Here is a 71,571-nt window from a genome sequence, read left to right on the forward strand (position 1 = left end):
GGTAAGATATTTCCCTCATCGGACTAACTTATCTATAATTATTTTAACACTACTGGTATGATATATAAATGTATCAACCAAGATAATTCAGATCTCCTTACTTTTCTAATAAAGAGAGTAAAATCACTTTATACTTTTTTCTTACGCATCCGTCATTTGACCTCTATGGGTGCGCTAGGTCACATCGTCAGTCTCAAACTCAATAAAGAATGAGGATTGTGATAGACTAACAGTCAGCTTGAAAAACCAATTAATCATAAATTTTCATAATACGTGAATGAAAATTCATATAACCGACAACAACTTATTGGGTTAGCGTGTTATTTTATTGTTATTGTGACATTTAATATTCAAAATTTATTGGTATGATTAAATTGCATTCACGCCAGCCACACATAAGACGTATTATAGAGTATAAAACCTTTCTTATCAAGAGACTATTCGTTAAAACCTTTCTTATCAAGAGACTATTCGTTAAAACCTTTCTTATCAAGAGAGTATTCATTTTTGGACTCAGATCCTAAATTAGTTAAAGAGGAAGGAGTTCCAATCATCCTATCACATATACTGATATACAGTACTTTTATTTGGTCGTATAGTACGTGTATCAACGTGGAGTGGAATGATATGAAATGAACACAAGAAAGCAGAAGATAACAGAATGGAACAGGCATGCGCACTGCCTAATGTCCTCTGTCTAATCTACCTTTAGGATAACTGAATAAATAGTATAAAGTTGATGGGATCTTAGGATGAAAAGATACCATTATATTCTAATTTCAGTATGTGGGCATTATTATTACAAGTGCATGTGTTTAACCTTAATTAATTACGCTTCTTCACCTTGACCCTTTGTCGTCTTTTTATAATTCTCATGGACAATAATGATACCCACCAACCATTCTTCTAGCTGCCTAACTTATTTTTCAAATTTCGATCTCCTATTTGGATGTTTGTGTTCTTCATTTCTTTGGTATTGTCATTTTGACCCAATGTCTTGTGAATTCGAACTTTTTGTCAAGCATTCTTTTCTTCTCTCCCTTTTACTCGCGTTGTTGAGTCTCTAACCTTATATGATTAAAACATTGTCACGAAATTTAAATTTTAGTATCTGTTTAAGATATTAAATATTTCTTTTGATTAAACTAAGTAGCTTTGGGACAGTTCCTGGAGTACCCTCATTTCTTTTTAAGCCATAATACATTTCACAATTCCTGGAGTACCCTCATTTCTTTTTAAGCCATAATACATAACAGACCCTCAAACTTAGCCTTAACAGGCAGGTATGTCCTCCAATTTTGGGTATGCACAAGTAGGCAGCTAACTTATATAAAGTTGAACATGTAAATACAAATGCTGATATGACACGTAAATTGAGGTGTCTAGATGATTATTTTGTAAGCTGGAGTGTTCAACTGACAAAGTGGAGACAAGTTGAAATGCCTACTTAAGACACATCCAAAGTTGAAGGGCACACTTACAAGCTGAGATCAAATTTGAGGGCTAATTTATGTATTATGTAATCTTTTAAGCACAGATAATTATTGTATTTTAGAAATTTCATTTTGTCCTCAATCAAAGTTTTCTCCGTTAAAGTGCTTAGTTTTTACAACCAGAAAACCTTTTAAGAGCTAGAACAGAAACTGCAATTAATCCTTTCCATTAATTTTGCGTGACAACATAGACGAGGAATCTTTTAGCTAACAATTTAGTCTCAACGAAAAAAGATAAAATGCCAGATGAATGTCAGTAAAAACTTTAATCAAGGTGATACTATGGACTGAGTCTTATTGTTAATTGATTGATTTGATAAAACACTAAACGCAAGTTCATTTTCCCTATAGTGATTAATAAGCCTAAGCATCCACCAAATCTTTCATTAAATAAAGTCTCCATTCTCAACAAGTTGAAACCGATTGCATTAAGCATGTATCCTATTCACATGGCATTTCAAAAATAAATGAATAAACAGCAGATAAAAACGAGCTCTGCCAAAAACACCACCAAAGAATTGATTCCTTCTTGACCACTAAAGTAAGGAGAGATAAGGCACTTGAGTTTACTTTTGACTGAAAAATATTCCCCTCGACAAAACCCTAGGGAAAAAGAGTCTTATAAACTTCAAAAGGACGTCAAATCTTAGTAACATTACACGCGACAAAATTTTCAAACAAGATCAATGAAATATCTTGCACAGCTACCTTTAAAAGGGAACTCTACTAGATACACAGATCTTAAGGTACTAGATGTTAATCAAGGCTGTAATTGATACTATGCTTCTTGCTTTATATCTTCATATTGGATCTACTTTGCGTGATTACCACATGTATCGTGAATAACTGCTCATTGCCCGACTTGTAACACTCGGTCCTGTCTTTCTCATGATAACTTCCGAGCACAAAAATATGAGCTTAACTTATTAATAAAAGAAAACCATCAAAACATAACGAACAAGATAATGCTGCTGAACCTGAAGAGGACAAAAGCATAAATCTACTAGCTCACATACGATATTTTTGTCTACACCGGAGCAGAATTTGATATTTGTCATTTCAATCTAGTGACAGTGGCTAAAAAATTAGCCTGCATTAATGAATTCCTCGCATTCAGGTACATTTTTTGAGGCATAGTTTCGTACTACTACTATCTGCAAGGGAACCAAAAGGTAGACATTCACTCTTCGCTAGTCAGAAACATATAACTAAATTTAACCTTGAAACAAATTTTTGAACCATGATCATATCCACACCCAAATGGTACACCCAGCCTCAAACCGAGGAAGCGAGACAAACTAATCAAGCGAGTCCATTGGACACCCAAACTGCTAACCTTGCACCAACAATGGTCACTACAAGAGAAGGGAAAAAAGACATGCATGGCACTTATGACTTAGCTTTACCGTTATCCCAGAAAAGCCCACCGCTGATTACTAAGGGCAATAAAAGTAACACAAAACCACAATATCTAGAGTAGGGAATTGAGTAAAATTCTCAACTGGAGCACATCTTAATGCAAGGCTATTGAAGTTGTTCTAACCAGATGGCTTGTAATCCAATAGGCTAGCAATAGTAATCTTCTTTCTAAAGTCGAAATCAACCTTCTCTAAGTCGTTAACAGTACCCAGATAACCATAGAAGATTCTCTTCTTCTCTCCAGTCCGATGATCAAACTTGCAAAGCTCAGGATTGTTCTCATCATCCTTACCTAGAGTCAAGGGCTGCAATCGAGCCCAACCATTTCTCCCGTGGTTATCTTTCTCAAAATATTCAGCCAACCGCATGGCTTCCATTAAACCTGATTGGTCGCTTGCAAATTTAACCAGAGTAACACCTAGATGACCGTCTCTGCTATACAAGGCCTTTGCCTTGCCACCGTGAAATCCAATACCTGAAAGCAAAATTGGCAATTGCAGTACAGAAACGTTAAGCGATCTGTGACGTAGAGCTAAAAACAAGCCTGGAGAAAGCATGACCAATTGTGCCTTATAACCAGTTCCGCATACATAAATTGGTGGCAAATCCACTATCAAAAAGAAGAAATAAAAAAAAAAAAAAAAAAAAAAAAAGGAAAATGAGCATACGAGGTGCCAAGAAAGATATAATCCTAAAAGCAATAAGCAAAACAGAACAGCACTGACTTATGATCAGTTCCACATAAAAAACTGATGATAACAAATAGACAGGAAAATTCAATCTTAAGTTATCCTCTCAGCTTTTCCTTTCAGAGAAGGTGAAATAGACAAAGGAAATGGAAGGAGGACTGATAAAGAAACCAAGAATGAAACCATTGGCAATAGGCATTCATGGCAATGAATCCTCCAACAGAAAACCATAGTTAACAATACTCGATGACCAGTAAAAGCGTAATAATAATAATAATAATCCCTAGAAGTCTAGAACACCAAAAGGTTCTCAAGTTTGTAGAGGAATGGTAACATCAAAAAGACAAACTGCCTTCTCATCGAGGCGTCTTAAGGAACAGATTCAAACTAAGTTATTCATTGTAAGGCACTAAAAAACTAGGCTGTGCACCAGTCCTATGAATAAAGGTTCCTCAATAGGAACAAGATGCGAAAACCCAGATCAGATGCACCTCAACCGTAGAAGTCTTTAGAAGAACTTCAGGAAACTGAGGTCCAAGCCATTGAAAAGAGTTAAATCAAATTGCAATCTCATACATGTTGACGACCAGGTAGAAACAGACAATTAAAATATAAAAATATTACTGAGTTTCTCAGATAGAATTCTACTGGTTACTTGAGGGAATATAATGATTATACTAGTCCTCCAAGGAGGTTCATCCGTTCATGTCACATGCCAGAAACATCTCACTGAAAAGTAACATGCCTAAAGTCGCACTACAAATTCAATATATTGAATAATAGCAAGGATCTAAGCCAATGGTCATTGCAATGCATGAAGAACAAAATTAGTATAAAGAGAATGCTTTTCACGCTCCAAATACAAATTAGCAACACAAAAGGCATGCTGCACTTGTCCCATGCAATCTACATTATTCTTTGAAAAATGAATTGGCTGCTGAACTACAGATCCAGTATAGTGATATGACTGGATATATATATATATATATATATATATATTTGATGAAGTAATTGATTCTATTCAAGGCATCCAGAAGATGCAAAGTAGTTACAAAAGATTGAGCACAAGAATGGTATCAAAATGCATGAGATATACATTCTATATCATCAAAATGCATGAGCATATCAGCCTATAGACAACACATTTGGCTGCTTCTGGTTCTAGTTAGCACGACAATTGGAATGGAGTGACTCCCAGGCAATTCCCCAAAATCAAGTTTTTTTAAAGGTAACAGAATTCTTATACAGAGCACATCTTAAGAATCGCCAAGGGGCTTTTCTGAAATAAGAGGTCAACTGTGATACCGTTCCATGTTAAAGAATGTTTCGATAACGCAGACAATACAATTCGTTTGAAGGGCACCACGAAGGTGCTGGAATATTTTCCTCTATAATAGTAGGGAAATTAGGAAACCAACGAGGAAATCTGTTTCATTCAATTTGAACTATTACCGCTGAGAGACAAAATCTACAGAACGTTTAAAACGCTTTTTCATAAAATAAAAGGTTAATTACGACGCCATTGAGTATTCTCACTGATATAAATAGCTGGATGATGTAACACCCTAAACACGGTAGGATATTCCTTCCCTCCCTCCCTCTCTATGGCCTTTCTTGTCGATTTCCTGGACAAATCCTCCAACCAACAAAAGCACGTAAGTTCTGATATAAACTCTGGTAACCTAATTGTACAAACCACCAAGTTTGCTTTTACAGTCCACTGCAAGACCTGATTAACAGAATTAAGATTCTAAACTGCCTCAGATCCTATGATTCCTGGCCTAAGAGGCACCCTCGCAGAACACTATCAGAAATCTCACTTGAAAGTAGACTCATAAATCATCAGAGACCACTAGCGTGCAAGACAGTGGTGATTAAGTGACCATTGACAATGCTTAAACACAGATCATCTGCTAAAACCGGCATGGTAAATTAATCGTATGGGTCAGACAAATTAAGCAAGTATAAGTAATAGTCCTGAAAAAAGGACCACATAGATTTGGTGGAGAACTTCTACATGTGGCAAGCAGCTATGATTGGTATACGCCTATAAAAAAATAGTGCAGAAAGCAGGAAAATTCCCTTGATGAAACGATGGAAATGATAAGAAACAGAGATGGATGCTTTACCTCTAAGGTAACTATCCATTGCCTTGTTTCCCAAACCCTCCATGCGCCCATCATCACGTTTTCCTGTGATAGTGTTATGGATTATAACCAAAGGTGGCCACAAAATTAGATCATCTCGGTTTGCAGTTGCTTCATCAGCAGATAACATCAGATATGACTTCGAGTTATCAGGAGGTGTCAAATAGTTCCATCCCATCAGAACACATAATGCTTTGTGAAAGGCCAAATGTTCCACAAGTGTTGAATCAGCACTATCCGAGTTGTAGGCGTGCATAATAAGAGTGTGCATATCAGGAAAATCTTTTGAAGTCCTGTGTTGTTATCATGCCAAAGTTACGGAGTACTTCAGAATTATTCCTCAAAATTCCAAGATAAACTTAAGTGTAAACAAAAGTAAAGCATTGAGCAACAAAAGGGAAATTCGGCAGCATTATTTCAGGATGTGAAACTCCACAATGTGCAATGATACTATTTTGACAGGTTGCACGTCACAGATAAAATACATCCGAACATGAGATGTAATTTGTCATCAACCAACAAATTGTCTTTACACCTACTCGAAGGGAAAGGAATCTCTTTAAAGGTTGCAAAGGGAAGTCAAACAAGTCAGTCTCAATTGAATGGAGCATTGGGATATTTAGCACCTTAAGGATTCCTCCATGGTTTGGTAGGATAAGAGATCACGTAGTACAAACTACCATCATAAATATTCCACCTATTGCAAACTTACTATCTTAAGATTTCCACCATGGCTTGGTAGGATAAGAGATCATGTAGTACAAACTACCATCATACATATTCCACCTATTGCAAACTTACTATGAACTACATTACAATCTAATGAGTAACCAGTTGAAAGTAAGGAATAGAGCGGCATCTGAACCGTGCACAGAACTACTTTTTTGTACCATACCCAAGACGGGGGCAGGCCACAGCTGAAAAAATTAATCAGGACAACTATTAAGTTTTCCTATTTCACTATTTTTCTACGAGCGGCCATTGGCATACTACAACTACCACAGCCAAGATAACGGAAAACTTCAGCAATCACGCAATGAGAATTCATAACAAAAGGTCCATGATTTGGCTGCAAGCATTGACCTGTTGAACCTCAAAAGGGAGGGCCACACTAAAAGTGGTAAATATATCAGAAATTGCTCTGATTTGCCACACAATCATCTACCAGTTTCATCTATCATGGGATGCAACAATCTGGTTCAACAACATAATGATGATACACCATTGTGAAAGTAGCAAGCTACTCCACCAACAAGAATTTTTTTGGTTCAAAACGAGATAAAAATAGATTAACTGTAGAACAAGGTAAAGAAAAAGGCTTTTCTATGGCCTAGTGATCTACGAAAGTAAAAGTATTGAAATCACAAAAGCTCTGAAAAGAGTATTTCCTACATAATATGAACACATTGGTGGGATTCCACCAAGGTTGACTGCCTTCAAATCATTTAGCTGATACTTGCATCACATCCACTATGAAGAAAACAAATGACTAAATTTCCATATGTTAAATAGTCAACTCATGATCGTCAATCTACATACATATAATACATGAAGTGAGAAAGAAAAAAGTCTCAAGTCCAATACAGTTGTGTCATCGTGTACAAAGGGCCACCAGAGAAGCATTTAAGCAGGTAAGGTGCTAGAATCTTTACTTGGTATTCTACCTTTGGGAACCGAAAAGGCAACTCAACTCATCTCAAACTAATGTGATTAAGCATCTAATTCATGGATAGAATAAAGCTCTTCCGAAAAAAAATTTAAGAGTTCCGTGGTGATAGTCACGCAGGACAAGCAGGTAAAGCTATAGCTCGGGTAACCAATCAATGAAGGAGTAGCTTCCAAGGCGTGAAATTGCCTCACCACAAAGAAGAAAGAATCGACACAAGAAGTTCCATATAGCTAAAGCTAAATCCCGAGAAACTAATGAACTACATAACACACACAGCCACTAAGCTGCAACTGTCTATCCAATATGCAAGTTAAGAAAACCTTACAGAAAAGATTCTCTCTCTCCCCGCACACACGTATATGGATCATGCCTCCCTGGCTCCGAATATCCGTGACTATACCACTAGTATTATATTTTGTAAAAGCAATCATAGGATTAGGTAACATACGTAAGCTGGGACGATGATAGAAGACGGAAACAACAAATAAATGAGGCTATCACGATAATAGCCTATGCTCATAACTAACAAGATGGATCTCTCTACAACACTCTATTTTACAAAATTTTCGGCACAATATATTTTGAATTTTGAGAAAAGGTTGTTGTTACTACAATTATTGTTATAAGTTCTCTGTCAATTCAGAATTAAAATAAGACATTTGAAACCACAATTTCCTGTAAACTGAACATCCTTTCAGTCCCTCAGAGCTATGTCACCTGCACCACCAACCACCCCCACCTTTACTCTTTATATGAGTCTTCTTTTGGGTTCACATAACAAATATTGTTGTTGTGCACTTGTACATTATAATCCTTTTCTAATAACCTACTAAGCAGATAGTAAACATGCTTTAATTTCACTGTCAGTATTTTAATTTCCTTAGGTATTTAAGTATTTTAGAACAGATTCCTACATCGACCCACGCTCTTGATCCTGTGAACTGAACATGAGATATAGAGACTACTTGTTACAATATGTGTAGTATAACACCCCTAAACACTATATTGTGATTGCTCCCTCATACAATCCTATATTGATATCAGCTCACATTCTTAGTTGGGAATGGAAGTCGTCATTAGCAGCAAAATCAATGTATCAGCAGATCACTCTCCACTAAAACCTACAAAAGTGTAAGTTAACTTGGTCCTACATTTGATCCAATTTATTCCAACACTTAATTTACATGCCAAGCATAGATCATTTGAAGAATGCAGCATTAGAAGTGCAAATAGAACGAGGGAGGATGTGACATGAAATAAAGTATACAATCTACTCACAGCAAATTAGTAAAGCAAAAGGAGCATCAAATCAAGGAAATAAAGATGTGAGTTGCTATTGAATCTGAAGAGGGATTAAGAATGACAACTCAATATAAGCAATGAGAACAAGAGATAGCTTAGGACGATTGAATTAGAAACCATGTCCAAATGGCTAAGATCATCCAGAAAAAATGTAAAGACTCTTAATTAGACAACAAAATCTTTGAATTATTTTTAAGAGAGCATGAATGAAGAGTTGGATACATGTTCATCTCAATAGAAAGATGGAAGAAATTAGATTTGGCAAGAGAACCAAAGAAATCACAACATAAATTACGACAGTCAAAAAGAGAAGCAAAGTACAGTAAAAGTGAATAGAAGAAATGGAAGCAAAAAGAGAAGCAAAGTACAGCACGCGAATAGAAGTGGGGGCAAAAAAAATGATAGTCAGGCAGGGAAGGTACAGCAGTATTAAGCCACAACGTTAGCTGAGCAACTGATTGGTTTGGCTGTTGGTTAAGAATTTTCATGGGGTTTTCAGAACTGTGGTAGCACCTCAATTATGTACCCCTCTTACCTCCCGCTAGCCAGAGATCAGGTAACATTGTCCACCAAGTCGTAGAAAAAAAAAAAGAAGTAAATCACCTGCCATTTGTCTGCCTGTGTTGGGATTTGAACTCTGGTCTCCCATGGTTTTCATCCCACCTCAAGAAATAAGGTGTTTTTTAAACGCATACAGTTAACTTTAGGGAACTCTACACTTGATTTAAAAAGGTAGCATCCTCCCCGCTGCGCATGATCTATCCTTTCTCAATAAATATGCTTATAGAACCAAAATCGGAAAAAAAAAAAAACTCAAAGAAGCAACAACAAAAAAGTAGGCAACAAGTCGCCTGGGTCATTAAGACAATATCTACTTGCTCAAGTAAAAAGATAGGCAGAGTCACATGCTATAGGGAATTAAAGGAGAATTAATGTGCCATGCTATTAGCATTTGATGTGGAACCAACTAGTGTACACATTCAAAATCTCTTCTTCAAGTTATAAACAATTAACCCCTTTAATAGTGGCCACAACAACAGAAAAGTGTTTACCATATTGTGGACTATCTCATGGTTCCAGACAAGTCCAATTAAGTTAGTAGGAAACTTTGTGCCTTCCAATTCTCACATTCAAACAAGAAAAAAGTGTGAATTTGCATAATCAACAATGCAAGAGCTACACCCAACCCAAAGTAATTGCAAACTAGAGAATAAAGAAAACCGAGATTGTAGCCTAATTGAAACAAACTTGGGAGGAGTCCTAGTAGTCATATAATAAACGGCCAGATCTTTCCTACCTTTTACACTTTTATTTTCATCTCTTAAGATTAAATAAATAATAAAAAGAGATCATTTCTCCCCTGGGTTGCTTTGCATCCTAACCACGTGCTTTTCTAAATTGCACTGCTTCATCCATCAGAAGCAATAACCCCTAAATTCGCTTCACCAGGATGGAGCAATCGCTTTTCATAACATAGGTCACCATGGGGCAAACTTACCATGGAACTAGATCCACCATCATTAGTTTGAGAATTAGATATGATTAGTAGAAAGGTAGCTTATCTAGCAAAAGATATGGCTTCAAGAATGCCATCTCATAAACACGACACAATGACTTACAATGATACACACACAAATGAATAATGGACCAACAACTACATCTCAATCCAAAGCTAATTGGGAAACAACACTTAGTATATACTAGAGGTAAAACGAATGACCGTATAAAAAATACCATACAGCCACATATCTTTTTCTAGTGATATTGCAATAACGCCTTCAAAGAGAGAGAGAGAGACCACGTTTTCCAACATTCAAGGGCAAAGACAAACTAAACTCGCACAGCCTATCAAAATCTTTTTTTAATAAGAACAGACCAGAAAACAGGCCATCCAATCTCTGCCCCGAGGGAAATGTTGAGAAGACCTCAAAGTACCGTGGGTAACGAGTTACACGACAAGCTTAATTTACAATGCAAATGCAGACTCATTCTTTTTCTAAACTGAAGCCACCTAGTTATTTGCTGACAAGTCAAGACACAAGCTCAACCATTATTTGCCACATGTTTCCAAATTAAACTTGATCATGGCAGCTTCCTGATGTCAGCATCCCTAACAACTCATGTTAGTAATATCAGTGTTCTATAAGAAATCAACACTTTGTCCTATTAATTTGGAGCTAACTTGTTCTTTATCTACCTGTTAAAGACCCTTAATCCCCTACCTGCTATACCTTCTACCACAATAATCAAAATTTGACAGGAATGGTCTGGAAACTGATCCGTGAAAGCCACATCACTGACAACAGCAACTCTATGTTGAATAACGGTTTTAATTCAAGAGCTTAGAAAACATAAATCAATAACCAATTATTGTGGGCATCTAGGGAAAGAGCAATTGCTATGTAGATTAAGACACTTGAGGTGTAACCCTGAACTAACTAATGGTCATTTTACTACTTGCCCAAAGACAATTCTATCTCAAAACTCAAACAAATATATCTACACATCAAAAATCTAGAATAAACATAATAGACGCAATACAACCCGAGTATATTCCCACACCTGTTACAAGCAAGACACTGCAAACGCCCTTGCTTTCCATCAGCCAAATAACTCCTTTTAAGATTTGCATTATCATAAATTAACTTCACCATAAGCAAAAAAGACTTCTTTAATGCACTTTGATCCACCTCATTATGCTTAATAATCCTACTACCCACACTACTCCCTCCTTCAAAACCTCCACCACTCCTCATATACTTCCCAGGCCTAATCATTTCTTCCCCTCCTCCTCTACCACCCATATACAAACTACTACTCGTCCCGCCCTTAACCGGGCCCGGGCCCACATTACCATGTTCCAACACTTGTTGCCTCAACCTCTCTAGCCCATCCCTCCCCTCATCACCAAACTTCCTCTTCATTGCGTTGTTATTAGCCCCCTCTATCCCTATCGGATTCCATTCGGGCCCGGGGAACGCAAAGCCCGGCCCTCCCGGCCCGCGGGGAAAAGAGGGGAAATCTTGATAATCATGGGGTAATGCGAAGTAAGACCTAACGGAACCATCAGCAAGAACAACGGTTCTACGTTCTAACATGTGAAACCCGTATGAAGGGGGTGGGGGTGGGTCACGGAAAGGGAAAGGGGGTAGCCCACCCAAATGGGTATTCGGGTCGGGTCTCGGAGATGGGTTGTTGTTGTTGTTGTTGTTAATAATGGGTTTCGGGTTGGGATTAGGGTTTGTGGGTTGTTTGGGAGAGGGCTTTGATTTGGGGTCGCCGGAGCCGGAAGAAGATTTGCTTTTAGCAGTGGAGGGGTCCCAACGGGATTTACGTTGGGTATTCGGGTCGGGTCTTGGTGATGGGTTGTTAATGCGTTTTGGAGGGTTACTACCTCCTGCCATTGGGGAAATTAGGGATTTCTTGAAAATATTTGAAGAGTTATGAGCAGCTCAAAGAGAGTAGTAGTTGTTATATGTGCAAGAAAACGCAAGTTGTAATAATCTTCCCTATTTTTTCTTTTCCCACCCGCTAAGTAATAAAAAAAGATTAAAAAGAAAAATTGTTTTAAGAGAGATTTGCATGAGAGCTCTTAGATGGTATTTTAGGGCATACTAGTAAATTAGCCCGCGTTTTGCGCCATCGTTAAAGAAAATTATTTATGACTGAATAATTTTTTATAATTATTACTAAAAACCTATTCTTTGTATATGCTTTGATCAAGTTTATCCCTATCTCGATTTAATTTTTTAATTTCTTTTTGGAGTTCGCCATTGCCTTCTTTAAAAAAAAAAAAAAAAAAAAAAAAAAAATTGTTTTTAAGTTTTTTTTTTTAATTTCTCATCTCCCTCTGTCACATCGGATCTTTAATTTTTTTTTTTTTTTTTTATTTCTCCTCTCCCTCTATCATGCCAGATCTTTGATGTTTGAACAGTTAGTTCTGGTGGTGGTGTTGGAGTTCGCCGGAGAATGGAACTCCGGTGATGACTGTATATGGGTGTGTATGAGTGTATGTAGGTGTATACGCCGGAGAACAGAACTTCGGCTATACTATATATGGGTGTATATGAATGTATATGGGTGTTTAATATTGTATATGAGTGTGTATGGATATATGGGTTATAATATTGTATAATATTATATATGGGTGTATTATATTGTATAATATTGTATATGAGTGTATATGGATATATGAGTTATGATATTGTATATGGGTGTATAATATTGTATATGGATGTATAATATTGCATACGGGTGTATATGGAAATATGGGTGTATAATATTTGTATATAAGTGTACATGAATGTATATGGATTATAATGTTGTATAATATTGTATATGAGTGTATATGGGTATATGAATTATAATACTCTATTAAAAAAAACATTTAAAAATTAAAAAAGGAGGCAGTGGCGAACTCCAACAAAAAAAGATAAAAAAATAAAAATGAAAAAGAAGGAGGCAGTGGAGAGAGAGGGGAGAAGAGGAGAGTTTTGGGTTAGAGCTTTGCAATGTAAGTTTTGAGCTATTTTTTTGCAATGTAAGTTTTGAGCTATTTTTTTGCAATGTAAGTGACCAAATCGTATATTTATGAAATTTCCCCAATAATGATCTCTTACTCTTTTTTTCTTGATTTATTCTCCTCAAACTTAGTGGTTCAGCTTTTCATAATTGACAGTTTTCCCAACATTCATATCTATGTATAATGCTAAGTAATTATATGCATTGGCTATTCACACTAAATCATTATTATAGTTAAGTGTTTTAATAGTGTGAATGTATAGATTAACTAACAATAGTTAAGTGATAGCATGTCTATTCTTACATATGTCATACATCCATTGATTTGGTGTAAATACCAGTGAATAAATATTATCCATATACTATAATTTATTTTAATGATTGCGCGAAGCGCGGTTAAATTTTCTAGTTACTCCAAAATTGTGGAGCATCAAACAAAGACTAAATGTCCCAAACCAAATAGATTATGAAGCAGTGGAAATAAAAACAAATTGTTTGATTAAAGTTAGACTTATGAATGATGAAGACGTACAACATCATCTATTTAGACTTATTATTGAAAATTATTGATATTTACTGAAGGTCAACAAAATTACGATTAGGCATGTCTGGAGGGAGACAACTCAGTGTGCTGATTTTCTAGCAAATGAAGGACATAATTTTGAACAGAAGTTGACACTCTAGAATAATGCATTTCAGGATATGAAGTTTCTTCTTCTAGCAAATTTAAGCCTGTGTCACTTGTGAACGATTTTAAAATCTTTTATTTATTCCACTACACATAAAGAATAATAAAGAATTCACACGTATGATATCAATGAATTGAAACTAAATTTAATTATTACTACTATATTACTTTACACAAGAGTTTAAATTTGTCAAATAATGTGTGCACGTACACACATGTATATTTGATAAACATACAGTTTAAAATTTATAGATATATAACATAATAAATAAAATTGAAAATAGTAAAGGTAAAACAAACATCGCCTAAAATAGGAGGAAAAGAAGATTTATTATTCAAAGTTGGGAGAAGTGTTTGATTTTTAAAGCAAAATTAAAAGAAAAATAATTTTCATTCTTTAAATTATATACACTAAAAAAAAATAGTATCATTTACCCTTTTATAATAGATTGACTTATTATTTATTACAGATTACCATTAATGTTTATTAACTATATACAAAATTATGTAAATATTTCTTAAACCTTTAGTGCATATAACTTAAATTAGTATAATATTACAACTGTATTATATACTGTACGTTGAAAAAAACGAAAGGAAATGTGTAACAAAAACTATGAGGTACCAAACTGCAACTGAACTGAAATACGAGGTTGTTTACAGTAACTTGGCGATAATTTTGTCCTTTCAACGGTTCAACCAAACTGAAAGCTATCTCTCCACCCAAACTGAAGTCTTTCAGCTTCTTGAGTATTCTCTGTGTCTATTCTTTGGTGGGTATTTTATTTCTTGCTTTCTTGGAACTAATTTACCTAAAGATAGCTAATTTAAGACTTTTGGGTCTATCCCAATTACCCTTTTCTATGGTTAAGTAGAATTATATTTTGTAGTGCCATATATACATTCTTGATTTTTAGTGGTTCCAGTTATATAGGAGCCTATTGGTATTCCTGTTAACATTTATGGATTGAGTGTGGGCTCATGAACATAGAGGGACAGTGTGGTTCAAATCAGTTTACTGAATTAGTTTGGATTAATTAGATAATGATTCTGTTTTCTTTCTTTTTGATGAGGTAATTAGCTAATGATTCTGACTTGTTTATTTTGTTGTGAAGGTTGCTTCTGATGTTTATGGGGTAGCTTGAGTTAGGATGGCTTCCTTCATTCCCATGAATGTTGCATGTCCATTTGCCATTTCATGCTCTAGTAACAAGATTCAAGGCACTGATGAATGTAAGAATTTCATGTTTGATGTCTTCATACAAATAGGAAGGGCATTGTGAATCCTTAATTTCCAGTTTTCACTGTTCATAATATTGAACTGAGATGTAGTGTTGCTCGGACTCCCAAAAGATGCTGCTGCACGCATGTCGGATCCTCCAAAAATGCACTATTTTTTGAGGATCAGACAAACACCCAGCGGCATTTTTGGAGAGTAAGAGCAACATGGTTTTACATGGAGCTACATGGATAGTGAGGATTCATATAGCCATAGACATACTTCTTGTTGTATACACACATTTTCTTGGACTGCGACAGTTCAATTGTTGTTAGCCTACAATTGGCTGAAGAATAGTTAACTTATCTAGAGGCACAAAGTATTAATATTAAGTGATTTGTGAGTAGAGCACTGGAAGGACAAGTTGACTTTGAGAGATATAGGATAAGAAAAACTGAGGAGGAAATCTTTGGTAAGATACTAGGACTTATGTTCTGCGAACATGCTGAGAAGCTTTAAAGAGACCACCATGATTTAAATGTTTTATCAAGACAAAATGCTTTGTGAAGTAACCTGACTGTTCAAAAACATTAGCTAATTATTGCCTACAACTAGTTATTGCTCCTTATTCTTATGTATCCAGACGAGAAGGCCTAATCGAGTCTGAGCTTCATTTATAGGTTTACTTTGTCCCTTCCGTTTTAGGTCATCATGAGGTTGTTTCAGTGACTAGTCAGATTACTTTCTTCTTTTTCTTATGTTGTGTTGGGCCCTTGAGATGTATAGATCTCATATGAGTACTTGATCCATGTAATATCGTGATTGAATTGTTCTAATTCTTGACAAATTTCTTTTTAACATAATAGATAAACTACAATCAAGGAGCTCAGGTATTTTGTCATCTAAAGAAGAAGCAACTCGTCGCCAGCTTCTTGCAGTAGGTCTTGCCAGTCCTTTGGTTACACTCGTAACATTCAACTGCGGCTCAACGGTGCTACCAGCTTGGGCAGAGGATCAAGAGATTCAAGACAAGGATGAAAGTGTGGTTGGAGCTATTAAGTCCTTGTTTGATCCAAATGAGACAACAAAGTCAGGAAAAGTCTTACCAAAGGCTTACTTGAACTCAGCAAGAGAGGTGGTGAAGACACTGCGTGAATCCGTAAAGGAAGACCCAAACGACATGTCTAAGTTTAGACGAACGGCTGATGCAGCAAAGGAATCCATCAGGGAATACCTTGGTGGATGGAGAGGAGAAAAGTCAGTAGTCAATGAGGTAATCCTTTTTCAACAAACAAAAAAAGTGGATTGTTCTTTAACTGTAGCTCATGCGCAATATGATGGATTGGTTGTTTCCAAATATGCTTAGAAAATTTGAAAAATAATTGGCTAAGCGGCTCACAAGACATACTGACTTCAAATTGCAATTTTATATAACCTCGGCTTCTAAGGTAGTTATTATAATACAACGACATTGTAAAGATCATTTATTGTTCGTCGAGCGCCTTTTCGATGTCCATGCTCAACAAATTAAAGTCAAGAGTAACTCCAAATATTACCTTGCATAATGTCTATTGAACTAAAATGATTTCTTCTCAAACATCTACCTGTACGGTTATTAAAGTTCTGTTGGCAGGGAGTTATTGGGGGCTTCTTACTCAAGCTTTGTCATGACGGCGCTTATCTACACCCGGCTGATATATAATTATTGACATGCATTTTACACTAGCATGCAAAACAAGAGTTGTAGTTTAGGGCTTTTTTTCTGCTGTAGTGGAAACAGAGTTTGTTTCATCTGGTCATTGTTTTGACTTAGTGCTACTTGCAGGTGTCATATGTTATGCTAGAGAAAGCTATTAGATCTTTGGCCAGCTTTTATTCGAAGGCAGGGCCATCTGCTGCACTTCCAGAAGAGATAAAGTTGGAGATCCTAGATGATCTGAATAAAGCGGAAGAAGGATTGTAACATGGGGTAGAAAGTCACAAGCAAGCAGTGGAAAAGTCGAAGCGCACGCAAATTGGTCCGGATACAATTGTTATAGAAAGAAATTAAAGAATTATAACATGTTTCTTGATATACATAGTAAGAGAGGCTAATGTATTATATTATCCTATGTTGCATTGTTCATGATTGAGTTCTCTTTTTTCATCTTTGGGTCAAATGAGAGTACATGCTCAATTAGATCTAAGTCTACTGATAAAGATAAATTTTTATCAAACTGTCTTTGGTTGCATTTTTTTATTTTTTATTTATCATTGGCCCTGTCGTAATGATATTTTTGGTTGGTATCAGGTGACCTAAATTTTGTGACAAATAGATAATAGACAAAGAAAGGAACATTATCTGAATATAAAAAGATTCTCCTTAATTCAAAGCTTTCATTGGATGTTACCATGAATGCAAGTTATGCAACTACGTCTAAAGAACTCTGATATAACATATATTTTGCATTATGCAACGTTAAAGATGAGTATTCCAGCCACAGCACAATTCATTGAAGCCCTTCGCTGAAGCCTCTAATGGCATGCTTACAGTTTTAATTGCTTCTACAAGGAAGTTCCTCTTTATTATTATTATTATTATTATTATTATTATTATTATTATTATTATTATTATTATTTTTAAAAAAAGACATTCAAAGAAGATCCAAACCAAATCGGATCTATTATACGCAGTCTAGTCTTACATTTTTGCCGGGTACTGTTTCCACGGCTTAAACGCTGACCTCTTGATTACACGGTGACAACTCTTACTGTTACGCCCGGGCTCTCCTCCATGAATCCCTGTTCTACTATACCAAAATAACTAACTATGTCCAAGCATCCAAGACCACAAAGTCCAAACCCCATCATGCATCACCATGCTGACTGCATTTTGTAACATGCAGCAGAGATGGTTTAGAAAAAGCTATTTTCCCCATTAACAACATCCACTATGAATGTCCACTGTTATGTTTTGCTCTGTACATTCCAAAGACATCATTTAAACCGAGAAAGAGAGACACTCCCATTCACTTATTCATATATAATAATAATAATAATATCCTCTTTAAATATCATCCTCGTAATAGGCAACTTAAAAGAACAGAGATCACAAAACGTACAAATGACCACTGGTTATTAATAAAAAGTTTACAACCAAATGAAAAGCCAAAGGCCTCCATCACCAGTAAAACCTCCCAACATTTCAAACATGAAAACTGAAATACTGAAAGTAGATGCCAATATTCCATTCATCTTGTAGCATTCGTGGATATCAAATTTCTTGAAAGAGCTAGAGAAGCAATTGATGTATTTTGATCCACCTTCTTCAACTACAGAGCTTCAATAATCACGATATACATTGCAGAATAGCAGTGCAGTAAACTACTGCAAGGGACAAATAGAAATAAGTAGAAACCATTCTCCACTGATATTTCAGAGGGATTATCCATAAAAATAACTCATTTGTATATGTCAGTACTGAAATACCAAAGTTCACACCTTTGCTCAAGAATCTGAATCTTTGCGGTATATTTTATGATCGAGACAAAACCCCTTTTGAGCTGCACCGACAAAAAGACAGAAAATTGAGTTTAAGGAACTCTACCTTTTCATTTAAAAAAACAAAAGAGTTTCAGGAAAGAAAAAAGCAAAGAAAATTTCCATTCTTGCTTACACACGTCAGTCCCTATCATGTTGTGTGCCTGTTCAACATGTATGTCTACTGGGTTCAAGTTTGAATATAAAACCATGTTTGGGTGAGACAGAATTTGCTGGGATGCTGGTGTAAGGAAAGGATTTCTAGTGAATCTAAGAGGTGAAGAAATGGTAACATGAAGAAGGGAAGTTGAATTTAACACAATTCAAGCCCAATGAATTTGTTGGAAGCAGTTCTACTAACTTACAGGGAAGACCAAATCTAGGCTCACTTAAATGCTCCATGATTCAGACACATTATAAGCTATTTTAAAAACTTAAAGGAATGGAAAAATAATCAAACCTGGGTATAGTTCCACCACGACGCAAGTCATATTCAGTTGCTTGTCGAAGAGCTCTAGCAAACGCCTTGAAAGTTGCCTCAATGATGTGATGAGAATTTTTTCCTGCGAGCTGTACAAACTCAAAAATCTTAGCATGCAAGTGCATAAAACCAGAGTAAAGAAAGGAAGAAAAATACGTACGTGACCAAAAAACGAAAAGCCCCATCTCTACCATCCCCACAACCCCCTAAAAAGTCATACAAGAATTTACCTGTCGAATATGGAGTGTCATTCCAGAAGTGTTGACCAAAGACTGAAAGAAGTGTTCCACCAACTAAACATAACAATATGATTCAATTCAGCGGGATCCATAGAATAGATATAGAAACGAGCAAAACTTAGACACAGCTTAAACAATTAATATTATATGGCCAAGAGTCCAAGAGAACAAAAAATCTCTTTCTTTTAATTATAGTACCAATTAGTTGTAAAAGTACTTAGCATGTACACCTGATGCTGACACGTCTTTGAGCATTTTAAATTGACACACTTCAACAATAGAAAAATGTTAGTTAATTTTAGACCATTCCAAAGATCAAAATTCATACATTAAACAATCTGAATCAAAATCACGATATGATGTTTCTCCTTGGATAAACCTAATACACAAACTAAATTTTCTTATATACATTAATAGAGGGATGAAAAGGTTCTAAGCAGCAGATTTTTTCGCTTTGCAGAGTTACCAACGATTTTCCAGAGGAAAGAATTCCAGCACGGCACTTTTTTTTGGTGATTGTGCAGAACTCCATCGAGATTTCGGCGTCAACTTTCGATGTTTCCAAAATAAACAAACTCAAGTTGGTTTTTTTTTTTTTTTTTGACGAAGCAAACTCAAGTTGGTTTGCCCACATTGAGTTTGAAGGGCATCTTAGAATATCAAGTGAATGTGTCTAATTCATATACATCTAAATTTATTGTATTTGAATAAGGAAAATCATATTGAATATTCTATAAGAGATCTTAGGATATTCTGTGTTTAATTATAGGATATTTAGTTTATCTTATTAGTATAAGGATCTATTACCTATCATATTATACATAGCCTAAAGGACAGCCCGGTGCACTAAGCTCCCGCTATGCGCGGGGTCCGGGGAAGGGCCGGACCACAAGGGTCTATTGTACGCAGCCTTACCTTGCATTTCTGCAAGAGGCTGTTTCCACGGCTCGAACCCGTGACCTCCTGGTCACATGGCAACAACTTTACCAGTTACGCCAAGGCTCCCTTTCATATTATACATAGCCTAAGACTCCTATATAAGGAGAACCTCTTATACATTGTTAATCAAGTCAATGAGAAGCTTCTTCATCTTAAAGCGCTAATATTTGATTAACCAAATCCAAAGAGAAGATAGCAAAGGAGAAAACCTATCTAATAATGGGGATATAGGAAATCTTCCATCTACTATACAAGAAACAAATGTATTTCACAAACCAAAGTCAAATGATGACGGAAGTAGGAACTTGGAGATACCGACTGTGTTCATACAAGAATGAGAATATCAGACAAACCTGAGTGTCATAAGTTCCAACTCTCTGAGTAGGTATTTGTAAATCGTAACCCAAATATGGCCTTCCTGATAAATCCTACAATAATTAAATATAACATAGTAAATACTTAATATAAGTGCAGATTATGATCATGAATAGATCAATATGATTTTATTTGATAAATCATGTCATTTTATTAATATTTCACCAGGTTGGTGTGCCTGTCCTAAAGTGATACAGATATGCATTTATACTCCCAACACTGTAACCAACATTTATACTTTGAATTTACACAAAGTTTAAAGCTCTATGTTGCTTTATTTGGTGGGCTATTTTCTACTTCTTTTACCTAGCATCCTATCTGCATAAGAAGATAAACATCTAAAACAAAAGAAAATATTTATTCCATACCATATTCTTCTTGTCTAATCAGTGAATAGTGATATCACTATTTTTTTGAATAGTGATATTACTATAAGGGAACTGCAGAATCTATGAGGTGTTTTGTGGTTTCAAAATAACCACGATCCAAGTGAAAGAAAGAAGAAACTACAGACCTTCTTTTATGGAAGTCATAGTGGTGACTTGAGATGTAAGCGGGGCTCTCTCTTATTTATAATTGTAGTTGTGTAAAAGGCTGATAGGGCACAGAGAATATCTGACAAAATACATGATTGACTTGAAACAAATCAAGTTCCATAAGGTTATCCCTTACCAGTGAAACATGAATCAGTGCTTCATCTAATGGAGCTGAAAAGTCACCAAAGCGATTGATTCCCTTTCTATCGCCAAGTGCTTGCAACAATGCCTAATTAACCAAAAAAAGAAACATAGGAGTCACCCAAAAATAGCAGTCAAGGCTCTCAAGAGTTTAAAAACAAAAAAGCAATGGAGCACAAAATAAGGAGTGACTCAAGCAAGTAAGAGCCTCTCCATTAAAACGGGACGTTGCACCCACTTATGCAGCTATAAGACCAACACAAGGAATTCTGAATATACTTCTGAATTACTGACTCTAAGCTCCCTGAGAACTCACAGTTCCAATGGCAAGTGCAACATCTTCATTTGTGTGGTGATCATCAATGTGAATGTCCCCAGTAGCCTTCACATGCACGTCGAACAATCCATGTGAAGCAAGTTGCTAAGAAATCATAAACACATTTCAGTACTAGCACTTGACCAGAAGCAATGCAGATGTAGTCAGCAACTGAGCTGATAGAAAGCAAATAGGTACTCATCCTCATCCAGCAATATAAATTAGGTTGTGAACTTTTTTTTTTTTTTCTTTTTGATCAAGTAGGTCGTGAACTTCATAAAAGTTTTTTTTTTTTTTTTGGTTGTTGAAATTGAGAAGTTCATAAAAGATTATATCATAGAAAGTAAAAAATTTAACATGTAATTGAAGGAGAGAACAAAGATAGAATCTTTAACTATTGAATTATGTCAGCTTTTTTCTTCTAGAAATGGAGAAGAAAAAAGATAAGGACTCAGCATATAAATGCAATACTTTTTCCTATTATTCTGCAGTTCCCTTATTACCGAATGGTCTACCCAAACAACAACCTTTGAAACAAAAGGGGTAAATGAACAGGATGAACAAGATTTCAACAAAGTTCATATTTTTACCCAAAAGAAAAGGAAATACAGGAGCAGTCCAACAATTCTTTACTGTTCGGGTTGTTTACCTTTATCCACGGATATGTTTGAGTATAACACCCGAGGATACAGGATTTTCAAGAAATTTAGCATGTTTACCTCTAAAAGCTTAACTCATTAGATATGGAACATTATATTTTAAATCTGCAACACAACTTCTTGTGTGGACCTGATTTTTTCAAGTTCATGGAATTCATTGAAAGGATGGAGAGACTTGAACCTGATACCTTGTTATACAGTGTGCCCCACCATGGAACACTTCTATAGTATTATTTATTACTACTAACAGATAATAAAAGGTCTTTCTTCTATCAGAAGAAATAGCACTTACATCCAACATGTGATCAAGAAATGGGATCCCAGTATTATTCTCCGCAACACCTGTTCCATCCAAGTTTATCTTCACATGCACATTCGTCTCCTTCGTAGCCCTCTTCACCTCCCCCATTCGACCTATAAAAAACCCCCAATAAATACATAAATCAACTCTGTCACAATCCCTAACTAGTTACAGTCAGCTACATAAACTACATTCAGCACATTTCATTACAATACTATCAAAATCCATTTCGTTTTTTTTTTCTAAGCCCAATTTCCAAAATCAGAAACCCAACAAATATATCAACCCACTATGCCTGAATCCCAAACAATTCGGAATCGGCTATATGAATTCAATGTATCTATTATGCTCTATTCATGTCAATTTCATTATAAGAAATGGGAAATTTTCAAAAATATACAGCCCAACAAAAAATATTACGCCACGTAGCTCAATATACAATATTACACTAACATTATACCTGGAAGAAAGCATTAACATAATGTATCAACCTTGCATAAAAGTGTATAAAAGGTGTTTATACACAAAAATATGGGCTAAACCGGGTTACAAACTCAAAACATTGGCCAGGTGGCGTAAATATATTCTCTAATTTTCCCTATATCAATCCACTTAGCCTCAATCCAAACTATTCAGAACCCCATATGAATACAATGAATCCATTATGCAATATCCTCGTCAATTTCATTTATCAAGAACCCATTTTGAGAAAAAAAAAAACCCATTATTGGATATGGAAAAAGGAGTTACCTGTTTGAGATGAAGACCCATTATCAAAAGCATGAGGAATAGTTGTTTGAGGTTCCATTGAAGCAGTTAGTTTATGGTGTGTTCCACTCAAAAGTTGTAATTTTTGGTGATGAATATTTGTGGAGAAAAGAGGGGTTTGTGAAATCTTGAATCTTGAATTGAATAATGAAGAAGAGTTGAAGAGAGGATGAGAAGAAAGTGAAAGCTCCATATGTGACTAAGTGAGTGAAAAACGATTTTTGAAAGCAAGGAACAAAGGAGAAAGGAGTGACCATCTAGTAACGACATCGTTTGCTTTTTTCCTATTGACTTAAATATTACATTATATGTCTATTTGGAGAAAATATTTACCCAAAATGGTCCACATTTCTAATATTATTCGAAATGACCCTTGTATACAAGATTTATACATTGTCTATCGTAAGTGTATAATATTGTATATTATGTGTATAAATATTGTTGCAAAAAAGTTGGCTACTATAGCTACGTGAATGTAACATTTTATGATGGATTGTATCTTATTGAAATTATCTCTTAATGTAAGTAAAAGTGATTTAATTATGTAATTTTTTTAAAAAAAAATATTTAACTTGGGGCAATTTTAAAAACTTTAGATAAAGGAGGACGATGTTATAGATTAGTCATTGTCGTAAGATAATCAAGTTAATTATGATAAGTTTCTGAATAATCATAAAATAGATAAAAATTAAACGCAAATATACAATACATAAAATACCTCAATTAGTTTCGGATCGAATCTTTGTTGATTGATATTAGAAAATAGTAGAGGGTCAAGTTAAAGTATGTGTCAGGGTAGGAAGAATTGTGAAATAAAAACATAAAATTCACTTGGACGATTCAAGGTAAGAGCTCTCTCATTGGATGCACGCCTTTTTCTTTCTTCTAATGTTTAATCAATCATCTAGTTTTGGAATTCATACATCATACATTAGTTCTCAAGGCCTACTACATCTTCCACCACTAGGCCAATCTTCTTGGGGGCTCACAATTTTTTGTTCTATTTTTAAGTAACTTTTGTTCTTTTTTTTTCTTTATGACATGGGAACCCGTAGCCGTTATCCTTCGGGTGCGCACAGGATAAACCCAGCTCCTGTGCAATAGCTCGCAAACCACATAGGAACTTTTGTTCTTTCTTTTCCTACTCTGATTTTGCTACTTTTTGACAATCAAACTGATTTAGGTCGATGTTGGGTAAATCAATTCATTAATTGTGTTTGGTACTTCATTGCTACAAGAAATCAGAAGATTACCTTTTAAAGATGAAACAAATACTAGTAATAATTTATGTTACTCGGGTGTTTATACGACCCTTGGGGAACATACAAGAGAGATTTCTCTAAATTATAAAGAGACTAGCAAAATTCTTTTACACTAACCAGCCTTTTCTGAGAAATGACCACATAGGTACCTAGAAATGGCTGTTATTTCAGAGATTCAAGAAAACTACTACCATTTCCACAATCCGCAACCTGGCATAACGCTTCTTTTCCAATTCTTCGAAAGAATCAACTTACTATGTCTCCGTTCTTCGTCAGAAGGACAGATGATTTTCTCTCCCTTGAGCCTTTGAAATCCTTGGAGATACTTCCTTCTCTTAACTACACCATGGAGATAAGGTATTAAACCTGTGTATGAATCCATGACAGATCTCTTGTATGCCATGATATGAAGTTTGCAGTTTTGACTCTTCCAACAAGAAACAATTATTTATAGGGGTAAAAGAAACAAGAGACATGCCTGCACGTCCTGTGTTTGTTGCCAAATTCTGAGATTCAAGTAAAGAATATAGCAAGGAAGTCAAAAGTATATGTGTGCGTGTGCATAAAAGATGTCAAAGTTCATCCACATCCATCTTACCAGACAAGAATTTGGGTCAGATTCCATCTTACAATTACTTTGTCAGTCGTTGTGACAACATTATATATAAACATAAATTTCCCTTGGATTTTTTCTGAAGCCACGCCAACTGATTAACATAATCCCACCTTCAAAGACTCTTGATATCTACCTCAAGTCTAATATATCGATAAACAAAGAAAATTTCAACCATAAATGTATCTAACTAATACAATCAAATATGAACAAACGGAAAGAAATACAAAAACTTTGTATATCTGCAGCAATAAACACTGCAAAAATAGTGCAAACTTCCGGTAGTCACAGGAAACTAATAATCATCCAATCTGTGAAAAAAATATTTACCTCACACGAATCCGTGTTGCTAGCAAGATTAGGCACAATCCTAAGAAGCAAATACGAGGAATCTCATAGTGAAGAAGTTAACCAGAAACTTGGATACTTGGGTACTATTATCATTTCAATTGATGAATTACAAGGATCTCTGAGGACCTTGGAAACAGAATATTAGATCTACACAAAACTACATATGTACATTCAAAATCTTCGTGAGTGTCTTTCACCAACGGAGTCCACAAAATTTGCCGCCCTATCCATGAGGTACAATTCGCATACCCTTTTTAATAACAATACTACTAATAGGCTGGTGATTGTACCGCCAAACTACAAGACGGCAGACACCCCATTATATATAGATAGATCTGTAGAAACAATTACCATTATACCAGCTCCTAAAGGACACCGAGTGTCCCAACTTCCTCAGATGGTTTAGGACAATGGCTTCAGCTCCTTCAATCAAAAGCTGCTATGCATCTCTAAAACCTTCCACCTAGATGACAGCACGGAAATTGCACAATTCCTAGACCAATTTTTTAATAGCCTTGCTGAATAACCGATTCCTTTTTATCCTTTACGACATAACGCGCCGAAGAATCAAAATTGGATCGATTAACAAACTGCAAACAGCTTAAGGACGTCACATGACCTCGATTACTCAAAGGTAGTTCAGGTGGGGAAACAACTTCATGGGAGACCCTGTATAAAATCCTACATCAAGCTTACTGTTGATTAAGGTAATGTTCAAGTAGCATTGTCAGTGTGATTAGCCTCAATAGGCTTAGACCTGAGTCTCAATCTTTTCTTCAGCAGCAAGTTCTGCAGATACATCAGCAGAGGAATCAACATTTCCACTGGAACTGCCTACCACAGTCACTTCATGACTTTTTGCCTGACTAGGCTCAGAGTAAACTATCTTCTTATCAAGAGAAACTTTTTCTTCAGAACGGCCATCAGAAGGGTTCAAGCCACATGCTTGAGATCCAGGAGAGAGACCAAGTTGACCGTCAGTGTTATTTTCCCGGGCAGCATCCAAAGAAGTTTCAACCGAGGAATCAATAGCAGGTCTAGAAGAAGAAACTTCAGCACCATTATTATCACTAACTCCATCACCAATTGGAGAGGCATCCAAAATTCCCTCCTCCATGGAAACATCTGCATCACCAAGGTGTTTAATATCAGAAGTTTGCTTTAAACCCACATGTTGCCCATTCTGCACGTCAGGTCTACTTAGTTGAGTAGAGTCTGAGAGGACATCTGTTGCAGGCTTTGCACTCGCACAAGTTGCAGATACACATACTGAAACTTTTGTCTTGTCAGTTTCTTCAACTGCACTTCGCGCAGCAGGTTCCAAACAACTATCTGTGGCATCTGTCCGCAAACCTTTCCCATTGGCATCAATGGAGGTATTATCTGAAACCTCCTCATTCTGTTTCTCTACCTCAATGTTTCTGGCAACTTTCGTCTTGTCAGTTTCTTCTACTGCACTTTGCGCAGCAGGTTCCAAACAACTATCTGTGACATCAGTCCGTAAACCTTCCCCATTGGCATCAATGGAGGTATTATCTGAAACCTCCTCATTCTGTTTCTCTACCTCAGTGTTCCTGGCAGAAGGTTCATCCAATGAAATGCACAATTTTTGATGGACTGGCTCAGATGACTGGGCATCAACTTCTGTGGAAGGAGCCGATGCAGCATCTCCTGAATCAGCGGTTCCAATACTTGCACCGGAAGGAGAGGAGGGCATCGATTTTGTGGTTGGTTCAGCCAGCTTCTTCTCCATATTGGATTGGACAGATCTAGCCTCCTTACTAGAGATTTGAATATCAGAGCCACAATCAGCACTCCGTGCTCTAACCATAGCACTATCACTTAAATCGACAGGTGTAGTTGGATAATCAGAAGCACCGACACTGTCATCAACTTTTTCTACGCAGACTTCATCACCCATACTTGCACCGGAAGGAGAGGAGGGCATCGATTTTGTGGTTGACTCAGCCAGCTTCTTCTCCATATTGGATTGAACAGATCTAGCCTCCTTACTGGAGATTTGAATGCCATATCCACAATCAGCACTTTGTGCTCTAACCATAGCACTATCACTTGAATCAACAGGTGTAGATGGAGAATCAGAAGCACCGACACCGTCATCAACTTTGTCTATGCAGAATTGATCGCCCATACTTGCCCCAGAAGGAGAGGAGGGCATCGATTTTGTGGTTGATTCAGCCAGCTTCTTCTCCATATTGGATTGAACAGATCTAGCCTCCTTGCTGGAGATTTGAACATCAGATCCACAATCAGCACTTAGTGCTCTAACCGTAGCACTATCACTTAAATCAACAGGTGTATATGGAGAATTAGAAGCATCAACACCGTCATCAATTTTTTCTACGCAGGCTTCATCAAGCAAGTCGTCGCACTTAGTAGGGGAGTCCTTATCAGCTTTTTCAACCAAAGCAGGCAACTGAGGAACACTATATTTCGAATCACCAGCATTTACACCAGCTACAGAAAAATCCAGAAGTCAAATCACAACCATGGACAGTATAGATTAAAATATCAATTTGTTTCCTTAAAAGGACAAGCAAAAAAAAAAAAAAAGTAAAAGCAGAAATTTAATTATTATAGTACCCTCTAGGGTCTCTCCGTTTAGTAGCCTCTTTTGTAGCATATCTGTCCCAGGAAACACCAACATATTGATGGACTTCATTCCTTGTCTCTGTGATTCCTCAAGTGGATTAAATCCAAAAACTGCTGTCCAGGTATGCATATGCTCAGATATAGCAGGAATAATCAACTTCTCAACTTTTAGAGTGGAGAGGACCTGGAAAGAGGAGATCACAAATTAAACCGTTGCTCTGTACACAATATTGAGACCAAAGTACAAAGAACATAATCTACATGCAATCACATAATGCCCGAATGAAAGCAGGTGCATGGGATAGCTAGAAAAGGTATGACGTGCATATTACCATCCGAAACATCACCTATACTGTTAGCAAACATAATGAAGTTCAAGTCTTATGATGTCCCACATATTAGGTACAAATATGTGCGTCACTAGGAAATGAAAGCAGCAACAGGAATGAACAGAAATTCAATATGGATGAAGCCAGGACCTGTCTATTCCTTCACAATGTCCCTATTTTCTTTCGGTAAGAATACAACTGTCTGATCCTACTTATAATGCCTCTTTGGAGACTAACTCTTGGAAACTTAAAAGACATCTTATGTATTAAAATGCTAATTCAATAAGCAAATAGCATTACACTGTTTCTAGAGCATCTGGTAATACAACATTTCCTAAAGCATCCTATATTTTCACACAACCATTTGATTTGTCATGTTTCTTACATACACATCAAGAGACTGCAGTTGTAGCTTCCTGATGCTGTTTCTTCCACTTTGACAAAGTGCTATATTAGATTACTTATTTGCTACTTCTGAAGACCAGAACTGCAACGGGAAAGCAATTAAGATACCCTCTCTGTTCCAATGAATCATTGCGCATAAACAGAATGATGAATCTCAATAACTCATTTTGAATGGCAATAACAATATATGCACGTGACAGTATGGTACATATCTCAATGATTTCTTATGTACAGAAAACAATCTTCAAGACAATTAGATGAATAAAGTGAGGAGGTAACAAAGACAAAGCAATAATTATTCTCATACCGTCTCAATAGCAGACAACAACCGGCTGCACATCCCTTGGCGCCTGTATATATTCCTGGTTCCAATGTATGGCATTTCTGCAAGTTGAGTTCCATGGATCCTAACAGTTTACAGCCAAAACAATGTTTATTGATTGGTAAGGCACGAAGGAACAAACATGAGCGAAAGACAACTAACATGGAAAATGAGAAGCAAGAAATTATCTAACAGCACAACTAAATTGAGAGAACGATGACTAGAGAAGTTCCTTAGCATGAAAGATCAGATACTTTAGAAAGTTCCTTTACGTTACAAGGAAAAAATCTACAACCTAAAAAGGGTAGTTTGGTAGGGAGACAATTTATACAGGGATTCGAGATTAGTAATACATGGATTATTTCTGGTAGGATGAAGAAATACGAGTGAAGAGATCAGAGTATCCTAGTTATTTGAGTAGTAGTTTATGTAAAAAAAAAATTAATAAGCGTGGTATTCGGGCCAGCTTGCGCACACCTCGACTAATTCCACGGGACACCTCGCACCAGCAACAGCAACAGGTACAAGGTACTCTGTCCACCAAGGCTAGAACAGATGGGAAGAAATCACCTAGTGATTCTTATTCAACATTCTACCCCGCATAAACTAATGCATAGATTCCTGCATACTTATGCTGGTATTATTTATAAGAACGGGCAAAATTAGAACCAAACAAAGTATAAGTCATGCTGAATATAATGAGGAGATTAATTCTCCTAATTCAAGCAACCAAACAATATACAAGTCATGCTGAATTTAGTGAGAAGACTATCTCCTTATTTTTACAACCAAACGGCTCCTTTAATAGTTACAGAAGTATCTCTCAAATGTGTCCTTTAAAAAGCAAGCAGTGTTACTGTTTAAAGACTAAGTAGAATCAGTGTTCAGAATTAGGCACCCGAAAAATATATGACAAAAGATGGAAGAAAGAAACATAAAACAAGAAATTGTGTCTGTGACATGAGATACATTCAGTAAAACGCTGGCAAAAAGATGGTCCACTATTGCATATAAATTCAAAGACTAATTGATGCTGCATGATTACATTTTGTTAAAGATAATAAATACCAACAAAAGGAACACAATTGCAAGTTCTGAGACAGCCGAGATAGTTCAACTGTACAACATCCACATGCATACACCCAACTCTATCGATATCTGAAAAATAAACTCGAATTGTACATGAGAACGGTTTGAGCTGTCCAGTATACCTTATGGATGCAGCAGATATTATTTCATCACCCCTTTCCAAGATTGCAGTATAGAAGCCACGAAAATTCAGCCGACTAAAGTTTGAGCTTCAGAGGAGAAAAAAAAAAGTTATCAGATAACTGCTGAATAATACAACCAAATTCATAGACAAGGAAAGGGGAAAAGAACAAGGAACACAACAACCGGGTAAAAGATAAATCTAAAAATTTGCAAGCACATAATTCAGCAAAACCATAAAGCATATAGGGAGAAATTGTTACAGACAACAAAAAAGAAACATAGTCTGGCTTAATTGACAATAGGGCTTTCCATTTCCAAACAAGAGAAGAGGGTTGATCCAATAATCTCAATATATTGCCTCAGGGATACCAGTTATTTGTGATTCAGAAACTCAAACCACAAAGGAAAAGTAATCATTTTTCTAACAGCTATATCATAAAGAATCACAAATAAATGGATAAGGAATAGTCAGAATCCCATGAAAATGGCTGTTAACATCACAGTGCAGCTGCGGTTTCTCAGGTGACAAAAAAAGGCATGGGAATAATCTATTTGTAACTAGGCTTCCAAGAAGAGAATCACTGTGTTTCAAGGATAAAGAGTGACGCATATGCTAAAGAGTGCTGGAAGTTAAGGAGATAAGGAAGGACAACAGCGAAAAGCAAATTCAGCTCCTCTTAAATTGAATGTCCTGCTTCACCTTTGGCAATCAGTCAGACCAGTTTAAGTAATAGCCTATTTGCCGAAGCTTCTGTGATATTAGAAGTTCTTTTTTCTCAAATGCTTATCTGGGAAATATATGGTGTTTGGCCAAACTTCTGGAAAAAGAAAAGTGCTTTTGAGTAGTAGCAGAAACATTTATTTTGTTGTGAGGAAGAAGTTGAAAAAGGTTGCTTCTCCATAGAAGCAGAAGTAGGAGTTGTTTTTAATTTTTCCACGACAAATATACCCTTACCAAAAGTTTATATTTACCAAACTATCCCCAATGGGCAACAACCAACCTCATGCACTGTCGACACTGTCGACACAGATCTATGACCCAAGTCTCATAGACTTGCTCTTTCTATCTATATTGTGATTTTAATCGTTAAAGTTTAATTAAATGAAATTAATAACTTGATTAAACTCTCTAATAGGAAATATTTCAAATCCTCTATTCACTGTCAATTCAAGTCTTCATTCCAATACTAAATAACTGCTCTTTTAAAACAAGGAAGTTTCTAAAACTGTACATTCTAACATCACAAATTTTCTATTATATGGACATACAAGTCTTTAATTAGAACCTCCTCACAAGCACCGGACCAAACGTAAGGGTAACAACTACTAAACCTTACTCTCAATTAGCTGGTACTTCCTATATGTATCCTATGCTTCCAGTGTGTTCTTTGTTAGCTAAATCCATATCGATCCTGAAAAATTGTTCATTGATAGTAAATCCGTTCGCTTTTACCACATTCCATCACCTTATTTATCCCACCTACGAACCTCTGCATCTAGAGGATATGGCTAGTTTATGTCAAGAAACCTCCTCATGCTTTATCTTCTATGTACTAGTGATCATTTCTAATCTTATATGACAATACATCCATCTTCAATTTTGTATTTCCACAACATTTTTCGTTACAAGTAAATACCCATATTAAATTATCAGGCAGCTTAATGAAGTTGAACAAATAACAAGGGCCTTCGGATATTAAATTGGGTATTTAACACAACATTTACAAAAGTACGACAGAGCATACAAGGTAAAGAGCTTATTACCCGCAGTTATAAAGAACATTATGAATAATATTGATGCCACTTTTTCTATCCACAATCGGCAAAAAACACTCATCCATAACAGCCAGTGCGACAGCTAGTTTAGAATTGCACTCCACCCGTTGAGAAAAGGCATGATGAGAACGATCAGAGTCTAAATCCGTTCGTTGAATTAGGGACCATGAGAATCCAGCTTCAATCTCATGTTTGATACCAAGAATCTTCTGCAAATGATCATACAGCTGCAAAAACAGAGAAGAGAAATGAGTCAAACTATCCATAACACATCCTGTGAAAGATAGCAACAGGGACTGTCTCAGATCAATAAATAGTTTCACTACTTTCGAGCTAGAAAACAGTATCGAACTCTCGGATAATTAGTAATTTCAGGACACAAAATGTTCAAGGTAAAGTCCATGCTTCTCAATACGATAACAAAAGTCTAACTGAATTTGCTACCAAACTGGTAGCTTTGGAGATCATGCATTTTCATAATGGTAACCTTCTGAGAGAAATAACAAACACCAGTTAAGGCTCTTGGGCGACCAGTAAGAAAGCAAGGACATGAGACAAGGAGAAGGGGTTCTAAATTCCTCCATCTCATTCACCCCTGTTAACAGTATTAACTGTTTGGATTTTTCACGGTTCAAGTCTCAACAAGACAATTGCATTATTCTCTCTCTCACTCCATCTCTAAGTGACATACAGCAATTTCAAGTCCGGCTCTGATTGTACAGAAGCTACCATTACTTAAGTCAAGACTACAAGCTACAAAGAAAGGAATTAGCACCATGTTCTTGGTGTTAGTGCAACAGACGCTAACCGTCTAATACTTGGTATGAGACAACATCACAATTGTTTTTTACACCATTAGCATATCTGGAACTTGTTCTTGGACATTCTCCGCGTACAGTGGGCTACATGAGATACAGTGAAAGGTGTATTGGAAAGCTGGCAAGGGAAAAGGTTAAGGAATTCTTCAAAATGCATTTTGGAGCACAATTCATGCAAGCACTCTATGGCATATTTGGATGGAATGCAATCATAGATCTTCTAAATTCTAGATGTCCAACTCTTGGCGCAAAACGGTCGACGTAAATGATGTCGATCTTCTCATGGACTTTCATTAACTCCTTACTTTGTTAAAAAAGAGTAGCTGTCCTCTTAATTTTGTACATCTCTGCACTTTCTTGGTGCTACAAATGAACTAACATTTTTTTTTAAGAGATATAATTGTATTAAAAGAGCAGCACCAAGAAGGTGCTGAATTATTTAGGTGAACAAAAAACAAATAAGAATCCCTTTCCAAGGGTGAGGGAACTTTCCAACCGACTCTTTTCTTGAGATTGTTCCTATTGCTACCAAGTCGTTACAGCACCTCATGGATCATGAGCACCTTATAGAGGAGATGATTGGTTACCTACGGTTTGTCAGTTTGACAAGGTCCAATAATATATGGGCTAGGTTCTGTTTTCCTGACGTATATGGTAGAGAGGGTCCTCTGCGGTCATGTTTAGGATCTTATCAAGGAGAGAACTGGATAACGAAATCATGTTGGTATGACAACGCCAAAAGTAGAACAGCTAGTTTTGGTTTCTTTAACTAAAATGGAGATTAGGCAGTAAACCCCAAATCACGTGTAGGATCCAGAGTGTATCCCCCTATGGTATACTGTAATCAAAGATTACCCTCTTAGAACACCACAATATTCGTCTTTTTGGGGTTAATGTTCTCAATGGTGAATCGATCATTCGATATCCTTTTCCTTCTGCGACGGAATGGAAAGGCCGCTTTGCGTTGGATGCTCTTTAACCTCTCCACATTCGCCAGATCATTGATACAAAAAATTCACTGTATATAAAACTGTTACCCCTAAGTTGAGTGCCCCTCTTGATTCACTTTATAAACTGCTACATCCTCTTCTAGGTAATAAATTAACAAGCCTAGTGAAGTGAGGCTCTTCACATGTAGAATTGGTGCCACGAGGTATCCCACCTCATGCAAATTAGACACTCAAGGCTTACATGCTGCAGCAATGAAAAAGATTGGATCACTAAACAGAAGAAGGTTATGGATCCGGACTCCTTTAGGAGAGATACTAGGATTACAATCTATGATATCAAACTACAGAACACAGGTATGCAAATTACAGTGCTGAAGTCAATTGATCTAATGGATGTATCGTCTGCCAGCAAAGCTAACACATGAAAAAAGGATGATAGACCTGATGAATTAGAGGGCTTAATTTTTAAAGTGGTAGGCATTAACAAAAGGCTAGGTGGTTCGCTGAAAACAGTGTGTCAAGAAGAAATAAAAGAAATTACTCAGATGAAACAAGCTGGGTCTAGCAATCTCTTACTCCCTCCGTCCCATAATAAGTGTCACCTTAGCCAAAAACACGCATATTAAGAAACCAATAATGCAATGTGAAGTTTACTAAATTACCCCTACCTAATGAAAATAAATTACTTTTTCCTCTTGATTATAGCATGCACAAATAGTAATCCTTTTGACATTGGGAATGCGACAATACCAAGTTACTATGTGGCTTTTCCAATCATCATTTATATGTTACTTTAACTTGTCATTTTTTGTCTAAGGGTAGAGTTGGAAAAAACTAGCAATTTATGTCTTGGTTTCCTAAGGTGACACTTATTATGGGACAATTTTTTTTGGCTAAGGTGACACTTATTATGGGACGGAGGGAGTATATTGTTTCAGGGTTGAAGTCCAAGCTTTTGCCATTTTTAGCTCTGTGTTTCTGCATCATATTAGGCTCGCAGGTCCTTTAAAGACCAACGCATTTCAGTTGGATCAGTTTATCTAGTCCTTCCAGTTTTTTCAGTCCATTTGTTCCTTTACTCTTGTTTATTATCCATACATTAGTTGCCGAGTTTTGCATCCCTAGCTTCTTCGCTCTTGCAACAGCAGGTCAAATCATTATGTCAATTATCCGCAATTAAAGTCCATATATCCGCAAGAAATCATTTCCAGAATGTGCTTCGTAAATGTAAAATCTTCACTTGATTTTTTTTCCTCAAGATTTCCTACATATGCTCTCATTTTTTCACTAGAAAGGTGCTCTAATATCTAGAGAAGAACTGAAAGATGTCTAAGACATAAATACTATCCAGCAGGCAAATTAATGCAGAATAAAAAGTTTTGGCTTTTCGATCCGGGTTCTCTGACAAGAGACTGAAAGCGAGACATGTACCGACAGACAATCAACAACAACAACAACATACCCAGTGAAATCCCACAAAGTGGGGTCCGGGGAGGGTAGAGTGTAACCTTACCCTTACCTTGGGAGGTAGAGAGGCAGTTTCTAATAGACCCTCGGCACAAGGGCAGGCAACGCAAATCAGTGTAAACAATCAATGGTAAAATACTAAAAAAAGCATAATAAAACAGATTATCAATATGTACCGACAATAACCAGTTCAATTCTGAAGGTTCTAACGCTTGGGTGATCACGATTGCATTTTTCAAACACGAATAAGAGTTTATGCCAAACGTCATTTGTTTGATATGAAGATAAATGACAGTCTAAAATTCCATTAGGATTTGCGACAGCACAAACAATCCCAAAATAGTGAACAATGAAGATTGATAACTCTGCTAAGTGATTCTTAATATGCTATACATTAGACAGGAGAACTCACAACAGAATAATAGAAATACCTCTTGGCATTTCTGCCCACAAAATGATACAGATGGATTATTAGAACTAGTGGCTAAAGCATTCCTATCCAGACTGCATGATTTGTGATCTGCAAAATGAAAGTTTAATAATTTAGCTCAAGTATTGAAGATGTCAAGCGACCAAACCTCCCAAAGCAAAACAGCTTTACATTTTTTCTCACAGAGGCTGCAACAGATAAGCCCATCTACAGCTCCCTCTCCTTCCTCTGCATTATTACTGGCGGTCCCACAAAATTTGCATGTGCAATTTGGACAGTGCCAATCGCCTTGAGGAAGCATCTGCAGAAAAGAGAAGCATGTAAACCTGATGCTTATAAAGACTAGACATCATCTTCTAGGCTTAGTTCAAATGCATGATAAATAATAATATAAAGTATCAGAAAATTTCAAAATCCCAGTCTGCACATGTTGCATACTTTTGAAGATGCCTAGATAGAGTGTGATGTTCTAAGAAAAAAATATCCTAATTAATATTCATTTCCATATTACATAATCAATTCTGATGATAAGTGTGCACTTTCCTGTCTTTCCATGTTTTGAATGATACAAACAAACTAAAACTGTCTTGCAGATGGAAGGGAAGAGGACGAAGTTAGTTATTGGAATGGTTTACTCATTGGTTTCAGTGAACAGTTTCACTATAAGGATGTCTGTTGACAGATGTCGAAGCAAGATCAGGGTCACAAAAATGGGCTAGATTGCATACTGCAATTGATTGACTTCTGTCACACGGCTTCCTTATGGTTGCATTATTCATGAGATTTAGGGGCATGTGCAACTAATAATTTCAGATAATCAACTAGCACATGGAGCTCAATGCTGTTGACCAAGATGGTGGTAATGGAATCATAGGAGCCCTAACTGCTCCTAGAAACAAGAAGAAAGGGAACAGATTCATACAAAGTACTGAAGTACATTGAAGTGGAATTGCTCACAAGGAGCTACAAGACAGCCAAAAACATTACTGTTGATAAGTAGAGGACTTTTGTTTAATGGAGGCGTGTCGGGCCAGCTTGCGCACACCTTGACTGTTCCACTGAGTACCTGCTACTTCCCACCAGCTCAGGTACCCGGTAACTCTGACCACCAAGGCTTAGGCAGATGGGCAGAAATCACCTAGCCTCTGCAGGGATTCAAACCTGAGACCTCATGGTTCTCCTCCCGCTTCATTGACCATTATGCCACACCCTTGGGTGCTTAAGTAGAGGGCTTTCATCATTACTAAAAGGTTCTTACCAGTTACAAGTGTCTTTTTCTTTTTAAACTTGGAGCAGAGCTATTGTTTTTCTTTTCTTTTTTTCAACACAACTGGATGGTACTTTTTTCTTTCCATTTTTAACCAGTTCGTTCTCTTCAGTTATTGTAAAATATCACATGGATGTGTTATTGAAAAGTGAGACCATTCATTGTTCATTCAGCAAAAGTGGAAACTACATATCTTTTATATTAGTTGTATAGAGTTGCAAGATGATCTCAAAATACATTGTTTCTCCATTTCTGTAACCTGGTTCTTTCTATAGTTCTTTTTATCATTGGACTATGGTGGTTTCTCAAATGAAAATGTAAGTATCAGGCTATGATTTTTGACCTGCCCCACACCCAAGCTCTGGTCTTTACTGTACCTCCTCCACCTCCTCAATATTTATAAAAATCTAGAAAATTTACTGACGGCAAAGGGTCGCTGTTAACAACCTCACACATGGAAAGCAAGAAATTCATATATTTAAATAAATACCCAGTAACAAAGTATAAAGTAGATTAAAAGATGACAATATAATTTCATATTTACTACCACAACAACAAACAAAAAAAGATTAACAGTGCAGGGATGCATGGTATAATTAAGAGGGAAAACATGCCAACAATGAGAAAAAAGAGAATGCTCTACGTACTTGTATACCCAGACAGCTCTGATGAAAAGTCGAAGGGCAACCATCACAACACATAAGGTCCCCACCGTCACCACATATACCACAAGTGTCATCATCAGGGTCATCTTCATCGATGTTTACAGTGTGGAAATCTTGGCGATCAGATTCTTCTTGCCGATTCCATGCATCAACCAAGCACTCAAGCAAGGAAACGCCAGACTCCAACATTATGTTTTGAAATGGTTGACGCAATGTACTTCCTGCATGCAGCTCAAATTTTGAGACTGGAAGGATTTTACTACAGCAACCACAGTGGACGCCATCTCGTGTAATCCAACCTTCTAGCTTTACTCTGGTCCTCCTCCGATTCATATATTGAACCTTCTGACTTAACTTCACTGTGCCAGAGTCAATCATCCACGCCAATAAGGTTCTTTTTCCAGTATAAGGAACATACCCATCGTTTTCAGAATCTTGCTCCTTATCAGACCTGCGGACCAACAATGTACATCTCCCAATTATCCTACTTCTTCTTGTATTGGAAGCAGCCCCAATAGATGATTTTCCAGACATATCCGGCTTAGATCTTCCTCCCTTTGAAGAATCGCCACTTGTATCACCATCACTCTCCTGATCTGTTGCATTAGACTTGCTTTTCAGAAACTTACCTTTCTTCTTTACATAGCTACTTAGCCTCTCCTCATGCTGATCACCATCTGTATCCTCTGCAGACTCTTGCATGGTAGACTTTTTGTAATCTCGGTTCTTGGCATCATCTTTTCTTTTCTTCTTCATTTCTTTCTCAATCTTCTTCCTTGTTTGCCTGGTTAGCTTATTGATTAACTCATCAGCTAATGGAGCAAATGAAGTAGAGCCACCATCATGTTTACTTTTGCCTGGATCTTCCCCTGACTGTTTTTGCAATGCATCATAAGCCTTAATTATTGACCAGTACGCTGTTCCACTAGGATTAATATACACTGCATCTAAGTAATCTCTGTTCCTTCTCGGTCTATAATCAATGGTCCATCCAGCTTCAATAAGCATTCCTCTTATTCTCTCTCGCAGTTGCTGCTTCTCAGTACTCCCACCTCGTTTCAATTTTCCTTCTTTGGTTTTGGCAGGGGTAACATTTTCAGCTGCAATGTATCTGCTTTCTTCCTTAATCACCCTCGCCTTTGAGCTAGCAGGCTGCAGCTGCTGCTTCTCCATGCTCGCACGTCGCTTCAATTTTCCTTCTTTGCTCTTAACAGGGGTAACATCTTCAGCTGCTAAGGACCTGCTTTCTTCCTTAGTCCCCCTTGTCTTTGAGCTGACAGGCTGCGAACTAGGTGGTGCCAACTTAAGTGATGTATCAGTCTCATCATTTTCAGAGTCTACAGACTTAATGCCTTTTGCCAAGACAGATTTTTGTGATTTCAGCTCGGTCTGCTCCGTTTTAATGGACACTGGTCGCTTTTCAGGGCGTTTAGAATCCGAGTACAAAGAAGCTCGGCCTAGCAAATCCTTCCTGACAACATCTTCAGACCTGGAACCTTTCCTACTTTCAACATCATATTCCTTGTGTGATAACTCTATCTTCTTCTTCTTATTCACCATTACCTTCAAGACTCCATTTTTCCCTTGCAATCTTATTGGTTCTTGAGACGAGTCCTGATACTTCAACCTAAGCAATGATGAAATGGGTATATGTGTTTCATCATCGTCAAAATCACACCTTTTCTTGACCCCATATTCATCGCCCTTAGTCCTACTACCCGACAAGCTACTCGAACTATCAATGTTGGAGTGCTTCCTCTTCTCAGTCATCATATTCCTACTAGAACCACCACTTACAAACTCCCTAGAACTCCCCGTTCTCGCAACGTTCCACTTCATCTCCTCATCAAATTCATCGTATTCGTCGAAATCAAACAAATCTAACTTACTTCTCTTCCTCTCACTCTCAATTTTCCCATTCCTACCAAAATCTCTACTTTCCACACCACTTTTTACACCACCAACTCCCCCATTATGATATTTCTCTCCACTCTTTCTCCTAATTGGCTCCAATAACTCTTCGCTCGACTCCAAATCACTACTCTCAACCATTCTTGGCCTCTTTTTCACCTTTTGTGAACCCATTGAAGAACCCACACCTATTCTATCATCTTTTTTCTTAATTATCAAACACCCTGATGAACTTTTCTTCTTCACTACACCCCCTGATCTTACACTACCTTCCATACTCAACCCTTAAAAGTTAATTCATAAATTTGCAAATTAACCCCAAAAGTTCTCAAAAGAGTTTCAGAAACCCAAATTCTGGTTAATTATCAAACACCCTAATGAACTTTTCTTCTTCACTACACCCCCTGATCTCAACTCAACCATTAATAGTTTGCATAAATTGCAAATTAACCCCAAAAGTTCTTGAGCTTTCAGAAATTCAAATTCTTCTTATTATCAAACACCCAGATGAACTTTTCTTCTTCACTATACCCCCCCCCCCCCCTGATCTCACACTACCCTTCATTCATAATTTCAAAAAAATTGCAAAATTCACCCCAAAAGTTCTCGAAAAAGAGCTTTCAGAATCCAAAATTAAGCATTACCAGATCTGAAACAGAAAAAAGAACAGACTTTTACAATTAAAAACAACAATTGGGGGATATTTAATTGGTGTTACAGTGAGTTAAAATTGATTTGCATGAAAAGAATTAACGGCGATCTTTACCTTGCCGGAAGGTGAAATTAGGTTAGTTGATTCCGATGAGTGACGTAATAATCCGGCCAATGGGAGAAGAAAGATAGAGACAGAAGCAAAGAGAGGAATTTTTATTGGTTCTGCCCAATAGCTGTACATATATATATGAACAGAGCCCAGCTTTTTCCTTCTTTTTGATAGTACCATGTTATGTCATGGAACAAATATGCTAATACCAAAAGCCCAAAAGGTAAAATAAACAAAATATTGTACAATATACTTTTAATAGCTCACTTATAAATTTCACCTTGTCGGTGAGCATTCGATTTTCCATCTTATAATTCCCTCACCCATTTGCCCTGTCTCAAATTTTATTGCAGCAAAAAAAAAAAATCTATATATATATTTTCAGTTTCTTTTTAGGATAATATCAATAATATACAATCCAGCATAAAATGTTACAATCATATAGTCTTATTAAAAATTTACATCTGCATAACCAGCTTTTGTTTTTGCAACAATGTTTTTATAGATGAAATACAGCGTTACATAACATTATACACTTATTGCAGGCAATGTATCAATCATGTATAAAAATGTATAAAAGGGTCATTTCGGGTAATATTAAAAACGGAAAAGGGCCAAATATACCCCTGTACTATCGGAAAAGGGCCAAATATACCCCTCGTTATACTTTAGGTCCAAATATACCCTTATCGTTATATTTTGGGTTCAAATATACCTCTGCTGTTATACTTTGGCACAAATATACCCCTCATTTAACGAAGGGACACGTGTCATCATCCTATTGGCCTAGTTTAAACTAATCCCTAATTAATTAAAATTCAACTCCCCAATATCAAATTAAAAGACCCATACCCATATCCAAAAAATTCAAGACAAGCTTCAATGAGCTTCTTCAATGGTTGTTCTTCATAATGGTGATTATGCGTGCCCCAAATTTCCAATTCTTTATTCTTGATATTCCTAAACACATTATAACACAAAATCCCACCTTCCTTGTCCTTCCCATTATCTGTATACCACAAATTCTCAAGCTAAGGACTAAATTTCTCATCAACAATTTCAAAGACTCTAAACTCCCTCCTCCACCTCAACGTTTTTCGCAACATCTTGAACGAATCTGTCACACCCCTACCAAGAGTATGACAGGCTCCGACCCGTAGGCCGGGAACCACCTGACTTATCCGTTTCTTTGAACATTATAAACCATAACTCAAAGAACACCTGCACGCACAAAAGGCCCAACATAGGAATATCCGATCATTCAGCACAGCGGACCGGCAAGGTCGCCACAACACAGCGTATATCATAAAGCCGGCAAGGCTAACAGTAAAGTATCCAGAGCTCAAATAAGGCCGACAAGGCCACTAATATATTATACCATAATATGAACTGGTGGAGCTACAAAACATCTAACTGTACACACACGTCTACGAGCCTCTACATAGAATACAATGATCATAAGGACAATACCAAATAGACTGCAGCTCCGAAGTAAGTGGAGTGCTCTTGAGAATCCGTTGATAGAACACTTACGGATCTGATCTGTCTCCCTGCCTACCTGCGGGCATGAGCGCAGCGTCCATAAGAAGGGACGTCAGTACGAATAATGTACTGAGTATGTAAGGCATGAATAACAATATAATATAGATATGGAAGGTAACATGGAATAAGAGAGATAACCTGTACATCCGGATGCCTCATAAGGCGGATGTCATGCATGCTTAGCCTTTTAAAAAAACTTTTCTTACATACATATATATAATATCATTATCATAACGTACCCGGCCTTTTCAGGACTCGGTGTATAACGTACCCGGCCCTTTCGGGACTCGGTGTGTAATACTGATCAGTGGTTGCACAATAGGTGTCGTACCCGGCCGACTATAGCGCGGCTCGGTGTAGTAAAATATATATATATATATATATATATAAAGCATGCATGAGAGCCAAATAAAAGCTATAAATACTTCGGAGTGACGTAAGGTCGGTAACCTCCGATTTTCATTATGGAATTATCATCATCGCTATATCTCACCTTGAAAGAACAATTATTATAAGGTGAGATCAACAACAATGAATAAAATCGAGAAAAAATCATGAAATAATCTCCATAATTTCATAATAGTATTAACATCATAAGCTTTGGAATTTCCAGAATTAAAATAATCATCATAGAAACATTCTCATCTTTAACATCGTCATTCACACTGTAAAAACATGTCCATTGTTGTTGTCATAAAAGTTTATAGAATCATAAATCTTTGACTCGGAAAATAGGGATATTTTGGAAAATATTTATGGATTATCAAGAAAGAAGTCATGCCTTTGAATCATAAACTCTATGAATCATGAATTTCTAGCTCTTGGGAATAAGAATATTCTTGGAAAACATTTATGGATTCACATAAAGGGATCATGAGACATTTGGAAAACGCCTATTGAATTCATAAGAAAGGAATCATGCCTTTAGAAGAAAGGGACTAGCCTTAACATACCTGTTCAACCTCCAGTTATCCACACTTATTCGTCCAAATTCGCGAGTCTACATTTAAGAGGATTCACACTATCATTAGACTCATTATAATATAGTTATACTAGACTTTCAAGTCAAACTACTCTATATTCTGCCGAAAATCGGGCAACATCTCCCCTGTTTATATTCCTAGCCCGAAATTCCAATTTAGCAACCAACAACATCAACAATAATACCAATAGTAATAACATCATTTCCAATACCGACAAATGCCATAAAACAGCCCACAAGCTGGTTTCCAGCTTCTATAACTAACCAACTTACTATACAATTATTTAACAACTTTATCTCCGTAAATAAACTAAAATCAATATTAATAAAAAGATATTCATACCTTATTCTTGCTAAAGCAGCAATATCTTCAATATTCACTTTGAATCCAGCCAATTCCAACGCAAGACAAAACTATAATCGCAACTACACGTTACCTGGACCTCGGTTAATATTTCGTCACTCGAAATTACTCAAAATCCTCACTTTTATAAGGTAAATATGCTCTATTTTGTTGCTGATTTTTCTGGAATATTTGGGAGATTTTATGACCAAAAAATGGGGGTTTTCCCCTTATATAGGGTGCCAAAGTCGGCAGTACTGTAGCACTGTAGCAGTGTTGTTTCTGCTCTGTCAACCTGACTTGTAACGTTCATAATTATCTACTCCGATGTTCTATCGACGAGATCTTTGTTGCGTTAGAAACTAGATTCGACGAAATTCATTTTAGGCTTTTGAAACACATTAAAACTCCTAATATACTAGGAGATATTCCCCTCCAAAGTTGACTAAAAATCTGCCCAAAATCCTGCCAACATTTCTCAAATTTTCGTCAAACTTATTTTCTTCAATTTGCTTAATCTCGAAATCTTCCGAAACTCTCCATACATGATATTTATCATTTATTATACTTGATAATGGCCATGTTCTTGTGTTTCAAAATAGTCTTTCCCAATTACGACTTACGAGATCTTGATTCATCTTTTATTTCATAGTTGCATACTTCCCATGGCTTGTACCTTTCAAAACATCATGGGACGTCTCCGATACTCCATTACTACGGTGATGTACGTGGCATGCTCATGCTCTGAAAGTGCGGGGTGTAACATAATCGTACACGCCATAATTCTTGGCTTTCAAGAAATTCATCAAAACGATATCCCTGCTCGGACTCCCTTTAATTGGCAATAAAGGACACCCCCTGTAACACCCCGTACCTTTAACCTAAGCTTTGACCATGATCCTAGACTTAGAAAATCAGATAAAGAATATGGGAATTGGAATTTCCCTGTTCAGTTGTAAGATGGGGGTTTACGCCCATGAACAGTGACCGTATTTCAGTATACGGGTCGTAATTCAAGTTGTAAACTGGTACCAAAGATTTCTGAGCATTCTGGAATTTGACATTTGGATATCATATGGTTAAATACCGACCGTATTTCAAAACATATTTAGAATTTGGGAAAACTTCCTTGATGAAAGTTGTATAGCTTTGAAATACCTCTCCAACGGTATATTATGGGGGTCAAACGGACATCTGTGGAAAGAGTTATGTCCATTTTACTGAAGAGACGCAGCGCAGTCAGTATTTCAAAATACGAACCGTATTTCAAAATACGGTCAGTATTTCAAAATACGGCCAGTATTTAACTAGGCCGAAAATCCAATTTTTCCAGAACATTATATATTCGTCCATATCAGTTCAAATCATTATTTTTCATTCCTTCAAGCCCTAGAACGACCTCCTACCCTCTTCCATCATCAAGAACACCAAGGTAAGCCTACTCTAATTATTCCAAGTCAATTCTAATACATATCCTTGTAATCTAAACAAGAAATCATCATTCCAAAACTAGGGTTTTCAAGAAAACCCATCTCAAGGTTCAAGAATTCAAGATTTTGGAAATCTTCTTCAAAGTTCAAGTCTTTAATTCAAGTTTTGGAGCAATTAAGGTATGTAGAACTTCCATCCACATGTGGGAATCTCTACGTTATTCCCCATGCTCCGTTTTCTTGATATCCATGAAGTTCAACTCCTAGGGCATTAAACCCAACATATTGGTAGCCCGTATTTATGTATTTATGTACATGAATTTTGTATCTATACTCGTTATTGTATTCCTAATCTTCCATTACGGTTATTAGGAACCCTAGCTTAATCCATGAATCATGAATTCTTCCTCATGTGTTCTCATTATGTTTATATGAAACTTTATGATTTTATGTAGCAAGTTACAAGCATGTTTTCAAGTCAATTATATATATATATATATATATATATATATAATTACGAACTATTGTTATTACTCATAAATCAAGAACATGTTTGCAAGACTATGACAAGTTATCTCATGAAACCATATTACAAGATATTTCATGAAACCATGTTACAAGTTATTTCATGAAATCATGATTACAAGTTATTTCACGAAAATCATGGGCTTCTTAGCCAACTATATCATGTTCATGTTTTTGGGAATTGCTTAGTTAACCGAGAAGGCTCAGATAGCCTGAAACTACGTTGCCACCGTAGGATAAGGGTTGTCAGCAAGGAGGCAACACCTTCATTATGCAGTTTGGATCCTTACATGCTTATTATCACTTAAATCTCATATCCCTGGCAAGGTGTAAGTGTTCTCCTGATAGGACGCCAATACCAGATCATGTTGTCGGTTATACTATAGCGTTCCCCACGTTACAAGCAGTTTTACATACGTGTATTTCCATTGATTTACTGTTTTTAGACTTTACTCACGTTTCATACTCATGTTCAAATTACATTCAGTTTCAGTTCATGTCCTATACTTATGTTGTGCCACGTTCTTCATCTCAGCAGGTTTTACATACTAGTACTATTCACCATGTACTAACGTCCCTTTTGCCCGTGGCCTGCACTTCACGGTGCAGATACCGGTTTTCAGGAGCATACACATGCGCAGTAGGATCACTTCAGTTATCAGCTTATTGGTGAGCCCCACTCCTCTCGGGGTTCAACATGGAGTCTGCATTAGTATTCAGTTTATGGTAATCCAGGGCCATGTCTTGGTAGTTAGTATTCAGACATGTTTTAGAGGTTTCATAGACAGATGTTAGTCCACAGAGTCAGTTATGCTTTCATGTTTGCAGACTGTTATGTTTTCATGATATTTCATGCTACGAGATAATTTCAAGACTTTATTCCGCAAATTACATTTTCATGATTCATTTAAACTGCATCATATAGATTATATTGTTTTGATACCCATGTTGACAAGCAAGCCATGAGGTTCGCTCGGACATATGCAAGCAAGGCCCGAGTGCCGTGTTATGCCCAGACCATGGTTCGGGGCGTGACACCCCCATAAAGAAATGTTAATCAAATCCTCTGTAACACTCTTAAGAGATAGCAACTTAGTTTTATTTTTACCTAAATATATCCACTAAGAATTGCATCTTCCACCGAGAAATATTTCAGAAGAAGCAGCCATTGAAGAAGCTTATTGAAACTTGTCTTGAATTTTTCGGATATGGGTATAGATCTTTTAATGGGTTGGATTTTAATTAATCAGGGATTAATTTAAAATAGGCCAATAGAATGATGACACGTGTCCTTTCGTTAAAATGAGGGGTATATGTGTGTCAAAGTATAATGGCAGGGTATATTTGAACCCAAAGTATAACAATAAGGGTATATTTGGACCTAAAGTATAACGAGGGGTATATTTGGCTCTTTTCCTGTAGTACAAGGGTATATTGGCCTTTTTCCATATTAAAAATATGAGCCGTTTCAGATAAATATTTTCTCCAAATAGATATAGCGTTATTTTCCCTTCTTTTTACAGGGATGGACTAATTCAATTAGTATGTTAAAGTTCTGAGTTTGATTCACAACTGATTCTAGACTAATTCATGTATATATTGTACTTTTTACGAAGGCAATACTCAATAATTTTATTTATCAAAAGTTGAATTGATAAAGAGAATACAATTAGGGGAGGTTTGATACGATATATTAGAGATAATAATGCATGGACTAGTTTTGATATTATACTAATCCTTTATTTCATACACTTTTTCGACATATGTATAACTTTATTAATACAGAAATTAGTTATTGTAACAACTCGATATTATTCTTATAGTGGTTATGTGTGTTCAATTATTAATTATAGAGTTTAGTTAGTTTAATGGTTCACATAATGACATATACCTTGTAAATACTTGCAGAGGTACAGTAGTGTTTGTTATATAAATTATAGGCTAGGCTAGGATATAACTTTAGTAGGGATTAAGATTTGACACATATATAATTTTTTTTTTATAGGAAGAAGCACGAATGCATAGATACAACAATAAAGTAGATTATTAGCAAGGTGACAATTGTTCTAGTGGGCCCGTCTTTATTTTGTTGGGAAATCTATATAGTGTAGCTAACATTAGATTTTATTTTTATCTAATAACTATACTTTAATTAATTTACACCTCATAGCTAAAATGTGTATATCAATTACACTTCATAACTAAAACATATAAAATAGATTAAAATAAAAAAACAACCCTGGTATCCACATTTTTCTCTCTCCTCCCTCCCTTATGCTCTCTTCAATAAAAAAACATACAATTCGTCTATGTTCTAAACTATGGGCCCTCCATATTAGACTTTGTTCCTCTTCGAAAAGTCTTCAATGTTTCTAGAACCTCTTATAAAATTTGCTATATTCCTTTCCTATATCTCTTCTTCTGCGTGATATCAATTATTACTAATTTTTTACGCATCTAGTCTTCAATCTTCAAGAAAAGAGAAAATTCAGAATCAGTTATGGTTGTGTTGTTCTCTGTCCAGATCTCTCTCTTTCCCCTTTTCTCAGATCTGCCGATATCATCGGAGCATTTATATTTATTATTTTTGAGTCTTTTGGTTAATTTTTTAGATTGTATTCATTTTTTGTTTTGTATTCAATTTTTTTGAGTATTTTTGTTATTTTTTAGTGTATCTATGTTTTTTTATGTATTCAATTTTTTGTGTATTACTAGCTGCCTTCACTAAAAAAAAATTTGTATGCAACAAGTTGAATACAATATTTTTTTGTATTTATGTTGTTTGAATATCATTGATTTTTAAATACAATAAAGTGAATATAATGTAAAAGTAGCTATAGATGAATACAACTGAGTTGAATACATTTGACATGAATACAGCTGAGTTGAATACAGTGAAAAGAATTTTTGATTTTTTTTTATTCGTTGTATTCATGAATACAACTAGGCCGTTTTATGAATACAACGAGCCATTTTTTGAATACAGCGAGGAAACTGTAGCTACGCAATGTAAATATTGAAATTATAGCTATGACAAATTTTAAACCCCCAAAGTGTAGTCATTTATGTAAAATTCTCAATATATTGTTCCATGTTACTAAATGTGGGCTTTTGGGATTTATTCAAGAGAGTGGCAAGTGGCCCACAGATGCCTTTGAGTGAATAACATGAGAATTCACTAGTAATGGGCCCACCCGTTTTATATAATGTAAATTTTATTTGGCATAGCTTACTATGTTACATATTTATGGAACATGACTATACTTTTTAATAATTAAGTTTAGTAGCTATAATATTATATTTTTATAACTTATAGCTACCCACTTTTCTACCAATTAACTTACCACTACCCACATCCTTATTTTTTAGCTGCACACTTTTTCTCTCTCCCCTTTTCCTAAATATACGTTTCTAACTCCCATCTCCCCTAATTTCGTGTTTTTTCAAATTAGTTTCTGATTTCTTTCACTTTTTTTTTACTCTGTATTAATTTCTCCCTTTTCCTTTTTAATCTAAATTTTTTCGCTCCCTCTCCTAATCACTTCTGCTCAACATAAACCCTACTCGCCTCCCTCATTGCGGACCTTCCAATTTTGGTGCTGTCGATTCTCTTCTGGTATGACGTTTTTTCTCTTCTTCATTATTTACTTACATATCCTATTTCATATTGAAATATTAGGGTACTATTGGCTCTATGACGTGAAGGATTATATTCCTATTAATTTGGAAAATTTCTTCTTACAAAATCGATTGATTGCATATTAGAGTATTATGGGTTGCTGCTTAATTTGGGTCTAATTGGTATTACTCAAATACACAATAAGATTTGTAGTCCATAACTGAATTTGATGATGAGTTACTGTTTAAATTGAGTTTAATTGGTAAGAATCAGAAGCATTGGAGTTTAATTGCAGGGCTTTTCCAATTTTGTTTGTTTTGGAGATTCCAGTTTTCAGGTCAGGTAGTGGAAAAGGAACTCACGTCCGAAGATTATAGAAATTTTTGGGTTCGAACACATAAATGCTCGAGATCTATTGAGGAAGGAGATGTATTTTCACTTCACCATATATGTGTTTTACTTGCATTTTAAGTATATTTTTATCGTATTTTTTGATGAACTTCAGTTAATTCCCGCTTTTTCAATTCACCAGATCTATATTTTGCATACATTTTAAGTATATTTTTGTCGTATTTTTTATTATTTCAATTAGTTTGTGTTTTGAACTTCAGTTTATTCCTGTTTTTTCAATTCACCAGATCTGTGTTTTGCGTACATTTTAAGTATATTTTTGTCGTACTTTTTATTATTTCAATTAGTTTGTGTTTTTAATTGTGTGTTATATATATTTTCTACCTAATTTGTTCCTTGTAAATTTATGCGATTTTGAATTTGTGTTTACTTTTTATCAAAGTATATTTTGTAGTATATATTCAGTGTATTTTTACAACACAGTCACACACTGTTGTGCATTTGACATTGATATATTTGCATTATATTTATAGTATATTTTCAGTATATCTTGAATGTGTTGTTATTTATTGTGGTTAATTTGTTATTTTGTTATTTTTTCATGTTTTGTTAATGTAAAGTTTTAGTATATCTTGACGCATTCCAGCTGAAATTGATGCAAAGTTTCTCCGTATGAGATACGACGCAAATCGACAAGGCAACCCTGAATGAATTTATTGATAACGAGCAACCACCAATACCTGTCAAGGCTACCGTTGATTATGATGCAGTGATTTTAGTAGATGTTCAGGAGTAGATTTGTAGACAAAACAATTTATGTTTTAAGTTGTTTTTTTTTTCTCCAATTTTTTTTTGATGTATAACATCACTGTTGCGACATTATTTTTATGAAAATTTTAGAAGAACTTTTATGTATTTTGATAATGATCCTGCTTGTTGTATAGTCTAATCGTAGATTTGAATTCTGTTTTTATTACATTTATATTTTTCTTGTATAGTTACTGCTAAAAAATTACAAAGTGCATTTTAATATCAAGTTTGTATTTCCTACATGTTTTCACTATATTTTATTGATGAACCAGGAAGAGTTCTATGCATTTTCTCTATATATTCATGGTACACTTGAATTCATTATTGAACCATAAAATCCATTTTTCTGTACAATATACTTCAAAAATTAAAGAACAATTTTAATACTTCTAAAAATACATACAAAATACAAGTGAAATATATTGTAAATATATTCATTACGATTCAAATCTTACGGATCAATTAGAATACACTCAAAAATACAATCATAATACAGATAAAATACAGTGAATCAAAAGCCACCCTTAGGGATTAAAGTTTTTTTATGGAGTCAAGTTTTCCCATCTTATTAAAGTTACTAAATAATATTCAATATCAGCTTATTTCACTCAATAACTAATATTTTTTGTAACGAACATTTTGATTTTCAATAATGTAATTTCATTAAATATTTTTAATAACGAACACAAAACCGATGGTCATAGCATCAGGAGACAATCTCAACTTGTCACTATGCAATTCAGTTGATGAACAAATCAAGCTTTGCGTGATTTATGGAACATTAAAAAGAGATTTTTTTTTTAGTTATATTTTGGGAAAAAATATGAAGAGAGTTTTTGAATTCAAATTTTATATGAATGATTAGATGTTAAATGAGATATGTGATTAGATATGGAAGAGAATGAGATTTGCGTGATTTATGGAACATTAAAAACAGATTTCTGTTTAGTTTGAATTTTTTTCCCCTTAAATAGAGGCATTATTTGCTCAACAGTTCCGTGTATTTAGTCTGTATTTTGGTTATATTTATGCGACGCGTCCAGGACCTAAATATAGGAAAAACCAGCTACGAATTGTAAATAATGAACTTGTAGTTATAGTTTGTTAGAAGCAGCTAAAAGGTAGTTATTTGTGAAAATTTTACTTATATAATATTCACCCAAGCCTTAGTTATCTGTAAGTTATATTTCACTGACTTAGAGGAAAGGACTGTAGTCGTGCGAAGTGGAGCAAACCGTCATAGTTTCTACTGGTTTCTTTAATTCCAGGTATGGATCTCAATCAAAATTTATTCTTTTCTTGAGCAATGAGTCAATTTAGGTAGACTACAACTATATCCTGTAAAAGAAGAAAATAGTTAGGTAATGTTTAACTGTAGTACCTCCGGAACTTTTGTACGCAGTAGCAACATCATTGTTTATTTTGATTATTGTTTCGGTAGAGTTGAATCTTAATAGAAAGGTGTTATAATTTGAGACAAATTAGTATTGAGATACAATTTTCACTTTTTAAAAGAATTATGAAATCAAGGTATGGAATGTTGAGATTTGGTTCTAACCTAAAATTAAAGGATTAGTTTCCCTATACTAATTTGGACCATTTATTTATGTTATTGGATAGATTGAGGCTATTGGAGATTGTTTGAAGAGAATTTGGCATTTCAAGAGAGGTTGTGTTTCGGTTACAAGGCAAGTGAGGCTTAAACTCTTAGTTTACTTGTTTTTCATAAAAAGCATATGGTTTGTGTTGTATGTATGCATTTAAACCATTTAGTTCGTGTGAGTGGGCAAGCATGATCTAAATTGGATAATTTTCAAGTTTCTAAAGTAATGACCATATGAGTACTTTAGCGTAATTTCGCTTAAATAGATACTATTTATATAAATGTAAAGTTTAGAAGTGGTATTGATTGGATGTATGTTCCACTTATCATATATTCAGAGGGGCACACTTCCATAGGTCCCATTGATGTTCAGTAAGAGATAGATGCTAGAATTTTAAGTGACCCGGGTAAGATGGGGGTAAATAATGCCCTCTCCGAAAGACGGGGTAAGACATAGACAAATACGTACTATGTCCAGTGAGCATAGATTCAAATTCAGTGTAGTGCATCTATTGTTGTCCGGGTAAGATGGGGGTAAATAATGCCCTCTCCGGAAGACGGGGTAAGACAGACAAATACGTACTATGTCCCGTGAGCATACATTCAGATTCAGTGTATTTCATGTATTGCTCGTCCGGGTAAGATGCGGGTAAATAATGCCTTCTCCGGAAGACGGGGTAAGACATAGATAAATACGTACTATGTCCCGTGAGCATAGATTCAGATTTAGAGTATTTCATGTTTTGTTTGTTTATGCTTCATGATTTCAGCTTTAGCTTCAGTGTTTGTATATATTTAATATACTTGTACTGTGTAATTGCTTTTATGCATTATCAGGAATTTCAAAGACTTGCCCCAGGGGTAAGCTGAGAGTGTCGATGATCTTGCTGGGTCTTTTAGACTCACGCTTGTTGATGTTGTATATGTGCAGGTGTGGTTAACGGTGACCAGGTAGCCAATACTTGATTCATTCCAGTTTCGTTCAGTCCAATTCAGTAGAGGTGAGCCACCATTAGATCATGGCGGCCTCTTCTTCTTTAGTTGACTTAGTAGTATTCCGAGCTACATCTCATACTTTTATATTCAGACTAGTAGTTCCATGACTTAGACATTTTTATGGGGTTTATGGGCAAGACTCAGTATTTGTATTTCGCTTCCGTATTTTTCTTTATATTATGAGACTTTGCGTATTATTCATCTTATTCGTTAATTTTCTCATGATTAGCTTAGAGGGTTCGCCTTATGGGTAGAAGCTCGTCAGGTGTCCGGTCACGGCCTGAGTGTCAAATTTGGGTCGTGACAGTTATACACCTTGTGTGATATTATCCTATCCCAAGGTTATTAATAATATGCATAAGCATAGTCAAAGCCAAAATTGCGGTTAAAGTCCCTCAAAACTTTTTCATACACGTTATGTTTAATATACCAAATCAAACAGTAGATGAAAATAATCTCAGCAAAACTTATACTAACCTAAGCATAACTTATATTATCAGCCTAACTAATTTTAACATTACTAATATACTCTATTAAATACTATTATCGTACACTCTACCGAACGAACCCTTAATATGTTAAAATTCTGATTTTGATTCACAAATAGTTCTCCTCAACTGAATATTGCTTTTTTTAATAGTATAATTTACCAGACGAGAAAAATACTTTATTAGGTGGTATTTTGATTTTTGAGACAGCAATTGTGTTTGTGTGTGTGTGTGGGGGAGGGGGGAGGGGGGGGGGGGGTAAGTAAAAATAATAGTAAAAGAAAAGGAAAAGGGTAAAATGAGGAGCCGTAGAATCCAAGATTGGATTTGTTATGAGTTGTAAGTAGGTGGGGGGTTTCTAGATGTAGGGGTTGGGTGCAGGGGCGGAGCCACATTGGCTCCAGGGGGTCATTCGAACCCCTCGGCGAAAAATTACAGTATATTTTCAAAGTTAAAATTATTTTGTTATGTATATATAGTAGATGTTGAACCCCCTGACTTCTCCGTGTATTTACCTTTTAGAATTTTTGAACCCCCTAGATGAAAATCCTGGCTCCGCTACTGGCTGGGTGTCAGTTGAGCAGACTGTTGTTATATCAGTTAAGTAATTTCTTGAATTTTAGTCTTTGAGAAGCTCTTTTCTTGTAATCTTTGGTAACATTTGACGGTGTTGAGTCCGGAACTAAAATGCCCAAAAAAAATCACTTTGAACCAAAATATTCTAATAAAAAAAAAGTTACAAAATTATTTTTAGCGCAGTAATTTACTGCGCTAAAGCAGTTCACGGAGACGGAGCCGTTAACTGCTTTAGCGCAGTATTTTATTGCGTTATAGAAGCTGTTAAAAAAAAAATCTATAACGCAGTAAGATACTGCCTTATAGAAACAGTACCAAAAAAAAACAAAAATTAGCCAACTTTATTTTTTGAAACACTTAGTGTTTTTTTTTTCATACTTTGACCAATGATTAGTCGTGTGTCAAGATTCCGAAACGTCAATATTTTATATAGAACCTGATATTTTTTTCTGCGTACAATAATGTAGGCTCAATACATTAAGGATACGTAAATGTTCGGATCGTCATTTTAGGGGTTGAAAAGGTGTCCGAAGTAAGTTTTGTTTGTAAATTTTAGGTTTAAGTGTTCTATATACATAGACGTCCATTTTTGTTTGAAGACTTGTTGTCATTAGCTTAAAGTTTTTTATTTTTAGGGTTTAGATTTAAGTGTGTTATTTTTTAAAGCGTAACTTTATTTCTAATATACGCGTTTTTTTGCGCTCGGACGTCCGATTTACGCGATTTCTTTTTTGCAACATATTGGAAAGAAAGTTACGCATTAAAAAATAACACACTTAAGGAACTTAGTGTTTTTTTCCATAAAAAGATCGCAATTATTTTAATAAATCTTTTCTTTGCAGCGCTTAGTGTTTTTTCCATACTTTGACCAACGATTAGTCGTGTGTCAAGACTCCGAAACGTCAATATTTTATATAAAACCTGATATTTTTTTCTGCGTACTATAATGTAGGCTCAATACATCAAGTATATGTAAACGTTCGGATCGTCATTTTAGGGGTTGAAAAGGTACCCGAAGTAAGTTTTGTTTAAGGTTTAGGTGTTTTATTTTTTAAGGTTTTGATTTAAGCGTGTTATTTTTTAATCAAGACATAATTTTATTTTGAATATAAATATAATTCTAAAAAATATAGGGAGAAAAACTAGTTGTAAAGTGGTTAAACTTTAGATGGTCATAACTTTGCGCTCGGACGTCCGATTTACGTGTTTTTTTTTTAACTTGCGTAATTTTTCGAGATCTATGCGGACAAACGGCCGCAAGGCAGTTTGGCCGAGCCGATTTTTTTAAAAAACACCTTTTATCCCATTCAATTTCAATTTTCCCCCAAATTGGCCTGAAATTTTCAGTTTTATTTACTTATAAGATGATGATACGCAATAGATTTCAACGTAAAAATCTCGGGGTAATGTAGCTGTGAATGTCAATTTCACTTATGCGGTTTCAATTTTCGAAAATAAAGCTGACTAATTTTCTCGACATATAAAGTTGACTAAAATAACCTTACAGTCAAACACTAAGTTTTTTCAAACAAAACTTACTTCGGGCACCTTTTCAACCCCTAAAATGACTATCCGAACGTATACGTATCCTTGATGTATTGAGCCTACATTATTGTACGCAGAAAAAAATATTAGGTTCGATATAAATATTGACATTTCGGAGTCTCGACACACGACTAATCATTGGTCAAAGTATGGAAAAAAACACTAAGTGTTTCAAAAAATAAAGTTGGCCAAATTTTTTTTTTTTAGTGCTTGCTATTTTACTTGCGCTATACAAACAAAAAAAAAAATTTTTTAGCGCAGTAAAATATTGCGCGACTTTATTTTCAATAAATCTAAACCCTAAAAATAAAAAACCTTAAGCTAATGACAACAAGTCTTCAAACATAAATGGACGTCTATGTATATAGAACACTTAAACCTAAAGTTTACAAATAGTATATAGAACACTTAAACCTAAAGTTTACAAATAAAACTTACTTCGGACACCTTTTCAACCCCTAAAATGACGATCCGAACGTTTACGTATCCTTGATGTATTGAGCCTACATTATTGTACGCAGAAAAAAAATCAAGTTGTATATAAAATATTGACGTTTCGGAGTCTTGACACACGACTAATCGTTGGTCAAAGTATGGAAAAAACACTAAGTGTTGCAAAAAATAAAGTTGGCCAATTTTTTTTTTTTTTTTGGTACTGTTTCTATAACGCAGTATTTTACTGCATTATAGAATTTTATTTTTATTTTAACGCAGTAAAATACTGCGCTAAAGCAGTTAACGGCTCCGTCTTTGTGAACTGCTTTAGCGCAGTAAATTACTGCGCTAAAGGTAGTTTTGTAACATTTTTTTTTGTTGGGGTATTTTGGTTCAAAGTGATTTTTTTGGGGGCATTTTGGTTCCGGACTCGACAGTGTTTCGGATATACTAGTAACTTTTAAGAAATGTAATTTTCTTTAATTAATTTTTACTCATTAAAGCTTAAATAGATGAAAAGAAATACAGTACAGTACTTAATAGTAGTATTGTTTTCCTGATCAAAATTTGAATATAAAGCTTTATGATTTTCTTGTCACTTGATTGATTATTAAGTCACACTCATCAATGCTCTCTTCTTAATTCTAAACAAGAATTATTGACGAGTTGAAACGATTTAAAGAATAATTAAACAAACACATTTTTTTTCCCGATACAAATAATCTAACCGCGATATTTTTTTATTTTTTTTTATAATTTTTTTAGAATGGTGTTTTTTATTAATAAAGAAAGCAGATGTTCTGCTGCAAAAGCAGCTACAATATGATCCAGGTGGAAAATAACCGCGATATTCTTGCCTTGGCTGCAATAGAAAAAGTGATCTTATTTTAATAGACGCAAAAAATAAAATCTCCCTTTTATCATATAAGAGAAAGGGAAAATAAGAATTGTCTAATCAGGCGCCTCTAACCCCAAAGTTTTGTTAGCTTTAAAATTCTAAACTTAATATGCAAGATCAAGTCAAATGAGAATTATTAAATTAGATTAATTTTTTTTAATTTGGTTTTATAAACAATTTTTAACATTTTGATAAAATGAAAGAAGAAAAGATTGCATAGTTTTTAGGGGAAAATGAACATTCAGGGGTTGACAAGACCAGATATAGGAGGAAAACTGGAACAGTGATAGATGAAAAGAGGTAATGCCCGGCAAAGAACCAATGTATGTGTTTGCCTCTGCATAGTTGGTTTAACTTTTGTGTTTTGGCGACAGAATAATGTAGGGCTGGGCATAAATAAAGAAAATCGAAAAATCGAACCGAACTTCAAAAAATCGAAATCGAAATAGCCGAATCGAAATTTGATAAAACTGAACTGAAGAACCGAACGCCCACCGTAGTTTATTCTCTTCTTGACAAGTATATTCTCTCACATTTGGTGAGAGCTTAGAGAAATTAGGAGTTATATTGATGTAAAGGCTACTCGAACCAATTTTTTCTTAGTAGTTTTAATTATTTTCCCATTACTTGGTAGGATCATATTCTGTGAAATCAACTTAGAGTTGAGATACTCTTAGGTTGATTATAGTTTTTTACTCTTGCAAAGCGTAGTTATTCATTTTGTAATTGATTTCGTTATTTTCATTATTAATAAAAAAATCGCTAAACTCGCTGCTCAGTGGTATAATATTAGTTAATAAAAAAAAATCGAGCGGAGGTCTATCGAAATATTTCAACAAACTCGAACACTTTATGGTTTACGTTTTCAGAAACTTCGGTGTTCGGTTCGGTGTTTGGTTTTTAGAGTTCGGTTCTTCGGTGTTCCGGTTTAAACCGAAATTTAATACATTACCAAAAAAAAAAAAAAAAATAGTCCAGGCTCATTAAGTTTAAGCCCAAAAAAAACCAATTTTAACAAGCCCTCTTTTGCTTTTGTATCCCTAATTTTCCACTTCAGTTGAGAGAATCAAATATCCTTAACAAAGGAATGTGACTAGGATGTGTCTTTAGGATTAATGTATGTCTTTTGTGTGTTTTCTTAATTATTCTTATTGTATGTATATAACACCTAGTAATCTTATATCATGGTTATGATTTTCTATTCTTGTGTATCTTGTTTGTTTGATTTTGATTTCAATTTATCAGTTTTATTGCTTTTGAAAATATGAATTAGTGTAAATGGAATCGCTTCTAATATCATATCAAAAAAACCGAATTGAAAAAATCGAAACCGAACTTCAAAAAATCGAAACCGAAAGAACCGAACCGAACTAGTTGGGTTCGGTGTTCGGTGTCCACCTTCAAAAAACCGAAACCGAAATGGCCGAACCGAACCAAACGCCCACCCTTAGAATAATGACACAAGCCAGGGTTCTTGATCCTTGGGGTCAGGGGTTCCTTTTTCATATATATTACTAAAAATCAGGGTTAAGGGTTAAAACACACCATCAAGTGTCACCTTTTTTTGAGTTTTCTATCTGAACTATGTGTGAGAGTTTCCTCACGAACTAATTTGTAAAACACACCTCAACTATCACTTGTTCACTTTTCCTATCTGAACTATCACCAACTAGTTTGCAAAACACACCTCAACTATTAGTTTTGAGGTGTGTTTTGAAAACTAGTTGGTGATAGTTTAGGTAGGAAACTCTCACACCTGATGGTTCAGGCAGGAAACTCAAAAAAAAAAGTTGATACTAGAGGTGTGTTTTTGTCCATTATCTATAAAAATTACTATTAAGTACGAATATTATATTTCAACCCGTGCAGATCAAAAGAAATGTGGTAGAATCTAAAACTCGAATCATAATATTTTAATTCTAAATTTGATTGTGTTTATCGTGCATTCAACATAGAAAAAATATTTTTCTCTCCTTTTTTTATAACTAGAAGTCTCAACTTAACGGTTGAAAATGAAATAACTTTAAGATGAGAGTGGCTTTCATTTCTTTAGCTGGATCTGAGAAGACTAATTAAGAAAATAAAGATAAAGAAAAGTATGTTAAAAGGTTTTGTTGCTTGAAAAGCTGGAGTTTTTAGCATTTTGCATTCCTGACATATGCAATATTTTTTTTTTTTTGGCAATTTACAATTTTACATCTTATCCTAATATGATTTACGATATGCACTCCAATTTCTTCATTTTCTCACAAAACTACAAAAAGAAAAACTTCTTTTGTTAATTATTTAAGAGGTAAAATAGGAGAAACACAATTAAAATTTCCCCAAAAATAATTTTATGTGCAGTAGCCAGTAAGTTAGATGGATACTCCTTATCCAAGCCAAATCTCTACGTGTGGAGCTAAAGCTCTGCTCATTCCGAAATTGTCTTATTTCAGCACCATTGTGTTAATGTGTTCATTGTGATTTTGGAACACATCTGAAATGTGGCTTTTCCAAATCTGTCATCAAACCAAAATCAAATTCGTAACCATGAAACTAAAGGAAGAACCAAACTAGGAACCAGTCATTACACCAACTTGTTGACATTATCTTCCGGTCACCCGACTTCAATTGGGCTTCTTTCATTTTGAGCCCGTCGGCCAAACTTGGTAATGGTCTAGCCAAAATATGCAAACCATAAACACTGATTATGTATACTATATGTAAATTTATGTACATTGCATGTATATTATGTGCATAGTATATGTATATTTTTTATATTTAAATAAACAAAATCTATACATCTGCTGGCTATTTTGTGAATTAGATCACTGAAAGACATTAGACTATAATTTTCTCACTGAGACCTTGATTAATAGAAAGTGTTACGCATGAAATGAGACAGAGGGAGTACTAAACAAATGCTCAATTTGATAGCTAAAGTATAAAGTTTTTTTCGAGAGAATTTGAATCTTTATTTTTCTCAACATATTATGTGTGGAAAACTGTGTTTTTATGATATTGGAGCTCTTAATTTTACAACTCCGTAAGTGTCCGAGCAATCACTAACCCAACAAAAGTTGGACTAGGTCCAGAGAAACATGTTGCGAAGTATCAAGCCCATGGAAGCAGCAAACCAAATGTTTTGCAGACCTAAGACAAAACGTTTAACTAAAAGGAGGACGTGATGTATATACAACAACGTACCCAGTATGGTCACACAAGTGGGGTTCGAAAAGGATAAAATGTACACAGACCTTACCCCTACCTTTATGGGGTAGAGAGGCTATTTCCAATAGACCCTCGGCTCGAAAGAAAAGACAGGATGTGACAACAAATAGCAAAGTAAAAAGCATGGTGTCCAGTTCTTTTGCGGCCTACCGCTACCGCCCTTAACTCCTGTTATAGACATCCTCTCAGACCTCCTTATTGGCGCATCCACACACCTCCTCTTCACATGCTCGAACCATTTCCGCTCGCCTCCCTCATCTTGTCTGCCGCGGGGGCCACTTCCACCTTGTCCCATATAATTTCGTTCCTAACCACATCCCTCCTAATATGCCAACACATCCATCTGAGCATCCTCATGTCGGCTATACTTATCTTCTGAACGTGGACGTCCTTGACTGGCCAGCACTCTGCCCCATGATTAAGAAACTTTTAATAGATAGAGCGTCAGAATTTGAGCCAAAGTTATTGGGTTATATCGAACTCGTATATTCAAGCCTATATCCGGTCCTAGATAAAATTATATATTTATTTCAAAACTCACTTTATCAACTTAGAGCCATATCAAAGGATGAACAGAAATGGATAGTTCCAATAAAAATTCATTTTTTGATTTATTTCATATATTCCATGATCGGAACATTAGAGGTTCGCGCTACACTATGATTTTGAATCAGAAGAGAGATTTAGAGAAATGACACATCTATTCACTCTATAAGTTGTTGTCATCAAATAAAATGTTTGGATTTCAACCTATGACCTAAAGCAATTTTTGCACGCTAGTTGCCATTATACTGAACTCTTTCCTTATGTCAACATAATTCGATATAATTACTTTTGGCTTAAAGAATCAGAACTCCTGCACAACATGTTTTATCACATAACTCTTGTCTAAACCATAACCATTATAATTGTATAGCTTGACTTTGGAATATGCTTTCTATTCGTCCAAATATTGTTTATTGCAATTTGCAACCATTGATCTTTTATCTGGCAGGTATGTGGTAGTTGGTACATGTAATCTGATAAATCAAAACACAGGAAGGTCGAAATCAAGAGCTTGAGTAGGGAAAAAGGAAACATAAAGCAAAAGAATGTGTACGCGTGTGCTCATTTATGTCACTTTTTACATAACCTAGTTCAACTGGCATGTAAGCAAAGAAAGATGTACTTTTTCACATTATATATATGAGCTGAGGCTCCAAGAAAAGACACAGCATTGCTTTTTTCACGACCTTTAAGGAGTAATTATTCTGAAACATAGGCCCTCAACTAGATGTCTCAAGTTGGAACCTTAAAAATGGAGTCGTCTTTGGTAGAGAGCGTTTTACCCTCAAGGTGTGTTTTGCTGGCGCGAATCCAAATTAATCGAGCCTCAAAGTGGATACAAGACACTAGGTGAGAAACAAAAAAAAAAAAAAAAAAAAAAAGGCCCTCAACCCCCTCACCAAATAAAAATAAACATAGAAATGAAGAAGAAAAAAAATCCTTCAGTTGAATTCTAGCAAAGAATGAACTCCAGAAAGTTTGCAAGCAGGGGCAGAGCTAGCATATTATTCGGGGGTTCGGCCGAACTCAATAACTTTGGTCTAAATCCTGTATTTGTCTTGAAAAATTCATTGAATATGTATAAGTTGTTAAGTTAGAACCCAATAACTTAAACGAATTAGAATCCCGAACCCAGCCACAAACTTCGAATTCTGGCGCCACCTCTATTTGCAAGTGTGGCATTATAATTAGACCGTTTTCCGCTTCTCTTTCTAATAGAAATGAGCAATGCCATGAGTTTCCACAAAGTAAACTTCACAATGGATATGTAGAGGTTGAACAAGTTCTTGGAATGTGAGAAGAAAATAGACCTTGGGCTTGACTCAACCGAGATGAAAGATTGATCAATACCATATACGGAGGCAAATGCTAATCCCCTTAACCAAGATGGAACAATCTAACAGTTTAAAAGAATTGAAGAGAAAGTTGTTTATGTCAAACAAGATTTCGAGTCTTGAGTGCTCTTAAATTTCTTGGTTAAGCACTCAAAAAATGTTTAATTATAATATTACTACTATATATAAGGGATAATGTAATGAGTTTTGTAGTACTTAATTACATTGTAACTATTCGGTTGGCCCAACCAAAATGATTTGCTCTTTTAAATTACCCTTGAGTTTTTTATTTATTACTTCATGTACCCAAGTATATTTTCAATAAATCTAGATTCAAACCCTTTTTGATAGCATATATTTTTTCTATTTCTTATTTTTTCCCCTACTTTATTTTATTTTTACTTAGGTTGACATAATCAATTTGGTAAATATAATCAATTTTGAGCCCTTTAAAAATGCTTAAAAAGTTGTGAAAAGTGATGATGTCATCTGATAAAAATAACTATGTGCAAAAAATAATCTAAAATGGTGATGATAATAACTTTGAAGAACTCATTTGGTACTGAAGAGTACCCGATCGATTAAATTTTCTTTAGTAATTCTTAATCACCCACTAAATTTCTCTTGATCTTACTTGTAGTAAAAAGAAATTATTCTGAAAATGTAAAGTTAGATTTAATGATATAATACAATTATACAATAGAAAATAAATTTTAAAACTTCTTAACAATTAATAGATTAAAATCTTGGAAAATAAAAGAAAAAACTTTAAATTTTATTCAATTTGCTTAATTAAGTGGGATAGAAAAGAGGAAAAGATGCTTACCAAGTGATCAACTCCTCAATATATTGATAATGGCATCCTTCTTTTGTTACAAACAATTTAAATTATCAGAAATCATGTAATCCTTAATTGGTTGAGTAAGGAAATTTTCTTTTAAGAATAAAGCATCAATGAGTTAATGACAAACTAAATTAATTCTTAAACTTTGTTTTAATAAACTCAATTCTTTTTTAATTCATCTAACCTAGACTGTAATCACCATATTTGTTTTAGCATAAACCATTGTCACATGAAATTATGAGTAATTAATCAATAAATACCAAAATATGCTATTCCTACCTCTAACTAGAAATTATATGCTCACAAATTCATAAAATATTAAAATGTCCTTTCAATTTATGATTATAGTCAGTCTTGCATACTTTAAATTATATTACTAAATATCAAGTTATCTCTGTCACTTTGATATCTGTTTATTCCCTAGCAAACTTGCTTTCCTATAACAATTCTTTCAATAAATTATCTAATTATGTGATTAAAAACTTGAAAAATGAATAATACATGATTAAGAAGCTATCATCTTAAAAGAGTTGTGCCTAAGAAACGTACACAAATTATTATTTTTTCAGTTAAAACCTATGAAGTGCATTATTACCTTGATGTTGGGTCCGGGCTTTTCTGGACTAGTCTATAGTATATTCACTTATCCATACATGATTGTTGCATATAACTTCTGTTTGAGATTACTATAACTCTCCTGTTGGATTGCAAGAAAGTTGATTTGGTGAGACCAAGATTTCTCTACCAAGGTCATTTACATCAAATCGTTCCAAAAGAAGGTAATATTCTATTGGAGCTAAGAGTCTCTACAAGTTGAAAAAAAACTCTTTATGGTACATGAATCATGCAGAAGAACTGCTAGTCGGTGTTGATTTGAGGTTCCGGATGAATGTCCGGTAAAGGGATGAGCTTTAGAAATCTATGGCATCAACAGGGAGAGAAGTGGCCCTGTGAAGTGAGTGGGGAAGCAATGCCCCTTTATAAAAACTCTGTGCAGTGACCATGTGCTCTGGGCTGCAAGAACCATATGCAAGTGGATATCTTCTGACCTTAGAATTAGAACATTCGTTCTCGATTTCTATGGGAAAGTCTGACGAAAAATGCTTGCCTGATGTAAATGATTGTAGCAGAAGCTGATCCTTTTGTATCGATGGAGTTGAACCTGATGATAACGTATCGTTTCTTGGGATTTTGTTGCTGGACCTTTGACGTGAATATTTTGGAACAACTCCAAATTTCTGATCTTTTAGTCCCCTCAATTGCATTTGGTACTTGGCCTTAAGCCACCTCAACTCTCGCCTTATCTCATTATCATATTCTTCTGCTGGAGTTCTAGCTCCTGAAGAATCTGAAGAGGGAAACTTGTCATCCTTGTCGACACTTATAACTTTCTCCTCGTCCACTGATTTGTCTTTAGCATCAGATTGATTGTCACCAGAGCCTCGTGAGCGTGATTTTGTTTTGTCAACTTGTGCCCAAATATCAGTAAAGTGTACACCATCAGATTCCAATGAGCCGTCTGGAGCACGGTCAGTGAGACATTGTTCAGAGCCATCAAAATGATATGTTATCTCCTCAAAACGGCCGTGCATAGCACCACAGCCATGCTTGGAACAATGAAGCACTTGCAAGTTCTTAGCCGGTGCTGGGGTATTCGACGCTAGGTAGTTCACAAGAGAACCATTAGAAGCACACTTGTGACAGCAGCCACGGTTCATGGAGTTGGGGGTTTCCTCTATCCCGAACCCCCTCTTCCACTCAGGAACTAAGGAAGCAATCTCACCATCTATCATATCTGCTATCTTGGTAACATCTTGTTCTGTAATATCCAACTCGGCCACCATTTCAGTAGCGACGGTTAGTGCTGTGTCATTCTCAATGTCAAAAGGAAAATAAATGTTGCGGACATGACCTGTAAAGGTAAATGTACAGCAGTTTAGTTTACAACAAGTGTTGATAATGTGGCTCAGGATATTATAGAAATAAAACAGATAGCTGCATTATCTCTAAAAGATTTGCAGAAAATCAGTTTATCAGTAGCTAACTTTTAGGATTTCAAATTGTTTTCTATTAGAGTCCTTTGTGGCTTGAATTTTACAGTTAGTTTCCTCTTTCTTTGTGATTTGGTTTTGCAGATAAGTCAGTAGCATCTTTTTTAAAAACCAATAAGGACTACTTAACACTACTTGAGATGAAGCAATAATAAAGCAAAACCTTCTTTATCTGCTATCCTGAGTCGTAAGAAGATGCCGTCATCTTCTCTCCTCCTTCCCTTGATACTGATATCAACATTTTCCATATCATCCTCTTCGTTATCCGTGAATAGATCAATTTCATTTGCATCATACTCAAGTTGATGGCAGTACGAATCATCCTCTGGTTCATATCCAAGATAACCAAGACAACCATTTGATAGAGAGTTGTTATCAAAGCTCAAGAGACGATGCCCTAATGTAGGGTCTAATTCACAAGAGTCTTGCAAATAATTTGGTGTATCTGAGTCTGATGATACGTAATCATCAACTCGGAGAAAAGGGTCATCAAGAAGCTCCTTTGCAGATAGTCTGTGAGATACTGTTGCCAAGCATTTCTCAACAAATCGACGAACTTCAGGATCCGTGACTTTGTAAAGGGAATCTGGCCTTTTCCCCTACACAACAAATCTATGTTGATACCTTGATGGATATGCATTAAAGAGCAAAATCTAAAGCAAGTTTCAAGATTTTTTGTTCTTACAGATGTTACTTTTTTGTAGATCTGAGCAGGATGAGTGCACTCACTGTATGGATATTCAAAAGTCACCATTTCTAAAATACACATTCCAAATGAATAAATGTCCACTAATTCATTGTATTCCTCCGCATACACCTCCGGAGCCATGAATTCTGGTGTTCCTGGTCGGACAAACAATAACAAACAAAACAATTGTAGGACTTGTGGGAATGAAACTACAAAAGCTCTCATTTTAGTGTATGAATTTGCACTAAGAGATTGCGAATCACATCACTAATTTCAATCATTAATCAAGATTTTTGTCTAGCATGATAGTATTAGAATTACCTACACAACGTTCAGCATGGGATTTGCGGAGGATAGCAGCAAGGCCAAGATCACCAATTTTGACTTCCCCTTGGTTCCCATTGATGAAAATGTTATCACACTTGAGGTCTCTGTGTATAACAGGAGGGTCATGGCTATGCAGATAATTGAGCCCTTTCAGTATCTGTCTACACCAACGCTTTACCGCTCTAATGTTAACCTTCTTATGTTTTAGCCTGTACCTGTCCAAAGTTTTAAGAAATATTTATCAAGAATGAGGAATTATGAACCAAACATTAACATGGCTATACTACTTAACCAAAGAATAAGATTAAGGACTCTTATTTCTACTTACTGTCTAAGAGTACCAGAAGTGAACATCTCAGTGACAAAGTTAATGTTTCTATTGGCAACATCAACCCAAGAAGTGTAAAATTTCATGATGTTTTTGTGCTTCATGGTCTTGAGCAAATGAATTTCACAATATAGCCTCTCAAGATCTTCAGGACTTTGCATAAAGTCATAAAGCTTCACCTGATTCCATGCTACTTCAATCCCTTCATACTCATCAAATGCTTTATAACTGCAGCAGAATTAGCCCAAAATGATTTATTTTATTTTTTTTGTCAAAAATGAAAATTTTAAACATTATACAAATGCAATGCCTGTTTCTGAATTACCCATATGCAAAAATGGAAAAAGATTCAATTTTTACAGAAACAAATTAAGAAAGAAAGGCACATACACTGTCTTTGAAGACCCTTTACCAAGAATTTCATTGTACTGGATTCAAAAACACAAAAAGTAAGCAAATGAGAACTCAATATGATGGAGAAAAAAATGAAAAAAAGAATAAAATAAACCAATCAAAAAGGGGTTCAACTTCAAGAATTTACAATTGCCATAGAAAAAAGAACACACCCTTCCATATCTTCCAGTAGGATCCACTTCAACAAACTCAGAATCATCTGATTCAAAGTCAATGACACCATTCATTCCTTGTAAGTTTTTCTTGTAGTTTTTTTTTTCCTTTTTCAGTTCTGCTAGTTTGTTTGAGGATAATCTACTCACTCTATCTTGTTTTTTTTCTTTTTTCTCTGTATGACTTATGGAGAGAGAGGGAAAGGGAGAGATGATTTGGCACTCAACCAAAGATTAAGTAAAAGAAATCTGGGGACTATGTTGTTCTTGAAAAAGTTATCTTATTTGTTAGTATTAAAACATAAAAATAAAAATATGAAGAGGCCTCGGTTAGTCCATTGAAAAGAAAAAGGCATTTTTTTATTTTGTTTTATTTTCTTTCACTAACAACTCATAGACAGCCAACATGGCAAAGATTTATCAAGGCTATGAACTATGAACTACACCCACCCACTCAGCAAACCCCACCACCAAGAAAATCAAACAGGCATATCATGACAAAGTACCTTTAATGTCGCCTGCTTTTTTCTTTTTATCTATGTCATCAGGAGCTGTAAATCCCAAAAAAACACACCCCACGTTATCCCCTCTGATGTTCTCCGTACACATACATGATGCTTGTACTCCCTCCATCTTAAATTATTTATCGGTTTAATAATACAAGGCATAATAATTTTTATTTGCTATTTTACCTGTGTAGCAGAATCTTGTCATTAATATAGATGGCTTAAATATGCCATTAAATTATTGAAAATGACTTATTTATGTCACTCATCAATAATTTGGCTCATTTATGCCATCGAACTATAGAAAATGACTCATTTATGCACTCGTCAATAGTTTGGCTCATTTATACCATCGCTCGTTACCAAAATGACTCATCCATGTCATTTTTATTTAACGTCAGGTTTATAATACCAGATATGACACGAAGCTTCTAATTAGATATCTACGTCGTTTAATTAAACCAGCCCAATTTTAAATCCCAAATTAATAAAATATCCAACCCATACACCCTACCCACCCACAACCATAATCTAGTTGGAGGCCACGTGTCATATATGGTATTGTAAAATCGGCGTTAATGAAAAATGACATGGATGAGTCATTTTGATAACAAGTGATGGCATAAATGAGCCAAACTATTGATGAGTGGCATAAATGAGCAATTTCCGATAGTTTAATGACATAAATGGGCCAAACTATTGACGAGTGACATAAATGAGTCATTTTCAATAGTTCTATGACATATTCGAGCATTTTCCGTAAATAGAATAACATTTCATGAAAGAGATTATAATTTAGACATAAATAAGGATAAAAATAATTAAATATCTCTCTTAATTAATATTTCTTAAAAAGCGTGTAAATAAAAAAGCAACAGATAATTTGAGACGGAGAGAGTACTCTTTTAGTTTTAGTTTATGCAATTTGTTTGCTCACAATAACATGCTTTTATTATAAAAATGTATGAGTTTCATGAATCATGAGTACATTAAGATGCTAAAGAACCGAATATCTTATTTTGATGATATAAGAGCCTGTTTGGCTGGGCTTAAAAAAAGCAGCTTATAAGCTGGAAATAGCTTATAAGCTAAAAAAAAATAAGTTGGGGTAGCCTAACTTTTTTTTTTTTTTTTGGCTTATAAGTTGTTTTCAGCTTATAAGCTGCTTTCGATAAGTTAAGTTAAACGGACCCAATTATTTTTTTGGGTTTATTTTAAGCATAAAATGGCTTTAAGCTGATCAATCAAATACTAAAAAAACTGAAAACAGCTTATAAGCAACTTATAAGTCAATCCAAACGGACTCTAAGGCATTTTACGCAATGAATAAGATTCTCGATCCCTCTTTCCACTCACAGATACTTTCCCTCTAAAGTTTTAGCTTGTGCATTTCTGTCGCCTATTGGAAACACAAGTGTATAAAGAGAGTGAAAACTAAAATTTTAGGCTGTACCATAATTATATTAGTACATGTTTCGTGACTCAAGATACATTTTCTTGGGAATTATAGCATAGTTAAGATCTCCTTTATATTATTTTCTTAACACTTATAATTATAGATGTCAATAAGATCTGCATACATTCTACCATCTCTAGACTCCATTTGTAAAATTACACTGAGTATGTAGTTGTTGTACCTTATTGTCAAAGCAGATATAAGAAAGGTGTATTTGTTATGGAGAATTTTAATATTTTCATGTTTGGTTGATTAAAATTTTTAGAAAATACCTTTTTAGAAAAACACTTGTCCTGAAATATGAGAAAAATGATTTTCTTGGTGGAAATAGGAAAAATATGTTCCCATAAATGACATTTCACTCCTTCCATCTTTCAACACACCTCTTCCAGTACCCCCACCTTCATCACCATAGTGTTTATCCAGAATCGATATAAATATTTTTAAAATAATGTTTTCTGCTTACTTAATCACAAACACAAAAAATTAAGATAAACACTTATTTTTCAAAAATATATTTTTCGTGAACAATATTTACCTTCTTACCAAACACACCCTAAAAAAAAACGGATCAGCATCCATTTTCTGAGTAGATATATATGTCCAAGGGCAATTGGGCAATTTGCGCCTACAAGAACTGACAATCTTGCAACAGCTAGCAAAACAGGGACCAAACAAGTACTAGTATTATAGTATTAATTAAAGTGCTACTTTTGCTTTATGTTTATATATTTATTTATTTGGGAATTGCAAGTGTGTGTATGTCTAGTCTAGTAAGTACACTTTTGTAGTCCAAAGGAAGATAAATATAAGTGAGTCATGAATATTTCTGATTGGATAACATGGTTCGGTAGCATTGACTCCTCAGTCACTTGTGAGTCCCATACTTTTTATTTTTATTTTTATCTAACTGGATAACTAGTTGCCAATATCTAAAAGATATAGGGAACAATAAGTAGGAGTATTTAATATGAACATATTAAAAACTTTTTTTTCTTTGGTGTAAGTTGCATTTCGCTATTCCGGAATTAAACAAAATGATTTATGACTAATTAGGGTGTGTTTTGTACGGAGAAAACCATTTTCAAAAAATAAATAAATTATGTTTTCTCTAAGAAAACTAGTTCATTAAAAATGAGAAAAATTACTGTATACGGTAAAAACCGGATGCGAGGCAAATCGGTGGAGCGAGGGGACCGACTGATCTGCCTTCTTCGTCATTGGAACGACCAAGCCCGGTGACCCGAGCATTCGTGGCCGTTGGTCCGTGTAGTCGTTAGTCCGTACGTTTGTTGGTCCGAGTAGCCGTTGGACCGTGTGGCCGTTGGTTCGAGTAGCCGTTGGTCCGTGTGGCCGTTGCACGCGGGTCACGCGCCAGTAACGTCTTGTCCTGGTCAACTACCCACCATGCGTGTGTCAGACGGCGCCGTCAGTCCAATCCCACCAAATCCGTGCAGAGATGTCCTTGTTGCTATTATTTTATTAGTTCATATCATATGAGACCGATGGAGGTCACACTTTAAATAGAGCACATCCACCTCCTTTGTAAGGGTTGACTCCTTTACTCTTCAAGAACGTTTATAATAAAAGAGCTCATATACACAATCTCTCTCCCTCAATATCTGATCCGGCCAAGGCCATTTGTTTTCATTTATATTGTGCTTCTTCCATTAAGTATTGAACATGGCTTCTAAATGTTCATGTCCATAGCAAATCGAGCAAATTATCGTTATTAGCCGTTTTATTACTAAATACTCACACGCTTATTTTCCACTATCAAACATATATCAAGATCCAAGCACATATCCTATACCCGCATACAAATTCAATTGATTTCCCAAATTCGGGGTAAACAGTTTGGCGCCCACCGTGGGGCTAGGATAATAGTGATCTTTGATCTTGATCTCTATCTTACCCATCAAAATCAGAAACATCTGATGTCCGTCTCTGAAAAAAAGGACCAAATGGCTAACAGTGGGCAATCTGGTCACGTCAACAACAACGAGATCGTGGCTGAAAATGAAGGCAGCGGGCCACGAGGATTGCCAAACCCCACTGACCCTTTAAATACTAACAATTCAATTACTTTGTCCGGGACACAAGTCCGGAAAGAACCGGATACCCCAAATGATAATATTGACTTGCGTTTAATTTTTGAAATGTTGCAGGAACAGAGAGCGGCGATTGCCGAACAGGGAATCGCAACAGCCCAGCTGCAGAACGGAGGAGATAAAACGACTCCGGAAAAGGCGAAGAGTGTTGCTGAACCCAGAAGAGATGAGGCACGGATGGTTGAAAGCAATGGCTCCGGAGCTGGTCCATCCACTGAGGTTCTGAGAATGCTCGAAACGTTGGCGAAGCGGGTGGACTCGACCGAAAAAAGGGTGGAGACATACAACTCTCGGGTGGATCAAATCCCGGGGGCTCCGCCTATTTTGAAATGGCCGGATTCAAAGAGGTACATCCAAAGGCCTTTTCCTCCGAGTGCAGCTCCGAAATTGATCCCGAAGAGGTTCAAAATGCCGGATATCCAAAAATATGTCGGCACAACGGACCCTCACAAACACATGACCTCATACGTCTGTGCTATAAAAGGCAATGATATGGAAGATGATGAAATCGAATCCGTGTTGCTGAAAAAGTTCGGGGAAACTCTGTCAAAAGAAGCATTGACTTGGTACGATCATTTGCCCGAGCATTCAATCACTTCTTTCGAAATGCTTGCCGATGCCTTCATAAAAGCACACGCCGGAGCCAAAAAGGTGCAGGCTTGAAAGGCGGATATTTTCCGTGTAGCCCAAAGAGACGAGGAGCTATTGCGTGAATTTGTCAACCGGTTCCAAAGGGAACGAATGGAGCTCCCCCCGGTTCCGGAGGAATGGGCCGCACAAGCTTTCACAAAGGGGCTCAATGTTCAGAGCTCGACGACTTCGTTCAAATTAAAGGAAAGTTTGCTGGAATACGAGGCCGTGACCTGGGCGGATGTCCATAACC

At 35.6% G+C, this 71,571-nt stretch overlaps 5 protein-coding genes across 10 annotated transcripts; 1 reads left to right on the forward strand and 4 right to left on the reverse strand.

The window, feature by feature from the left end:
- Positions 1 to 2,477: 2,477 nt before the first annotated feature.
- LOC132610872 (uncharacterized) lies at positions 2,478 to 12,207 on the reverse strand. Its single transcript, XM_060325269.1, has 3 exons — positions 11,282 to 12,207; positions 5,731 to 6,041; positions 2,478 to 3,387 (listed from the first exon to the last, which is right to left on the reverse strand). The coding sequence occupies exons 1-3, from the start codon at positions 12,121 to 12,123 to the stop codon at positions 3,032 to 3,034; spliced, it is 1,509 nt and encodes a 502-aa protein (XP_060181252.1). The 5' UTR covers positions 12,124 to 12,207; the 3' UTR covers positions 2,478 to 3,031.
- A 2,341-nt stretch (positions 12,208 to 14,548) lies between these two features.
- On the forward strand, positions 14,549 to 17,363 carry LOC132610778 (photosystem II D1 precursor processing protein PSB27-H2, chloroplastic). Of its 2 annotated transcripts, none has more exons than XM_060325147.1 (4): positions 14,549 to 14,701; positions 15,044 to 15,161; positions 16,014 to 16,420; positions 16,973 to 17,363. In XM_060325147.1, exons 2-4 carry the CDS (start codon positions 15,080 to 15,082, stop codon positions 17,108 to 17,110), a joined length of 627 nt encoding a protein of 208 aa, XP_060181130.1. In that variant the 5' UTR covers positions 14,549 to 14,701; positions 15,044 to 15,079; the 3' UTR covers positions 17,111 to 17,363. The 2 variants fall into 2 exon arrangements, with proteins under 2 accessions (XP_060181130.1, XP_060181131.1); XM_060325148.1 differs by lacking the exon at positions 14,549 to 14,701 and adding an exon at positions 14,772 to 14,794.
- Positions 17,364 to 18,235: 872 nt separating this feature from the next.
- Positions 18,236 to 23,688, reverse strand: LOC132610880 (imidazoleglycerol-phosphate dehydratase, chloroplastic-like). Of its 3 annotated transcripts, none has more exons than XM_060325281.1 (9): positions 23,404 to 23,688; positions 22,645 to 22,766; positions 21,694 to 21,798; positions 21,373 to 21,465; positions 20,679 to 20,753; positions 19,378 to 19,440; positions 19,127 to 19,236; positions 18,628 to 18,689; positions 18,236 to 18,510 (listed from the first exon to the last, which is right to left on the reverse strand). In XM_060325281.1, exons 1-8 carry the CDS (start codon positions 23,612 to 23,614, stop codon positions 18,662 to 18,664), a joined length of 807 nt encoding a protein of 268 aa, XP_060181264.1. In that variant the 5' UTR covers positions 23,615 to 23,688; the 3' UTR covers positions 18,236 to 18,510; positions 18,628 to 18,661. The 3 variants fall into 3 exon arrangements, with proteins under 3 accessions (XP_060181264.1, XP_060181263.1, XP_060181262.1); XM_060325280.1 differs by having other exon boundaries at positions 18,236 to 18,513; XM_060325279.1 differs by having other exon boundaries at positions 18,236 to 18,689.
- A 1,828-nt stretch (positions 23,689 to 25,516) lies between these two features.
- On the reverse strand, positions 25,517 to 40,757 carry LOC132610879 (uncharacterized). The gene is made up of 9 exons (XM_060325278.1): positions 40,579 to 40,757; positions 37,884 to 40,461; positions 36,141 to 36,270; positions 35,971 to 36,059; positions 32,293 to 32,531; positions 30,528 to 30,614; positions 29,302 to 29,401; positions 28,252 to 28,444; positions 25,517 to 28,125 (listed from the first exon to the last, which is right to left on the reverse strand). Exons 2-9 carry the CDS (start codon positions 40,086 to 40,088, stop codon positions 26,399 to 26,401), a joined length of 4,770 nt encoding a protein of 1,589 aa, XP_060181261.1. The 5' UTR covers positions 40,089 to 40,461; positions 40,579 to 40,757; the 3' UTR covers positions 25,517 to 26,398.
- Positions 40,758 to 63,201: 22,444 nt separating this feature from the next.
- LOC132609213 (probable serine/threonine-protein kinase WNK9) lies at positions 63,202 to 67,206 on the reverse strand. 3 transcript variants are annotated; one of them, XM_060323089.1, is made up of 7 exons: positions 67,122 to 67,206; positions 66,440 to 66,477; positions 66,050 to 66,277; positions 65,716 to 65,936; positions 65,392 to 65,549; positions 64,870 to 65,305; positions 63,202 to 64,567 (listed from the first exon to the last, which is right to left on the reverse strand). In XM_060323089.1, exons 3-7 carry the CDS (start codon positions 66,208 to 66,210, stop codon positions 63,567 to 63,569), a joined length of 1,977 nt encoding a protein of 658 aa, XP_060179072.1. In that variant the 5' UTR covers positions 66,211 to 66,277; positions 66,440 to 66,477; positions 67,122 to 67,206; the 3' UTR covers positions 63,202 to 63,566. The 3 variants fall into 3 exon arrangements, with proteins under 3 accessions (XP_060179072.1, XP_060179070.1, XP_060179071.1); XM_060323087.1 differs by lacking the exon at positions 67,122 to 67,206 and adding an exon at positions 66,616 to 67,040; XM_060323088.1 differs by lacking the exons at positions 66,440 to 66,477; positions 67,122 to 67,206 and adding an exon at positions 66,616 to 67,042.
- Positions 67,207 to 71,571: the final 4,365 nt, after the last annotated feature.

Source organism: Lycium barbarum, chromosome 9 (assembly GCF_019175385.1).
Source record: "Lycium barbarum isolate Lr01 chromosome 9, ASM1917538v2, whole genome shotgun sequence".
Taxonomy (NCBI): Eukaryota; Viridiplantae; Streptophyta; class Magnoliopsida; order Solanales; family Solanaceae; genus Lycium; species Lycium barbarum.

What these genes read in the sequence shown, in the direction of transcription:
- LOC132610872 (XM_060325269.1), bottom strand. Translation starts at nt 12,123, where the DNA reads ATGGCAGGAGGTAGTAACCCTCCAAAACGCATTAACAACCCATCACCA. An exon ending in CAGTGTCTTGCTTGTAACAG is followed by an intron (nt 6,042 to 11,281) that starts GTGTGGGAATAT and finishes ATAACAACACAG; the next exon opens with GACTTCAAAAGATTTTCCTG. An exon ending in AATGGATAGTTACCTTAGAG is followed by an intron (nt 3,388 to 5,730) that starts GTAAAGCATCCA and finishes TTTTGCTTTCAG; the next exon opens with GTATTGGATTTCACGGTGGC.
- LOC132610778 (XM_060325147.1), top strand. Translation starts at nt 15,080, where the DNA reads ATGGCTTCCTTCATTCCCATGAATGTTGCATGTCCATTTGCCATTTCA. An exon ending in GATTCAAGGCACTGATGAAT is followed by an intron (nt 15,162 to 16,013) that starts GTAAGAATTTCA and finishes TTAACATAATAG; the next exon opens with ATAAACTACAATCAAGGAGC. An exon ending in AAAAGTCAGTAGTCAATGAG is followed by an intron (nt 16,421 to 16,972) that starts GTAATCCTTTTT and finishes TGCTACTTGCAG; the next exon opens with GTGTCATATGTTATGCTAGA.
- LOC132610880 (XM_060325281.1), bottom strand. Translation starts at nt 23,614, where the DNA reads ATGGAGCTTTCACTTTCTTCTCATCCTCTCTTCAACTCTTCTTCATTA. An exon ending in TGACACTCCATATTCGACAG is followed by an intron (nt 19,237 to 19,377) that starts GTAAATTCTTGT and finishes GAGTTTGTACAG; the next exon opens with CTCGCAGGAAAAAATTCTCA. An exon ending in CGTGGTGGAACTATACCCAG is followed by an intron (nt 18,690 to 19,126) that starts GTTTGATTATTT and finishes TTGTCGGTGCAG; the next exon opens with CTCAAAAGGGGTTTTGTCTC.
- LOC132610879 (XM_060325278.1), bottom strand. Translation starts at nt 40,088, where the DNA reads ATGGAAGGTAGTGTAAGATCAGGGGGTGTAGTGAAGAAGAAAAGTTCA. An exon ending in GTGGGCAGAAATGCCAAGAG is followed by an intron (nt 32,532 to 35,970) that starts GTATTTCTATTA and finishes CTGTTTTTGCAG; the next exon opens with CTGTATGATCATTTGCAGAA. An exon ending in AATGTTCTTTATAACTGCGG is followed by an intron (nt 30,615 to 32,292) that starts GTAATAAGCTCT and finishes TCTCCTCTGAAG; the next exon opens with CTCAAACTTTAGTCGGCTGA.
- LOC132609213 (XM_060323087.1), bottom strand. Translation starts at nt 66,690, where the DNA reads ATGAATGGTGTCATTGACTTTGAATCAGATGATTCTGAGTTTGTTGAA. An exon ending in ACTTCTGGTACTCTTAGACA is followed by an intron (nt 65,937 to 66,049) that starts GTAAGTAGAAAT and finishes AACTTTGGACAG; the next exon opens with GTACAGGCTAAAACATAAGA. An exon ending in CAGGATAGCAGATAAAGAAG is followed by an intron (nt 64,568 to 64,869) that starts GTTTTGCTTTAT and finishes TTACCTTTACAG; the next exon opens with GTCATGTCCGCAACATTTAT.